We start from the raw sequence: 61822 nt of genomic DNA, 5'->3' as shown, positions 1-61822 counted from the left end.
GGGCTTGTCGTCCAATCTGATCTCACATCCTTGCGGCTGCGCGGCCCCACACAGGTTGACAACTCTTGGGATGCTCCTTCCTGATTGCTCGGCGACTGGCCAGCCGAGCCCAGCATGCCAACTCCCCGCTTCGGATCAGAGACGATTCCCCCCTTTGGCACTCAGCAAGAGGCAAAAAATCACACAGTACGCATCCCAGTATATCCATGCATACTGCCAGGCTCTGCCAGGCTAGCTAATTACATATAACTGCCTAACGGCTGTCTGCATAACGAGGTGCCTCCCCTCATTTAGTGAAGGCGATTACTAGTTACTCGACGGAATGCCCATATCTGGTCGGAAGGTGAAGAGTATGTCGGCCAGTTGCAGAAATGCCCAACCGCCTCTCCCCCACCCCACGTTGCGCCTTGTGTAACGATAACCGGATGGGCCCCAAGCCTCGAACACAGCAAGGCACGAGATGAGGGTTACAGGTCTCACAAACGGACCGGCCGGGCTCCTGGGTCACTCTCAATAAGAGAAAACAAGGTGCCAAAACAAAAGGTTTGGGAACACAAAAGGAGAACGAGGCGCTCATGGCGCTCAAGCGCTTGGGTTGTTCTTGCAACCCGCACCCAGGTTGGCTTGCTCGCTTTGTTGCATGATCCCAACACCCTGGCACAGCGCCGTCATGAAAGCAGATCGGTTTGGCGAGGCTTCGAATTCGCTCCGTGTCTCCATCCGTAGGTAACTCCATTAATCCATCGACTCCACCGCCCATTGTCGGAATCGGTTGTCTGAACAAAACCCTGTCGTGGGCCCCGCAGTGGCGGTTACAGACCACGACAGAGTTCGGCTTCTGCAATCGGGTCTATACACAGTACCTCGAGAGTACGTACACTATGAGTGTTGGGCTTTGATCTGACCTGATCCAACTGAAAAGGAAAGACACGCAATGATAATTGCACATGTTGGCGGCTGGCGGCGAGAACGTTCGGTGTCTCCAGCCCGAAGTTTTGGCGAAAAGCCAAGCAATAATAAGTACACGAGGTGGGATGTGCTGATTGCCTTCCATGCTGTGCTCCATGCGCTTGGAGCGGGGAAGTCGCGCCTTCCATGGGCGGCAGCATTGTCTGGGTCATGGTCCATGGATGTGCTGGGGGACCGGTTCTGGGGGTTGCACGCCCACCAGCAGCACCCCGCGGGCTCTGAGAGGCTGTGACTGTCGCCCACACGCTTTGCCCCGCTGCCTGATGAAACCTTGGCCGCCCGGCATGGAAAGGACTCGGGTCCTAGGCCTAGTTAACACCGAACTGGCCTGGCCGTCTCCATCTATATACCGAGTTAAGCGTAACTGTCTCTAAAAACAGTTAACGAGATACAGAGTAGTATGCATGTACACATCATAACGTCAAAGAGGCCCATACTCATGCCGCTGTCGACCGCCATCAAACTGGCAGTTCCGGTTCCAAAATCGCAGGCCGTGATTCGAGACGGTTGAGGGGATAATGAAAGCATCGACGTTGCTCACCTCCACCAACCCCGCGATCTCAAAGCTCCAAGCCCTGAACATCAGAACCTCAGCACCCCAAAGTTGAGCAAACCCCTCAGAGATCGTGTGCAATGCAACCATAGGTACCTATGTACGGATAACTCCCACGCCCCGCTGGACGCATCCCAAGTTTCAATGCAGTTGACGCGGTAAAAACGGGCCAGCCCGAGTTTCTTAACCGATCCGTACCTCACGTTCAACTGCGAACGCACCAAAGGGGGCGGCAATGAACGGCGAATTGGCAGCGGTCCGCAGATCCTCCCCTCCTTGGCACGTTACTAGCCTATCCCCAGCAACTTCCCCATCCTCCTCCCTTCTCCTCTCCTGGCGACCCTCCCATCAACCCTCTGATCAACCACGGGTACTCTTCGTTGCTTCATCCCGCCGCGGCCTGATCTCGCGACAATTCTGCGCTCATCCCGTTGAATTCAACTTTGTGTTCACCCATCTGGTTTGATCTGTCCATTTTGTGCCCCCTTTTTTTGCTTCCCTCGACAGGGGCAGACCGACGAGGGGGGGCGAACAAAAGCGGCACGTCTCCGCTTTCCCTGAGGGCCCGACGGATACGGGCGACTCGGGCTTTTTCACTTTTGGGTGGTTCTTCCTCTCCCTCGCAGTTTTTTGCACGCCTGCGCCCGCCAAGGACCCTTGACACACCACTCTTCCAGCGCGACCCGCCCACACAAACCACCCGGAAGACCCGCCTCTTCAGCGTCCGTGCTGTGGTTGTTCCCATCATCAACCCTCCATCTTTGGCAGTCCGCCTTTTTCTTTATCGCCCCAAACCCAGCCGCTGCATCACTGCATCAGCGTGTCCGACGACCCCGAGCGGCCAGAAAAATAAAAGGACGTCCCGTATACAGACGGCCCACTAGTTCCTACTAGGACCACAATCAGCTTTTTTTTCGACACGGAGCCGTGTTACCTCCTTCGACCCCCTCCCCGCCGCCCGCCTTAACCGGTCGTCGTGTAGCTTTCCCCGTCAGTCAGTGCTGTGCTGTTGACGACCGAGTCTCCTCCACCCACCCCCCACGGCGTTTACGCCGTCCACCGCCGCAGTCATGAGCGGCGAGTCCCCGCTGGCGGTCGTCACTGCCGTCATTCGATCCCTCGCGACAGACCCGACGACACACCCCCCGGGCGTTTCCCAAGCCTGCCCGGTCCGGCTCCCCGGCGACGACACCAACGAGAAACGCGACCTTGAGCTTGAGCTTGCCGCTCTTGTCCGTAGAGTTCAACATCTCGAGGCTCGGGCGAACTCGGCCGGTAACCACACCTTTCCCGATACGCCAAACGAGACGGCAGAGACACTCTTTGGGGATGATAGAAGCCGGCAGCGCCCGAGACTGCACCCGAACCTCCCGCAGAATGGCCCGATCGATCAGGCCGCCCTCGAGGGTCTCCGGGACCATGTCGACGACCAGTCCAAGCTGCTCGACAGCCAGCGCCAAGAACTAGACGGCGTGAACGCTCAGCTTCTTGAGCAAAAGCAACTTCAGGAGAAGGCATTGGCAATGTTGGAACAGGAACGCGTGGCTACTCTTGAGCGCGAGCTGTGGAAGCACCAGAAAGCGAACGAGGCCTTCCAAAAGGCGTTGCGTGAGATTGGTGAAATTGTCACTGCGGTCGCTCGTGGTGATCTTTCCAAGAAGGTCCGCATGAACAGTGTGGAAATGGACCCCGAGATCACAACCTTCAAGCGCACCATCAACACCATGATGGACCAACTGCAAGTCTTCTCCAGCGAAGTGTCTCGTGTGGCCCGTGAGGTCGGAACCGAAGGCATCCTAGGTGGTCAAGCTCAGATTGAAGGAGTCGATGGCACATGGAAGGAGTTAACCGACAATGGTGCGTCCCCCTCTTTACCGCTCTTACTACCCCGCTCCATCTCTAACTTTCCCTTCTGTCGACGTTGACGATGTCGGTTTTGTACTAACTCGGTTCTGTTTTTCCCCTCAGTGAACGTAATGGCTCAGAACCTCACCGATCAAGGTAATTCAAGCTCCCCCTCTTCCTCGCTGTTCCGGCAACTCTTTTCCATTGTAGGGCTGAGCTGACATCCCCCCGCAGTGCGCGAAATCGCTTCCGTGACAACGGCTGTGGCTCATGGCGATCTCACCAAGAAGATCGAGCGTCCCGCCAAGGGCGAGATCCTTCAACTTCAGCAGACCATTAATACCATGGTGGACCAACTGAGAACATTCGCCTCCGAAGTCACACGTGTCGCTAGAGATGTCGGAACCGAGGGTATACTCGGGGGTCAAGCCGACGTCGAAGGGGTGCAGGGCATGTGGAACGAGCTAACTGTCAACGTGAACGCCATGGCCAACAATTTAACCACACAAGTGCGAGACATCATCAAGGTCACCACGGCTGTCGCCAAGGGTGACTTAACCCAAAAGGTGCAGGCTGAATGCAGGGGAGAGATCTTCGAACTCAAGAAAACTATCAACTCCATGGTGGACCAGCTTCAACAGTTTGCTCGCGAAGTCACCAAGATCGCCAGGGAAGTCGGAACTGAGGGTAGACTAGGAGGTCAGGCCACCGTCCACGACGTCCAGGGAACCTGGCGGGACCTAACCGAAAATGTCAATGGCATGGCCATGAACTTAACGACGCAAGTGCGTGAGATCGCCAAGGTTACAACCGCCGTCGCCAAAGGTGATCTTACCAAGAAGATTGGGGTCGAGGTGCAGGGTGAAATCTTGGATCTGAAGAACACGATCAACACCATGGTTGACCGCCTGGGAACGTTCGCTTTCGAAGTCAGCAAAGTCGCTAGGGAGGTCGGCACCGATGGCACGCTCGGCGGTCAAGCCCAGGTCGACAATGTGGAGGGTAAATGGAAAGATCTCACCGAAAATGTCAACACCATGGCCAGGAACCTGACATCGCAGGTAAGTATCGAAACGCTTTCGCCCCAGGGCAAGGTAATTTTGCTCACCATTTTCTTTTTCTTCCTAGGTGCGTGGTATATCCACGGTCACACAAGCCATTGCCAACGGCGACATGAGTCGGAAGATCGACGTTGAAGCCAAGGGAGAGATACTCATCCTAAAAGAAACCATCAACAACATGGTTGATAGGTTGTCCATATTCTGTAACGAAGTACAGAGGGTGGCCAAGGACGTCGGAGTTGACGGCATAATGGGCGGTCAAGCCGACGTGGCTGGGCTGAAGGGGAGATGGAAAGAAATCACGACTGATGTCAATACAATGGCTAACAATTTGGTACGTCTCGCTTCCCTCTTTTTTTTATCGTTGCCTCAACCCCCTGCTAGGACTGCTCAGCTGACACCCTTTTGGTAGACTGCTCAAGTACGAGCATTCGGCGACATCACAAACGCCGCAACGGATGGCGACTTTACGAAGCTCGTTGAAGTTGAAGCGTCCGGCGAGATGGATGAGCTGAAAAAGAAGATCAACCAGATGGTGTACAACCTCAGGGACAGTATTCAGAGGAACACACAGGCTAGGGAGGCGGCCGAACTAGCCAACAAGACGAAGTCAGAGTTTTTGGCGAACATGTCGCACGAGATCCGAACACCGATGAACGGTATCATCGGTATGACCCAGCTCACGCTCGACACGGACTTGACCCAATACCAGAGAGAGATGCTCAATATCGTCAACTCGCTGGCTAATAGCTTGTTGACCATTATTGATGACATTCTCGATCTGTCCAAGATCGAGGCGCGGAGGATGGTCATCGAGGAGATCCCGTACACGGTGCGGGGTACCGTCTTCAACGCCCTCAAGACGCTAGCCGTCAAGGCGAACGAGAAGTTCTTGGACCTCACGTACCGTGTCGACAGCTCGGTGCCTGACCACGTCGTCGGCGACTCCTTCAGGTTGCGCCAGATTATTCTCAACCTGGTTGGCAATGCCATCAAGTTTACCGAGCACGGCGAAGTTAGTCTTACGATCCAAAAGGCGCAGGCCGTGCAGTCTGGAAACCCAGGCGAGTACGCCATCGAGTTCATCGTGGCCGACACGGGTATCGGTATTCCGTCGGACAAGCTTGATCTCATCTTTGACACCTTCCAGCAGGCCGACGGGTCTATGACTCGCAAGTTTGGCGGGACTGGCTTGGGTCTTTCCATTTCGAAACGACTCGTCAATCTCATGGGTGGTGATGTCTGGGTGAAGAGCGAGTACGGCAAGGGCAGCAAGTTCTACTTCACGTGTATCGTCCGCCTAGCGAACGAGGATGTGGCTTTGATCGCCAAGCAGCTCAACCCTTACAAGGGCCACCAAGTGCTCTTCATCGACAAGGGCAGAACCGGCCACGGGGCCCAGATCGTGCAAATGCTCGAAACGTTGGGCTTGATGCCCATCGTTGTTGAGTCCGAGAAGAACCCGGCCCTGGACAAGGCCCGCGGCCAAGGCACCGCGCCTTACGATGTTATCATTGTTGATTCCATTGAGGATGCGCGTAGGCTGCGCTCAGTCGACGATTTCAAGTACCTCCCGATCGTCCTTCTCGCACCGGTGGTCCATGTATCGCTCAAGTCCTGCTTGGACCTGGGCATCACCTCATACATGACCACGCCCTGCAAGTTGATTGACCTTGGAAACGGGATGGTTCCCGCGCTGGAGAATAGGGCCACGCCGTCGCTAGCGGATAATACCCGCTCGTTTGAGATCTTGTTGGCCGAAGACAACACTGTGAACCAGCGGCTTGCCGTTAAGATCCTCGAGAAGTATCACCACGTTGTCACCGTTGTCGGCAACGGTGAGGAGGCCGTGGTGGCCGTTAAGCGGAAGAAGTTCGACGTGATCCTGATGGACGTGCAGATGCCAATCATGGTAAGTTCCTGACCTCCAGCAACTCCGCTCCAAATCATGATTTTCCCCAGCCACTGACAATGCGCAGGGTGGCTTTGAAGCGACCGGCAAGATCCGCGAGTACGAGCGTAACCTCGGCAACCAACGCACCCCTATCATCGCCCTGACAGCGCACGCTATGATGGGCGACCGTGAGAAGTGTATCCAGGCGCAGATGGACGAGTACCTCTCCAAACCGCTGCAGCAAAACCACCTCATCCAGACCATCCTCAAGTGCGCCACCCTCGGCGGCCAGCTACTCGAAAAGAATAGGGAACGCGAGCTGGCACGCGCTGCCGATGCCGCCACTGGCAGCCGTCGCGATAACCCGACCCTTGCGGCGGCATACCAAGCGTCGGCCGCCGCTAATGCCGCGTCTGCCGCTGTTCGGCCACCGCTGTCTACCCGCGCTATTACCGCTGCTGATAACATCAGTGCCTTGGACAGCCCATCACTAGTGACGGGCGAGAACGACGATCCCTTGAATCGGGCGCGGTCAAGCCTGTCGGAACCAAACATCCACTCTGCGCAGATTGGCTAAAAAAAAACGAAGACTAATCCTTTACGCTTCTGCTAAGAACTCTGGATGGTTGATGTTGGTTGGTCTGGTGTTGTTTTGACTTGCTTAGTCCCCCTTGCCTACTACAGAATCGGGCTCCGGGCGGGTTTCTCTACATCTCTCTCTGGTCTTGGGTTTCCCGGGGGTTGGGTTCTCTGTGTCCTTAGCTGTGCTCTCTCACTTTCTATCTATCCGTCTCTCGCTGGCTTTGGGCCTGGGTTGGTTTATGGTTTTCTCTTTTTCCCCTTTTTTTTCCTGTTTTTGGTAGGGGTGGTTTTTCTTTTTTTTTTATCCTTAGTTTCAAGTTCCTTACCGGCTTGCTTTGGGGATGCTTGCATCTAGCTTTATCTAGTCTACAGCGACTGCTACTGCTGAGTTTTGCTGCTGTTGAGTTCAGTCTCTTCCCCATTTTCTGCTCATGCATGTGTGGTAGTGTGGTCTCCGTTGTTGTTAAGACGATGGTAAAGGAGGGCATTTATTTGCTGTGTGTGCTGTGGGGATCGGCGATGAATGACGACAACAACAGTTGCTCCCCCATCATCATGTTACACCCCTAGAGGGTTGTGTGTGTGGTTTATCTCGTACTTCCAGCTTCGACAACCCGCTATCGTCATCACCAGTGCCGTTACTGTGGTTGTATCACACAGGGCAAGGTCACATCGACACATCCCACCAGATTCATACACGAACATGCAGCAACACGAAAATCACCCCAGCTTGCGACACTATCGCTTTTCGGATCTCTCTCTGACTGTGTTTATCTGTTTTACCATTTGACCTTTTGGCATGCTTGCGTCTGATTTAGCATAATAATCTAGCGTTGTTGAAAATATGGAAATATTTGTTATTCCTTATTGTCTTGTCTTGTATGTCTGATTTTGAGTTACCGGTTCTTGATTTTTAGGTTTTACAGGGAGTTAGTGTCAAGCAGGCAGGCAGGCAGGAGGAAAGCGCGATTAGTTCGGCATGTAGAGCGAAAGAAAAGGAGGATGAAAACAAATGGTAGACCGAATGAATATGAGGTTTCTTGATTCTGGCTTCTCTGTGTCATGGTGGTCGGCTTGTTGTATTGTGTATCGTTGCGGTGGACGGACGCCGGGGTATATTAGCACGAGAGATGACATTCGGTTCTTGCTTTCACTCTTAGCTCTCGACCTTTTGCGAGTTAGTCAATTCCCTTCTAGCGCCTTGACATTATCTTGCTAGAGTGTGCTTGGCTGCCTTTAGGCCTTCTTCTGCTGGGCTTATGATTCATATTTATCTGTGTTGCCCAAGTCGAAACTTCCATGTGATCGAACCAACCCGGAGAAGCCGTGATGGAAGTAGGAGAAGCGGAGATCGACACATTGATCGGCCAAGTCAGATTCACAGGTCCTAATAGCACTAAAATGGCATAATACTGTCAAAGATCATAGGTATCAGGACTGCCTGAGTGTTCAATCCATTTCGATTCGAGTTCCTGGGTTGCTTGTACCGAACCGAGGCGCACATACTATGCCTTCCTCATGTATATACCGCTTGCTCGCTTGCTCGCCTACTGCGCTACACCAAAACAAAAAAACACCAACCCTTATGTTGAGAAGGTTGTTGCTGAAGATTTCCCTCCGTCATCATCACCCCTGCCCCATAGATACCTGACAAACAAATAGTAACCGCTATGTTGCTCCCGACACGCTTGATACCAGAATGCCATATATCTCGTGCAAAAACCAGAAAAGAAAGGATTCAAGTAAACCAAGAGAAAATGAGGCAAATGTGACAAGATGAGGCGGGCCTAAATCATTTAAAACGCCAACTCCGCTAACCTTCCCCCCCTGCCCACTCTGATGATGTTATGTCCCCCTCCTTGCCCCGCGACCTACCCAAACTATTCTATTTCAAAACAACCTATCCCGTCCTTGTTTTCGGGGTTACCTTCATCAACAACGGCCAACAAACAATGACCCTGTTTGTTGCATGGATTCCATCGTTCGGCTTCCTGCCCTTGGTTGTTCTGCTCCCTCCACCCTATATCGTGAAGCATAGGCGAGAGCCCGAGAACTGACGTCCTCCTTGACGCATCGGCTCTGGCTTGAACCAAGGTCCGCGGTATCTCGTCAGTCCACCCACGCCCCTGAAGCCTCGTTTATCCAAACATTGCAAGAATGAACACATATCAGGGCGTGTGGATCGTAATTGCGAACATATGTTACTGCCCGCAGCAGTGTGTGAGTGTGTTAGTGTGTGTGAGTGTGCGTATGTGCGTGTGCGTGTGTGTGTACGGGCACATGCTCGCCCTCTGTGTGTGCGTACTACGGATCACCTTGCCCTCATCCAAAGAGTACGTCCTTATGTCGGGGTTATTGCGCGACTGTGGGACGAACAGAAACGCTGGTCGTCGTCATAGGTGGGGTTTTCCGGCCCTCCTGCCATCGGTCGTTTCCTGCGCCTAGACTTGCTGTTGACCTCACTCTCTCGGCCGGTCTCCCGATTGTTTCCAGCAAAAAGCAGCCCTGGACTCATGCTCCACAACTCCGAGTCTATCCGATCACTCTGCCCTGCGGTCAACAATCTCACCGGCTTTAAGGAGTGCATTCATGCCGTCAAAATGAGAGGCTGGTTTCGCGGGTTGTTGTGGTGGCTGTTGCTGCGAAGAGAAGCCCTGAGAAGTGAACTGGGACCCGCCATTCATGGGAGGGTGATGGTGTGGTAATGGCTGAGAATGTTGATGGTACCCTGATAACATCACCACCGTTAGCGACACTCCATAAAGATAAACAGCCCGTAGAAAACGCACCGTTTGTGGCAGAGGCGTTAGTGGCACCGATCGGAGACTGGGGCATGGGACGAGCATTCGGATCGACGGCGTATGAACTTGGAGGCAAATGTGTCGGCGGCTGGTGGTGGGCAAACGCGGGAGGTTCTGGCTTGGAGCTCAGCAGCGCGTGTATTGGCAAGGAGCCATCGACCGGTTGGCGGGCTTGGCTGTATGAAGATTGCGAGGGGGGATGCGCGCTGTTGTAGAGTGAGAGATTCCCGTTTGTTAGTGGGCGGGTGTCACCGTTCGAATGGGCGAGAGGATGAGGTCCTGGGCTGCCAGCAGGGTGGTTTGGAGTGTAGTGATATCCCGGTGGGTCGCTCGGAGGACGTATTTCACTCGGGAGCCCCGACCCGTCTAATATGTTGGAGAGTGACGGGAGGTGCCTATGCATGCTTGGCTGTTCGCGGAAGATTTGTCCATCTCCTTGGCTAGAATGGCGAGCTGATGAGAATGATGACGGCTTGTTCCCGTCCGAACGGAGAGGGGGCGAGGGATCTGAGGAACGTGAGTCACTGTTGCTGTCCGAGGGAGAGAGGACGGAGTCCTCAGGTGACGTGATCGCCGTCGACGGGGCGAGGGACGAGGACGACTGCGAGTCGCTGGAGATGGCCGAGGGCACTCTGTGTCTTGAACTGGGCGGTTCGCTTCCTCTTCTGCTGTCGGCGCCGCTCCCGCTACGGCTAGTCCTCGTCGTGCCCGAGCTAGGGCTGGCGCGAGGTTGTTGGCCTCCTGACAACTCGGAGAGCCTGGGCCGCTTCGAAGCATCTTTGTCTGTACCAACCAAAAACGCGCCTGTTAAAACAACGCCTCTTCCAACAGCCTTTGCACTACCACACCCCACCCATACGCACCTTGAGACGGAGAAGCGTGTTTGGCCTTGAACTCTAGGAGATAGGCATTGTACTTCCTGTAATCGGGGGTCTTTTTGTACTCGGCCAGGTCGCTCAGGTATTTATCCTTCATGGCCTGGGCTTGGGACTCGAACGGCTCCTTCTCGACCACTCCCAAGTTCTGCCAGTTCTCGCCCACCAACTTGGCAATTTCGGTGAAACTCAAGTTTCGGCCCTTGAGCTCCTCGCGCATTTCTGTGTGGGCGGAGTGTCAGTAATCGACCGTACGTGGCTGCTGGCTAGGAGGCCATGCCATGTGATGTCATGTCGCTCGCAGCTTACTATTAGAGAAGAGCACATAGGCCGAAGGTGGCCGCTCCGGCGCATTCTCATCCGGCTGGTTATCACGGTTAGTGGCTAAAATTCCACAAGTTATACTCTCACACTTGAGACATCAGAACCAACCTTGGGATGCCGCCGGTACTTCCTCTTTGTGGTGACGGGGCCGACAGCCTCTCGGCCGTCAACGGGTGGCACCTCGGTCTTGACAACATCCTGCAACTTAAGCTCCTCAATAGCCGCCTGTGTTGGCGACAACAAGGACACGTCCGGAGCAACCCCCCTCGAATTGGCGATCCGCCTTTGAAGTTTCTGTCGGAACACATCAGTAAGCATCCTGAATTGCTCGCAGACCGCCCATATTACGCCACGGCATAACGCTTCCGGCGCAATATGCGACGAGAGCTCGGGCGGGCAATAAAGAGGACAGTGCATACCCGACGGTGACCTAGTTTCACCCCCAATGCATCGCTACCGCCCGAAACGCTGAGTTAGCAAAGATGCTCCATAGATTTCACGGAGTTTGCACGCCCCACTCCCACCAAGGTCGAATCCCACGTACAGGTCGGACTCGGTGACATCTAGGATGGTCTCCCACGTATCGAACCCTTGATCTATGAAGGCATCCAAATACTGGGTGAGGCCCAGCTCCTCAAATATGCTCCCGAGTAGTTGCGTCATCCGGGGCAATGGCAATGGTCTCGCGGCGCAGCACGCCCGCAAGGACCAAATTGCGCGGCGAGTCTACGGACTCCAGGCTTCGGAAATCGTTACGGCGGCGGTAGGGTGTCGGCACTTCACGGTAAATCGTCTCGGCGCCGCCAGGAGGAGCCGGGACACCGAACTCTGGGGGTGCTTCCCCCTTCCCGACTCTGTAGCAAACCCTTTCGTCGTGCCGCTAGCGCTTTAAGTTGACCTCAATGGCGTTCGCAGTGGTCCGGTGAACAACAGGGCACACCGTACAACAGTACCCTGTCCTGGCGCCTTTCGCTGTTTCGGTCGGTTTGCCCACGCGCGACCAACTCCGGAACGTTGGGACTCTTCGATGGGTGACTAAAGTGCGGTACCTTCGAAGGGGCCGGAAAATTTAGGGCGAACAAAGGCGCGAGGAAGGCCGTCACGGTTGTTTGGGCCGGCGTAGGTCTTGGAACCGGTTGTCGTCGGGGAATTAAGAATCGCTGTTCTCTTTCGTCGTCGGAAGCGGTACCGCGGGTTCGGGCGAAGGCGGGGATGACTGCGCGGGGAGTCAATTTCAAAATCGGAAAGGGATTCGGTTCGGATATGGCAGTCGTTTCGAAACTCAGCGGCCTGGTGTTTTTGTTTTGGAGGAGGAAGGAAAGGGGGGGTGTGGGCGAAGGTTGAAAGATCGTGATGACATGCCGAATTGTACAGGAGGGAGGCAAGGCGCGTGGGGACCGGAATCGAGATGACATGGGTCCCATGATGATGGGACGGCTATTGGGAAAGGGTACTTACACGGAATGGGATCGATTTCGCCTGCTTGAATGGGGAATGGTTTTTTTGGCCAGGTGTAACGGAAACCGGCTCGTGTCTGGCGGGGGGACTGCTTGGGCGGACAAATGTCTGGGCGTGGCGTAAAATTAAAACGGGGACATGGGCCAGCTCCTGGGTCTAGACTCTTCTTCTCTCCTCGGGCCCAAGGATGAGGGAGAAGGGCTCTTTTCGGGTCGCCCTTCTGTCGAGATGGGATGGTGTGGCGCGGAGGCTTGGGAGGGCTTGCAGTTAACCTTTAGTTGCATGCAACTGATGCAAGCACGGATTCGAGACAATCAGCTTTTCTCCTCGGGATCAAGGTTGCAGGCGACGAGGCGTTGGCACAGGCGCGGGCTCTTTTTGGACCAGGGAGGGCACGCACAGGGTTGAGTTTGCTGGGATGCGGTTGATGTTAAAACAACAGCAGGCCCATTGGCATGTCGAGCCCCGTCGAGCTGCGCAGACCCTATGGGCTGTCTTCCTATTTGTGGCCCGTGGAGCTGCGTCCTGGGTAATAAGCTGTAACTTTTAGTCCGCACCTCGTACTGTGGAAGCGTGGTAAGTTCTGCGCCTTGCTGCTGGGACGATCTTTTGATGGACCGGTTGACGAGCGGGCCGAGGCCGGGGTGGACAAATGGAGTGGGAATGTCCTGATAATGTCGTCAAGGGCGCTGGGGTGTGTCCTGCGGGATCCGGAAAATGCGACGGGGAGCACCAAAGAGATGCGAAATGCCAGGGCAGCAAGGAATTCCAACACATCTGCAAAGCCCGGGGCTTACCGGGGGGAGGGGGTCAGTTGTTGTCTGGGGCCGCTGTGTGTCAAAGAACACGACTGGTACGGAGCAGCCACGGCCGGGCAGGCGATCATTCAAGTACCTGCAGGTTGAGGGTACAAGCTTTGCTCTGGGGACCGAGCGATCTCGAAAACTCGTGGCCCAGTAGCAAAGATCATCCATTGACGACAACGACAGGCGTGTTTTCAGTGCAAGAGTTCCTCGTTTAGTTGACGACCGTTGCTGTCGAAGTGTGGGCATGTGTCCGTTTTGGGACATTGAAGCCGGCAGCATAATACATAACACTGTGCCTACGCATATCGCCGGAACGGCCGAGTGCCGGCGGACGGTGGCCGACGATTGATGGGCTACGACGGCATTCCCGCAATCCAGTGGATTGAGTCGCAGAGTTCTCGGACGAGGTTGCCGATTCGAATGAATTCACGGTGAGAGTAAAAAGGAGATCGTGGCAATGGCGACAGCGTGCATCCAGTTGATGGTCAAGAACTTGATCCTCATTTCCACAGGCATCGAGAGATCGTGCAACAACTGTCATCGATCGAGCGATGAGCAATGAATTCCTGGGTAAGAACGACTGATGTGGAAGACAGTGCCGATGGAAGAAGACAGTGCGGATTCATAACGGACCATTATTTACATACTCCGGTGGAAGAGCGGAGGGCTCAACGACAGCACTGTGCGAACAGGGGCGCAATTGGGGAAAGAACGAGCAAAAGCATCTCGATCTCCAACAAGTGCAGATAAAAAAGAACCTACGATTCTTGGATGATATGGACATACCATTGGGCAAGAGCTACCCCTCGACCCCGCTAATTTACCAAATAGGTTTAGTGAGTGCGGGACGACCGTGGCAGGAACGATCACCACTTTGCAGCTGCATCTCCTTCTTCCAGCGGCGGGCGAGCAAAGCTTGGGGAGGCGAATCTTCAACGCGACAATGGGGCCAATCCCCTTCCACCCTCTCTACTTTTCTTGCATGAAGAACCGGGATTCTTTGCAAAGATAGAATTCGCCTCTTTTTTCCCTTAACGTTTCGGCCACGGTCTCGAAAAGTTGGAGGGGGAGCGAGCCGATCAATGGAGCGAATCCTAATGGCGCCCGAGAATGCCCATGGTGTGCCCATGTCTTGGAGCGCGGGGAGGCGGGCTCCCATGACTGGAGGGCCGTGGTGAGGGCGAGAAAAGCGAGAGGGTTTGCGTGGTGAGCAGTCTCCGACATCGAGGTTTTGCCCTGCAATCGGAGAGCCGGGATCGCTCACCCCCGTCGAGCCCGCATGATGCTGCCGGTTCCGTCCTGCACAACGCTCAGCAACCTGCGCGGGCGTGACATCCTCCGACAAAAGCTCGGTCGGAGGGCTCGACATGGGGGCGCAACGGGCAACGACAGGAGGACAGGCACATCTTGACAAGCAACAGGCATCCGGGCGAACTCGCGGGCCTGCCCAGATCGTCAAACATTGGACAAGCGGTTTCACTACGCAAACCATGTGAGAAGTTAGAAATCGCATTTCTCAAGCCATCGGGTTTTGTTCGAAAATCGACGAAATCGACAAAATCAACCATGCGAACCATCCACAACGAGTACAGGGTTCCTCGAAACGGCTGTTGGCGGCTAACCGGCGTGAAGCACTCCAGGGTTGGTCCTGATAATAATTACATCCCCCCCAAGCTTGTCCCTGGGCAGCAGTACGTACACTATGAGAGCACAGGATGGAACCGTAAGTTCAACAGATCGAAGATACCGCAAACCATCGAGGGACAACTTCACCAGGCGAGCACTGCCAAGGATGGGGGTGGGGCGGATGAATGGGAGAAGAGTCATTCATGAGCGAATAACACGTTCCCGGGTGGTTGGGAGGTCCTGATGGATGTCTGCATTCTGTAACTGACGTTCCTCACCCTGCTGGGGAACACATACATACATACATACACACACACACACACACACACACTGATTGTAACCATAACGAGTGGGCGACACATTCACAGTACGTACACGCAGTAGACATACTCAGGTAGTCAGACAAGAGGTGCACCAACGATGGCGACTTTTTGAACGTTCGTTTGGCTCGCGCTGGTTAGCGCCGCTGGTCCACGACAGGCTCACGCGAGAGCCAATGGCTGGAACTCGGTGGACGGGAAGGCCGCGCCACCCGTCAGCCCTTTTTCACTGGGATGAACTTACCGGTCTCACCGACCATGGGATTGTGATTTTGGGATGGGGTGAGTCCTCGGGAACGTTTTCACCGCGTTTTCGCGCGACAGTCGCAGTCGCACCGGCTCCATATCAGCAGCGAACCAGAGATGAGGGAGACCTTCCCGGCAGTTTGTCCCCATCGCCTGAATTAGCCACCCAAGCCACCACACTCTTCAGCAGCTCTCGGTTTCTTGAAAGGGGCGCGTGCCAACGGTGATATGGAACGAGGGCCTGGACCGCGGTCTTCCGGGGGCATCGTGATTTCCCATCGATGGCTGTCGATGTATTCGGTGTCCTCGATGGCCGGCAAGTTGAGGTTGATGATCGAGGATGGATGGCGAAACGTAGCACGAGCCTTTCTGGTTTGCTTTTCGCTCCTGACGTTAACGAAATTTGAGCAATTGTTTGAAGTCATTGGATATCCAAACGGGCAGTCGGCGACAAAGGCCAGTCGATGGCCAGTCTTCTGACACCTTTTTTGATATATCGAGGGAATTTTGTGGCAATTTTTTTCCTCAGTTTGGGAACGACAAGACGTCATGTCGAGTGTCGTCGAGTGTCGAGGGGAAGGCTTTGCAGTTGAGCAACCGAAGCAGCTGAAGTGAGGTGGCCCCATTGTTTCTTTCACAAACGGGCTCAACCCAGGCTCGCCAGGGCGAGCCAGACGAGCCCCAACGGGCGGCGTAGCCTTGCTGCAGGCATCAGACGACGCTCCATGAGCCAACCCTACACAGGAGGCTCTAGCCAACTCTAGACCACGATTCTTACTCGCAAACTTCGCCCCTCTATCGTGAGATCGGAGCATCGAGCGAGTCAACCGGCTTCATAGTTTCCTTTTCCATTTTTTTCAGCTACACGTGTAGTTACCAGGACCACAGTTATCGCACCGGCAATCCCACTGGTAATCCGGGGTGCATGTAACCAGAGCAGCAGTGCCAGCTGAAACACACACCACCCGCAGTCCCGAGAAGCCCAACTCTCATCTTCTCCAACCTTCCATCCCTACCTAGGACACCACATCACGATTCTTCCCCGAGACACCGCCTCACCACCAGCCAAACGAGTGAAGATGGCGCCAAGTGCCACACCTAACGTCCGTCGAGGCGATGACGGTAACGCTTCCCGCGACAGCAACGACCAAGTCTCAGCTCGGGAATCACCGGAGCAAACCACCTCGTCGTCGGTCGGCGACAATCTCGCCCAGGTAAGCCCAGACTCGACGACTATCCGTGTTCAGTGTCCACCCCGTTGCAGGCTTGTTTTGTTCTTTTGTTCTTCAGCCCTGTCGCCTTCGTTCCCCAGTCTGTTTCTTTTTCTGGCCAGGTTGCTAATTCCCAGTCCCCTTGTCCCGGGACTGACGGTCTAGGCCCTTCGAGACCTTGCAAGGTACGTCCTGCTACACAACAGAGTGCAGGCACATCTTTCTATTTGTTTTGTGCATTGTTTGAGTCTCTAAACCGCGAGTGCGGCACTGGGTACAAGATTTCGACATCTCCGTTCCGGTCTCCCAGATCTGAGGGACGTTCCTCCCCTTTTCGAACCACAGTGGCTTCGTTCTTGCCTTGGAAGTAGGTCGAAGCGGGGCGTGGCCAAGGCTGCGGTTGCGGTTGCGGCTGCGGCTGCGGCTGGCGGTCAACCAACCCCCTCAGGGTCCTCACCTTGGAAAGGGCTGGTTCCGGTTCGACACGCACTTCGCTCTGTCCTGCAGGGGCTGCAGCACCCAGCAGCGGCCAGCAAGGACGGAGGACCCTGAAAAGAAGGAGTGAGGGACAGATCCCCTCCTAAAACGCAACCCACGACGTCGGGTGGATCGCCAGGGTCCTCTTCGCTGACACGACGTTGGTTGCCCGCTTGCTTGCTTCACAACGAAAAAGGAGACGATCCTCCTCGGATCACGCCTCCTCCCTCTCGTTCCTACGATGTACCTCACCGTGCATAGCATGGCCCACTGCCAACTGATTGATTCATTTGACCCATTCGACGAGCACGGGGCATCAGTCGGGCAGGAGTGGGAACGACCAGAGAAGAGGGCGCTAGTCAGTAACCGGCGCCCCATGCTGTGCTTCGGCCTTGTTTTTCTCGTTCGATTTTTCGTTTGGGGTTTTCCTTGATTTTCACCTGCGAATCTGCGCTGCCCGCAGCATATGTTCCCCACTCGTCTAGCGAATTCCTTCCTTCCGGCGTCAACTCCGGACGGGGGTCTTTGGAAGAGGATAGAAAAGCCAAGACAACGAAAGCCACAGAGTTGCAGAGTCGCGGCGGTAAACAACGACAAGCGTCGTCAAGTGCACCCCTCATTTACACTCCCCCTTCCCCCTCACCCCTCACACCCCTCACTCACCCCGAATCCACTGCCCGCTTTCCCTTCACGGAAATGCCCCAAAGGTCGGAGGATGCACATCCCGTCCGCTTGTGCATTATGACGATGATGACGCCGGGAGGAGTGGGGAGCAATAACCTCAACCACAACCACAGCTGCAACAACAACAACAATCACACACCACACCCTCTAATGTCACACGCCATCCACCACACCGCCTCTCATCTGCCGTCCTGTCTTCTGCTTCACGTACCCACATGGCTATTACCATACCTGCATCTTTACCGCCTTCCTTTTTCGAGTTTACCCATGAACAGCTCCAATCCCAAGTTATCCTCTCAACACCTCAAAGGAGGCCAGTTTACTAACCTTCCGACGCCGTCGTAACAACAAACAGGGGTGAACAAACGGCCAACACGCTTGAGGCGAACCTGACTAGTCTTGAAAGCAAGCTGGACCAGATCTTGGCGTCGTTTGGGATTTCGCCTGAGGAGTTGGATGGGTTGGACGAAAAGGAGGGGAAGGGGGATGAGAAGGATGGGAAGAAGCACGGAGAGAAGGAAGTTGACGGGGAGAATAAATGAGGATGGGGATGGGAGGAAGACTGGTAACAGTAACGGTCATGAAGATGAGCGCAGCAGCGGCGGTGTTTTGCCGAAGTAGGTAAAACACCAGGCGCCCCGGCGATCCGTTCGTCGCGTATAGAAGAAATAGACGGAGGAGTAATTCCCAGAGAAGTGTATACTGACACAGCTGAGGAAAAGAGGAAGAGTAAACAGAAATAGAGCGAAATGCACCCAGAGATATAGATATATATACCCACGGGAGCGGAGCCCAAACTCGAGAACTGCGCATGTGGGACGTCGGCGTCACATAATTCCCACGTGTGACCCTCGCCTGAAACTGCAAAACATTTAGAAGCAGACAGCAAGCATTGTTACCAGTTGATCCACCATCTAGTTCAACAAACCAGAAGACCCCAGACAACAACACTCACCAACAACTAGCTTATCCAACCGTCTAACCTATCACACCAGGGCCAGGACGCAAATCAGAGAGATAACATGGAGAGCACGATAACGAATCTAACAGGGAAAGAACACCATCGTCAATTCATTCATAGTATACTCAAACGGGTCACAACCAACCAGTCATACCTAGTCATATCCCTTCCAACCTACTACCCCTGACACCGCAGAAAAACCCAACAACACCCCCACTGTGTGTGTATAACAAAAAAAAGAGCGGAACAAATAAAGACGGAAAACAACACAACATTCTACTCTACTCCCCCTCGACCGGTTCCGCGTCCCAATCTTTCTGGATCAGCAATTCCTCCAACCCTTCCGTCTTAGAAATCACGAGCCCCTTCTCATTGGCCAAATGCAGCAGACAGATAAAGCAGAAACTGGTCGAGATGTCGTCCATAGCCTGCTTCGGGTAGACCCGCTGCAGGTCGTTGACGACGGACGTGAATTTCAACGTGGGATCGGCCGAGTCTCCCTTGCCGCTGCCGTCGGCTCCCGTCGTCGTGAGGGGTTTCTCGGGGGAGGTTGGGGTCATCAGCCGACTGGTTTCGTTGATGGCTGTTGTGTTGGCGGGGTTGGTTTGGTTCTGTGCAGTCTTGTTAGTTTTAGGAAGAAGATGAACGGTCGATCAGATGATGGGACGGGGATAAGAGAGGGGCAGACTAAAGGGAGAAGAGACATAATAAGAAAAAGAATGGCCACATACCTCCAGTAGCTCCAATCCCATTCCCTTCCAGATATTCTCCTTTAACCTCCTCACGTCTACCTTCTTCGCCACGCGAGCATACTGCACATACTCAGGCCGCACCCTCCGGTTTTGTGTCACCAGCATGGTACCAAACGCCAGATCAGCCGGGTTCGTCACCGTCAACCCCCCGAACGCGCCCGTCATGCCGACATCGGTCATCATGCCAGCACCACCGGGACCGCCCAGAGGCCCGCCCGGCCCGCCTGCTTCGGGCGAAAAGTGATCTCGCGCGTCGGCAAACTCGTCCATGTCGTCGTCATCGTCGTCACCCAGTCCACCTCCACCCGCAAACGGTAGGCCGTCGTCGAGGAAGAAGTTGGCGTCGTAATCACCCTGGGGCATCCCGTCGTCGTCGACGCCCGGGCCGTTCTCGGTGGATTGGAGCGGCGCCTTTTGCGACGCCCAGAACGCTTCGTCCATCTCGCCCTCGGGGATGTCGTTTTGTTGGCGCTGGGAGTCGATGTTGCCGATGCGGCTGCCGCTACCCAGAACGCGCCGTCGGCCCATACGTGCCTTAGGCTTGAGGAAAAGAGTGAGAAGTTGCTTGGAGCTGAAATGCTTGTCGTCCGGAAGAAGGTTACGCGACTTGGACTTCCAGTCCTTTTTGGGCAAGGAAATGGCCGTGTTGGAGGAGGCTTGGGTGTAAATCAAGTCCGCCACGGTCGGGTCGAGGGGGCTGGCAAAGTCGATCTCGAAGGGCTGCTTCTCCTTGCGCTGCCTCGTAGGCTCCGTGGGCTTGTTGACGTCCTTGATCTTTCGTATCCTCCAGTGCTCTGCGCTGCTCCAGTTCTTTTGTAGGGCTTGGTCGAAGTAGCTGAGGATGTCCTCGTGCATCCGGTCAGCCTTTTGGGCGTGCGTCATGGAGATGGCAAAGTCGCCGTTCCCAGATAGGTTGGCTCCGTCCTCCTCGCCATCTGCCCCGGCACCGTCTCGCATACCGGCGTCGTAAACGCGCATCATTTGGGGCTCGAGCGCGGCTTCCTTCGCCCACGCCTCTCCGCCCTCGCCAAAGTCCACATCTGCGCCCATGTCAAAGGTCCCAAGACCGTCTTCGTCGTCGAAACCAAGTGGATTTTCCTCGTCAATGAACATGCCCGATTTGTCACCTATTCCACCGGGCCCGGGTGTCCGCTCCTTGTCTTGGTAGTCGTCGGGGGTCTTTAGGAATGGTATGTCCAAAGAACCAGAGGGGTCGCCGAGATCGAACGTTTTTAGTGACGGGCAAACATCCATGCTGTCCAAAATGCCCATATCGGGGAAGAACCGCGCGCCGAGCCCAGCAACGTCAATCTCAACGTCTTCCTCTTCCAACTCGGGCGGGGTGGGAGTCGGCTCCCGGTCGGCCATGGATAGGTCACCCTCAGCATCCTCAACGTCTAAATCCTCCTCATCGTCGCCTCGCTTGCGGGACTTGGAGCCTCCCTCAGCGGCATCCTCGGCGTCGTCACTGCTGTCGAACACGATCCTGCCCTGCGAGTCGATCATGAGGTGGTTCAGGAGAAGTCCCTTTGCGCCTCCCTCGTCAAAGTCGGCAGACGCCTTTTTGAACAACGGGTCGACGGCGAACTCCAGTTCGAGTTTCTTGAGTTGCAGCGACGCAAAGGATGGCGCTAGTGTTGCTTCGGAGGATCTTTGGGTCTGGTATCGTGTTAGTTCTATCACGACAAGTAGATGACCTGTGAATAGACAAAGTCGGGTTGAATGTTGCTGTTGTTTTTAGCGCACCTTCTTCTTCGGCTTCTTCCTAACATTGCCGTCCTCGTCCACTTCGTCCTCTTCTTCCTCTTCTTCTCCCTCATCACCATCGCGACCTTTCCGCTTGTTATCACGGCTATCGGCCAAACCGCTCAGCAGCTTCCCGGTCTCAGTAGCCACACTGTCGACACGGCTCGTGTAGATCTTGACACACCCATCAAGAGTGCAGCTGGCCTTTTGAAAGTTGACGCCGTCGCCCTCCTTGAGCAGCGACATGTCGTGGAAGTAGTCGATAAGCGCAAAATTCCACGAGTTGGCCGCATTGATCTTGTTGTCGGTCGCCATCTTCATCCACTCCTCAAAGTTGGCGAGGATGGGCACACGCTTCATAGGCGTCACGGCCTTCCCGCCAACGACCAGCTGCTCTTCGTCGTCGAGGATAATCGTGTGGTTGCCGCTTTTTCGGCGGCGCGCGGGCGTGCGCGGGCTGGACGAGGGGGGTTCGGCATCTTGGAGGTTGTTGAATGAGCTGCTTGATTTGCGGGGTGTGCTGGTCGCGGCGGCCCGGAGTTGGTTGATTTGGGCTTCGTGGGCGGCTTTGCGGCCGTGGGATCGTTGCGCTTTCTCGTGGGCATCGTCGTTGAGTGGGATTCTGCAACATTCACAGTCAATCGGGAATGTCCCTGTATTTGTAGCGCTGCATATTTTAGACCGCGGCTGGGTCTTTGTTCAAGCGCGGGTCGGCCCTTTGTTTCTTGTTCCCCCTTTTTTTCCTCGTCCCGCCGTTTTTTCACCTGCGGGGAAACTCGAAACTCGACTGGCGGAGAAAGCGGAGCGCGACCTACTTGACAGGCGATTTAAATGGTGACGCGAGAATAGAGCCAGAGGGAACTCTGCTCATGCTCCTCCGGGGCCCTTGGGCGACTCGAGGCATCTTGTCGTCGTGCGATGGCGGTGTTGCTACGACTCGATGATGCACTGGGGATCCGTTTGTCGATGAAAGTGGATTTGAAGACCCCAAACTGTTTGTTTACTTTGGTGGTTGAGCCGGGGACGGCCTGCGATTGGCTAGCGGGGTGGGCAAAAGCACGTGCAGTTGATGCCCCGCTGTCGTCTCTGCCCTGCTGCACTCCGTCGCTGACTCAACACAGGCACTGATAGAGTTTTGACGGCCCGACATATTCACTTCCAAAGCAGCCGGATTCCTCATTTCCTTCTCAACCCTTTCCCAGGCTACAAGCGGGGTGATCTGAAATCTGAGCAGAACGCTAGTTTTATAGACATAGCCGTCCGTCAACTCTGAGATGCCAACTTGAGCCAAACCCGCAAGACAGGTCTCGCTGCGGGCTCCATTGTACGGAGGATACATAACTACTCCGTAGTCACAGATGATTTATTCCTTTCAAGTGTTATCCCGGACCGCCTCGATCATGCACCTTTCCGATCATGTACGGGACCGCAAATGCAAGACAAATTCGATGCTTTAACTCCCAATATGAAGCAGCCAGTTCCCCAATCGATGGGACTTCTGTTTCGCAGCTCGTTATTGTCCATGTCATTGGGTTGGTGAAGCAGGTTTCAGCGTCGCTCTGAAGCATGAGCACAAGCCCGGATCGGCAGCCCAATCGTTGCTCCCAGGGACCGGGGTTGGTGGCGGCCCCTCCCAGCACAATGCAAATGCGATGGGATGATGGCCCGATGGTGTGCGAATTCGTCCACTGGCAACAAATAGTGCGCTTTGTTTCGGCGCCGAGACTCGCCTGAGTCGCCCACGTTACACACACCGTTGGGCACGCTGCGGCGTTGGCCATGATCTCATAGCTAGCCAAATCGCGGTGTCGTGGACTTTTTTTTAACTACAACAAGTAACAACATTGCTGAAGACGACGAGGACTACCACGGCGGCGATAATGTCGATAACGATGATGACGACTACGACGAAGACTCGATTTGATTAATTGACGTTCAACAACTTAGTTTACAGCACACACACACTCACACACATGTCTATCATTTAAACAGTTACAAACGTACTGTATTCGCTCGTTTGCCGCGTCACCCTGCACCACGTATCGAGCCGCTGCGCAATCACTCCCGCGCACTCGCCCTCCCTTACATACTGCTCAGCAACCTTCCGCCATGCTGCGGTGAAGACATCATGTCGCATTTCCGCCCAATGCGCAAACGATACGGCGCTCGGCCGGTGGTCGGCGCGGCTCTCCTGATCGCGACGATAGCTGCTTTAGCCCTGCTCCAGTCCGTAGCGCCGGGCCTCAGTTCCGCCCAGAACCATGCTCAGCCGAAGAGGGCTGCGGCCCTGCTGCACGCCGCCGACGCCGACTGTCGCGATGTGCACCAGGCCGCAGACCAATGTGCCTTCGTGCTGGCGAACTGCGAGGACGACGAGGCCGGGCTGATCCACTACCTGTCGTTCTACTACTGCACCCTGGCCTCGGCCAAGCCCGTCGCTTTCACCATCATGGCCCTCTGGCTCGGGCTGCTGTTCACCACGATCGGGATCGCAGCCAGCGACTTCTTCAGCGTCAACCTCAGCACGATCGCGAGCGTGCTGGGCCTGAGCGAGAGCTTGGCGGGTGTGACGTTCCTGGCGTTCGGCAACGGCTCGCCCGATGTGTTCAGCACCTTTGCGGCCATGGGCTCCAACAGCGGGAGCATGGCCGTCGGCGAGCTGATCGGTGCTGCGGGGTTCATTACCGCTGTCGTGGCTGGGTCCATGGCGCTGGTGCGCGAGTTCAAGGTCAGCAAGCGGACGTTTGTCCGAGATATTGTCTTCTTCATCATCGCCATCAGCTTCACCATGGTGTTCCTAGCGGATGGCGAGCTGCACCTGTGGGAGTGTTTCGCCATGATCGCCTTCTACGTGTTCTACGTGATCGTGGTGGTTGGGTGGCACTGGTTCGCGGTGCGGAGGAGACGCCAACGGTTGAGGGATGTGGCCGCCCGCGCCCATCTCTACCACGCTTCCGGGCAAGGGAGCGAAGAGATTGAGCCGTATCGAGACGAGCCGGACGAGGGAGAGGATGGTGCTCCCGTCGGAGGCCGCTCGAATAGTGCGCCGGAGCCAGCCGATATGAGCATTCTGGAGCGAGGGCCCCGTATCGAGGTGGACGGCGTGTCCCCTACGGAGGACGAGGAGGAGGAAGAAAGAGGACGACACGTTGCGGCCGAGATGGCGAGCAGCATGCGTGTCAACCGGCCGCGCTGGGGCCGCAGCAATACCACCATCACGCCTATCCGGCCGAGCTTATTGGGGGTGCTGGAGTTCCGATCGGTCTTGTCGTCGCTTCAAAAGGAGAGGAACATGCGGTTGCGTCCGTTATTTGGCCGCTCACATACTTCCCAAGAGCCACCCGTTGACGGCATAGACGAGTACCGGGGCCGCCCACGCACTCAAACGATGCCACCGCACATCCCAAGGCCAGACCCCCCAGCCTTGTCGGCGTCGCCCGGTGATCATCCGCCGCCGAACCTAGGCGACCTCGGCCTCAATCACTCGGATCCGGCCTTGGCTTCCCATACTCGGACGAGTTCCGCCAGCCGTATCATCGACGGCATGCTCGCTCCACCGCTTGACCCTGGCCTCGTTCCCCCGAGCAGGGACCCTCCGTCACCAAAACAGAGCCCGCAGCAATCGCTTCAGCTTCGGATCCCTTCTCCTAGTGGTGGTTCTAGTGGAGCATCTTCTCCGTTGTTATCACCCTTTCCAGGCCTGTCAGAGTCTCCCGCTGCGCTTTCCCCGGTGCACGGGGGCCCCACGGGGCCATTGTTCCCTGCTCCAACAGAAGTGCGACGGTCATCGTTCCCCCTTCTCGACGACCGGCCGGAGGTCCCGAAACCTGTGAGTTGGTGGCCGTACAGCATATTACCCGCCCCTCATGTCTTACTCGCCACCATTTTTCCGACTCTCCAGGGCTGGAAGGGAAAGTCGTGGTGGGACAAACTGGTGAGCTTGATCTCGGTGCCGAGCATCTTCTTGCTTGTAGCTACGCTCCCCGTGGTCGAGACGGAGAACGACGACAGCGAGGCCGATTCCGATGTTGTGGTTGCGGACCCCCCGGATGCTGGCCAACCGGGTAATACAGCCCCGGCCGTGATGGTCGAAGACGGCGAGATTGAGCCCGAAACGGAGTGGCAAGCCTATCGCCGTCGCACCCGCTCCATCAGCTCCCGCTCCTACTCGCCGCACAGCCGCTCACTACTCAGCCGCTCGCCGTCTTTCCCGTCTTCCGTCGCCGATAACAACCGTGATGGCCTCCCAGCCGATCAAGAGCCGCCTCAACTCAGCCTGCCCGTCCCACAACTCAACGAACCTATCACCCCAGTCTCCGACCGACCAGCGACCACCAACACTACATCCGACGGTCCCCAACCCCCCACCGGCTGGAACCGGTGGCTCGTAGCCGTCCAACTCTTCACCGGCCCCCTCTTCATCGTTTTCATCATCTGGGCCAACACCGCGGCCGACATGTCCAGCCCGCGCCAAACCGTCCTCCACATGATCCTCTACTCCCTCCTCGTCTCCCTCTGCCTCCTCGCCGCCCTCCTCCTCACCACCTCCCCACACCACAAACCCCAATACCACTTCCTCCTCTGCTTCCTCGGCTTCGTCATCAGCGTAGCCTGGATCTCCACCATCGCCGGCGAAGTCGTAGGCGTGCTCAAAGCCTTCGGCGTAATCCTCGACATCTCCGAAGCCATCTTGGGACTCACCGTCTTCGCCGTCGGTAACTCCCTCGGCGATCTCGTCGCCGACGTCACCGTTGCCCGCTTAGGTTATCCCGTCATGGCGCTGGCTGCCTGTTTCGGCGGGCCTATGCTCAATATCTTACTGGGTGTCGGTATTGGCGGCGCGTGGATGGGGATTAGCAAGGCGCAGAGGAAACAGCGGCAGCATCCTGGGAGACCGCTCAAGTATAAGCCGTATCGGATACAGGTGGGCGGGACGCTGATGGTGTCGGCGTTGACGGTGCTGTTGACGTTGGTGGTGTTGTTGATTGTGGTGCCGTCGAATCGGTGGGTTATGAGTCGTCGGATTGGATGGGGATTGATTGGGATATGGACGGTTGGGACCGTGGTTAATCTGGCGATGGAGGTGACGGGGGCTTGGGCGGATGTGTCTGCGTGGTGGTGAGAGTCCGGTTAGGTGCTTGTTGCATGGACGTTTTGGGGTTTATACCGGCCCGCAGCGGCTCGGCTCGGGTTCCTTGACGCTGGGTGTTTGCAGGAGCACGGGGACGAGCGGGCCGCTGCGGGGTGTGCAGTCATGACGTTTCAACTTCGGCGAACGGAACCAAGGGTCCAAAGGGCTTGGAGGTTGCCCGTATGGCCACCAATCTCCACGCGCCATGGTCTGCATTCACAACTTGAACCCTCGAAATGGCCGATCAGCGCGGCCAGGTACTCGGCGATGCCATCTCGGCCACTTAGGCTAGCATGACTTATTACGAAACCGGCCAAAGCCAGACTCTGGCTTGAGGCGAACTCAGCATTTCCTGCCCAGTACTACGATGGCCGAGGCTGTTGATTTCAGGTGAAAGATGCAGACAGGGCACTCGAACGGGAGATGGGCTCTGCATTGGGACCTTATTATTTTCTATTTTATTTACGTTCTTGGTTTAGCTGTTTAAGGGGCTGGGTTAGAGGAAGCGCAAGCATGGTTGGATGTGACCGAGGAGATGATCTGAATACCCCCTGAGCTGCGACGTGTCTTGACGAGTTTTGTGTAGATTCCAATACGAGGAGGGTTGGGCAAGGGGAAGCCTGGGTGTATGGGTGTATATACGGAACATGTCGGCGAGTTCTAGGTTCGATTTGTGTGCACTATCGCCGAAGCTGGCGTCGTGTTTACACGTACTTTCCATCTTCACAGCCACTGAACCGAGGTTTTTTCGATCCTTCCTTTCTTCTCATAAGGAGACGTGTCCTCTCCGGCTCCTACTGGAAGCCCAGGCTTTCATTACCCATTCCATAAACGGCGTGGGATGGCCATTTGGGCGAGTCTGGACCTTTGTTTTTGTTGGTTGTCTTGTTCCTGTCATTTTATCAGAAGCAATTGCGTCTTTGTCGATCTGGGGGCTGTGATGCCCGCTGTAACCCGCAAACACGCAATCCCCTCGAATTTGGGTCTGAACCCCTGAAGGTGGGGCCTACAGAGGAGGGGTGAGGGGCAGGCCAAGCCTGGCCCTCTCAGAGCTTCCCCAGACGACAACGTGGGGTGGGGCTCCAATGGATGTATTGGACGCGAAGTACCTGACTGACACGGGCTTTGGGCTAAGTCTTGAAGAGGGGCAACCCAAGAGCTCCTCTTCACCGAAAGTTGGGGAAACTTGAGACAACCTAATAAGAAGACAGCTTGTGGAAACAGATAATTACTTTTGGGTTGCCCAGGTTGGAACCCGATTGATGTGATCTGGCTTGTCCGACTGGCCTTATTTAATCTTGCCCTCTTTGACTCGCGATCTTCCTTCTCCAACAGCCAACCCGCCCACCACTTCAACTATCACCACTACCACCTAACGAGCAATCATGGCTTCCTACCCGCCCCTGCCTGAGCGCGAAATCAAGAACACCGTTGTTCTGTTCGACGTCGATGGCACGCTCACCCCAGCCCGTCTCGTACGTTTATCTTTTCTTCCTCTGTCAACTCCCATGATGATCAGTCCGGTCTTAGACTAACCACGACACCAACCTGAACAGTCCGCCTCCCCCGAGATCCTCAACCTCCTCGCCCGCCTGCGCCAAAAAGTAGCCATCGGCTTCGTCGGCGGCTCCGACCTCGCCAAGCAGCAAGAGCAGCTAGGCACACCCGAAATCAACGTGACGACGCTCTTCGACTTCTGCTTCGCCGAGAACGGCCTCACAGCCTACCGGCTGGGCGAGCAGCTGCCGTCCAACAGCTTCATCAAGTGGATCGGCGAGGAGCAGTACAAGGAGCTGGTCCGGTTCGTGCTGCACTACGTGGCCGACCTGGATCTACCCGTCAAGCGCGGCACGTTTGTCGAGTTCCGCAATGGCATGATCAACATCTCGCCCATTGGCAGGAACGCGAGCACGCAGGAGCGGAATGATTATGAGAAGTATGACAAGGAGCATGGGATTCGCAAGGCGTTTGTTGAGAAGCTGCGCGAGCGCTTTGGGCATCTGGGGTTGACGTATGTTATCTCCCCCTCTCCTTTGTTCTCTTGGTCCCTCTTACTATCGCAACAATCAACTAACACCTTACAGCTTCTCCATCGGCGGCCAAATCTCCTTCGACGTCTTCCCGACCGGCTGGGACAAGACTTACTGCCTGCAGCACATCGAGAACGAGGCCAAGCGGCCCGGCGGCGAGGCCGTGCAGTACACGACCATCCACTTCTTCGGCGACAAGACGTTCGAGGGCGGCAACGACTACGAGATCTTCAGCGACAGCCGCACCATCGGGCACACTGTTACCGGCCCGCAGGACACGATCGCGGAGCTCAAGAAGTTGTTTGATCTCTGATGCTTGTTCTGTTTAGGTGGTGCAGCAGACCTGAGGGAGGAAGGGAAAAAAAAGAGGAAATTAGAGAGGGGAGTTGATAAAGATACAAAACGGAATCTAATGTTGACTGTTCCGGGGAGATGAGCCAAAGGCGGTTAACCATAATACAATTGGACGTTTCTCTGGGTATTCTGCTTCCGACATGACACCGTCAAACAAACTCTAGTGACTCGACATGCTTATTCATTCATTGCTAAACCCGCTACCTAGGATGACAAAATCAAATGGTGAAAGATGGCTCCTATCTAACAATCATGAAGCAAAAGAAATTAACTAAAAAAAAAAAGAGAGAAGAAGAAAAGAAGATTGGAAGCGTATTCAAGCAAGGCCGTAAAAAAGTAACCAAAATAGACAACCTCATCACATCCCCTCAGTGCCCATACTCCAAATGCGGCACAATCACCGGCCCATACTTGGTCGTGGCCGTATACATCCCATCCCCCTGCACCACAAAATCCACCGCCAAACTCAACTTATTCAGCCCCCCACCACTCTGCCCACTCGCAATACTCGCCGCATACCCATTATTCCCATTCACAGCAGCAGCCCCAGCACCCCCATCCGGATCATACGCCACAATAGCAACATAATTCCTCCTCGCCATCAGTTTCTTATACTCGCGCGCATTGCCCGAGGCGTCGGTGTGGAAAATCTCCATCATGTCCTCTTTGGTGTCGGAGACTTCGTGCGTGGACTTGTGGCCGTTTTGCGGGACGTAGAGGAGTTTGTTGTTGTGCAGCATTTTGAGGAGGTAGTTGGAACAGGGGGCCGCGACGACGGGGGAGGCGATCAGTTGGTACATGGTTTTGTGGTCGGAGGGGTGGGAGGGGTCGTGGACTAGGCCGGCGCCGGCGCAGTTGACGTCTGTTTGGGGTATTGTCAGTTTTTTATTTATTTTGTTTGGCTCGTGGAGAGACGGGGAGAGAACGGGGAGGGGGGAGAAAGGAGAGAGAGAAACGTACCGCCAGACAAAAAGGTCATACGAATGCCCTTTTGCTGAGCAATCCCCTGCAGCGTGCGAATAAGATATGTCCGCTCCAAATCCTTAGACTCATGCGTCCACAAATCCTTCAGCTCCTCAGCGATATCAATCTCGCCAAACTGGTTCAGCACGTTGCCCATCAGCCCCGACTTTCCAACAGCCTTTTTCACCTCCTTAAACCCGTGCTGGACCACTTCCTTGCCACCGACCACACCCGCGACCGAACTGGTGACCTTGCCGAGGATGTTGTACGTGGTGTTGACCGCCTTCTTGCCCGTGGCGAAGGTATTCGCGAGCGTCTCGACCGTCTCAAGACGCGGGTACACAACAGGAACGGAGAGCATCCAGATGCAGTGCTGCACGCTGGGGGGTAAGGTCGCGACCTTGGGGAAGATGCCCTGGTACGTGGGGCCGGCCATGACGCGAGTCTGCGTGCGTTCGGAGCGGCAATCGGGCCCGACCACGACGACGGCGGGGCCGAGGTACTTGACAAAGTGCCAGCCGGCGCCGGTGATGGTGAAGAGGTCCATGTCGGAGCTGACGTTGCGCAGGATCTCGACTGTTGTGTGGTGCTGGAAGAGCAGGTACATGTCGATGGCGATGCGGCCGATGCCTTTGAATACGGCTGAGGATTGCATGTAGTCGGGGTAGGAGCCGAAGCCGTCGAAGCTAACAACAAATAGCAAAGTCAGTAACGATCCTTTAATCCCTGGCAGTATGAGGAAACTTAGAAACCTAGAAAGTTAGAAACTTACATATCATGATCATCCACCTGCAACACATGCGGAATCTGCGCAAACGCCTCCCGCATAAACGGCTGGTCAAAGTGGCTGGTATAGTAATGAAAATACGCATGCGACACCTCCTCCTGATGCCTCGCGGTCCACGGCGCATTCTTGCGGTTCTCCCTCCCCTGCATAGCAAGCCACTGCCGCAGCAGGGGAACCTCCTTCCACAAGCGATCACCATAGATCTGCGCCCCAAGACCGAGCTGGACATGAAACCCACCGCACTCGACATTCTTCTGCAGGATATCCTTCCACATGAACCCGACACCGCCCAACTTGGCGCGCTCGTTCTGGTTCGTCGACGGCGCGAAGTCGTTGCCCGAGTGTGCGATCATGCGCCAGCCGGTCTCGTACCGACCGGCAACCACAAACTCGTACCGCGTGCACCCAAGATGGGAAGTCACCGCGTACGTCCAGCGCTCGGTGCCCTGCTCCGACATCTGCAGGTCCATGTCGTATTTGTAGAAGGACCAGCGCTGGTGCTGGTAGATGTTTTGCGGGATGAGTTGGCGCGGGTTGGGCGAGAGGTCGACGCTCAGGTGGAGGTGGATGGTCGGGGGTTGAGAGCCGTCCGTGACGAGTAGGATACTGCCGTGCCAGACGCCCTTTTCTAGGTCCATGTTGACGTAGCGTAGGTAAGGGCCAAAGTACACCCCGTTGGTGGGGGTCACCTTGTACACGTCGATGCCTGCGCTCGGCGGGGGGCCGGAGAACCCGGTCATGGATGGTGCGACGGAGGCCGTCACGCTCATGATGCTCTCTGCGTATCCGGGGTGGTGGCCTTGGGACTGGAACATGGGCGAGGCCATCCCGGCCATCGCAGCCTTTCCGCCGCCTAGGAACGGCGAACCCAAGGGGTTGCCGTAGGTTGAAGCGGTGGGTGATAGGGGTGCCACGTCGTGGTTGAGGGGGGTAGGTCCCTTGGGGAATTCCCACTGCGTCGCTTGGGTGGCCAGGTGGATGTAGTAGTATTGACCCGAGTTCTGGTCGAGGTGGGCGATCCAGCCTTCGGGCAGCGGGGGTGGTGACTGGGCGGCCGCGAGCAATGAAGGAGTATGCGTCAAGCCGGGCTGTCCGTTCTGGGGCACTGCGAGCTTGGTCTCGTTGGCCAGTGCCGGGTGGCCGGCGTTGTGCGCCTGGATCGGAGCTCCGACTCCAGCTCCAGCAGCAACTCCAGCTCCAGCTCCCACTCCAGCTGCAGCCGCAGCAGCCGCAGCAATGGCGGGGTCTTGCTTCACTGGCGTCGGTGCGCTGATCGGGATGGGGCTCGCGATGGGGTTTGCGCTCGATCCCGCGGCGGCGGGCGGTGTGTTGCTGGATGGGGGCGCGTTTTGTGCGCTCGTGCTCGGATGCGGCTGTGTAGGTCTCTGCTTCTCATTGGGGTACTTGGAGCCGGCGTTCGGGTTGACGCTGGTGTAAGCGGGGGGTGGTGTCGAGGCCTGCATGCGCTGGAAGTCTTGTTCCAGAACGCTGACTTGTAGAGCACCTGCCGAGGCTGCTGAGGATGTCGTCGGTGGTCCCTGTGTGGCAGGATGGGGGTTCGGCGGCAGGCTGAAAGCGGGTGTTTGCTGCGGCGGCGTCGGCGATGGTTCGGAGACCACATCAGCGCCCTGGTAGACGGTAGGCGGGCCGAATGGCTGTTGTCCAGGTGCTTCTGTCGGTGTCCACGGCCGAGGCTGCGGAGTCTGGGTCGTAGCCGGAGGAGGCTGGTTCCCGTATTGCGCCAGCCTGGATTGCGCCGCTGCGCTTGGGGCCGTGAAGCTATTGAGTGTTGCCGTCCCCGAGATGCCTGCCGCGGCGTATCGAGCCTCGATACCTCCCCCGGGAACGGAGCCCGGCCCGACAATGGGCGTCTCAGGGGGAGGAGGCGAACCACGGCTGGCCCGCGTTGTCGAGTTGGAGGCGGTCGACGAGAAGCGGCCAACGCCCTGGGCTGGGGCCGGGGGCGCGAGGCTGCTGCTGCTGCTGCTGCTGCTGCTACCGCCGGGCGGAGGGTAATATGATTTCTGCTGGTAAGCGTTGGAGATCTTGGGCGCAGGGGCGGCGACCGGGTTCCTCAGGGGCTTCGCAAACAAGCCGCCTGCATCATCTTCCTCATCGTCGTCTGCGTGGCTACCTCCACCGCTAGCCGGGCTGATCGGGCTCTGCAATGGCTTGGGCGCCGTCCCGCGACGCTCAGCAAGACCGCCCGTCTTTTTCTCCCCCGTATTCACCGTCGGCCGAGGGAACGGTTGGTTGTGCGCAGGCGAAGCCGAAGAGATAGGCGGCGGGCTGTAGAGCCTTCCGGAGGCCGGAGAAGCCGTCTTGGGTCCATCGTCGGGGTATGGGAGACTGGCCGGCTTAGGCTGCGGCTTGGATGGCTTGAACCCGTCGTCGGGATACGGTAGCGGGGCGGCCGAGCTGGATGCGCCGAAGGGGAAGGACGGCAACGGGGGAAGCGCCGCGATGCTTGACTTGGAAGCAGGAGAGGAAGCTGACCCTGCTGAGCCCGCCGGAGACGACGAAGTAGGGGGCGCAGGATATCTGTATCGACTCTTATCGTTGGGCGGGCTTTGCGGCTTGAATATTCTTAGCGGTTCGACGGTCGGGCTGTCGCAGTCTTCTTCCGGCCGCGGGCGACTCATAAAGAGCTCCTCGTCGGGGACATCGCGCGATCGGGAGCCCATGATGATGGAGGGCGCGAAAGAACGGGTATTAAAAGGGGCCGGTTGGGTTTATCGTCGCGAGGTTGAGATGGCGATTAGAGGGCTCCTTTAGAAGGAAATAAGAGCTGACGAGGGTTCCCAGCAGACCCTTCTTTGTTGTCCGCCTTCTCTTTCCTTTTCGTCTCCTTGTTGACCAAATCTCGAGGGTTGGCGCGGCCGTGTCCGCGGCTGAAGTTCTGAACCCCTCCTTGGCTATTAAGCCCGCTTGCTCGGCGAGAGGGGTTGTTATGGAGGGGTAATCGATAGCCAGCAGCTGCTTGCCGAAAAGGGAGACTCTGACGCTCAAAAGCTAAAAACGATAAAAAAGATGCGCCTGTGTAAGGCTGAGGTCGCAGATCACAGCTTCACACTTTCGCACTCAACTCAACTCAAAACTGAAGCTCGAGGTCAAAAATTCGGCCAGGGCCGAGGACGTCAGTCAAGTCAGGTCAGGCCGGACAATATGCGGCCGCGGGCAGATGCGCAGGCCGCGTTGCGACGGGGATCGGACAGGGGTGAAAGAAAGGGGGGAGAGGAGGGGCATTGGGGCATTGGTTGGCCCATTGGGGGCCAGGGGGGCGACAGTGGGACAACCGACAACCACGAACTGGTGCAACCTCTTCGTGATTGGCCCCGCAGACTGGGCGCTTAACGGGCTTGGAGGCCACCCAGCTTCCAACTCGGCCTGTGAACGGGTAGTGAGACTGCGAGAGGTTCGCGAGCAGCCAGTCAGGGCGTCCCGGCAAGCGCTCCCGCTACCGTTCCGGGCGGTTCGAGGTCCAAGCATTCTGGCATGTCCTCGAATTTGTGGCATTTTTCATTCTCGGCGTTCGAAAAGGTGATCCGCGCTAGCCCGTCCGTAGTTTGGCCGTCTCCTCGAGTGAGCTATGAATCAGGTGCGATGAATATGACGCGGTCTTTGGGCCCAGGGAGAAGGGGTTGCACAGTCCTCGGCCTGCCTTCGTCTCTGGTTCAGATGAAATTTACGGATATCGATTTGGAGAATGTTCAATGTCGAACCGGGGCAGGGATCTCCGGCTGAAGGCGCACGGGCCCGGTGCGCACGAGCCACCGTTCGCTGTGGGTGGGGCGGGCCGCGGGTTATTTTCGGGCGGTCAAGGGTAAATGCCGGTCTCTCTTTCACCATGCGTGACATTGATTCATCTCATCACCTCGGGGCTCGGTCCGGGGGTATCAGCGGTTATCGATTGATGGACACGGTTCTAAATTTTTCGAATCGTGGTTGCTCAAGTTCTAGTGTAAGGGGTGAAAATGTGAGGGATCGAAGAAGGAAATACTCGGAAAACACCTCAAGTCTTCCAAGTAACCAGTTCGGCTAGCACCATCCATCATGACAGACGACCATCCGATAATACGTTAGGTACAGTACATGTAGTGTACGTACCTCTAGAACTTACACTCCTGGATGGTTAGGAAGCACAACGACCTCGAAACACGGAATGCTCCAAAAACACCACTTGGTAGTTGGTCACTGTCAAACTACGACAAACAGCTAAATCAAGAGTTCATACTTATATTGAAACTAAGACTCCGCTATTCAACAGTGATAAAAAAAAGCCTATGAACCAAACCAGCGACGCCGTGCTAACCATGACCATTCCCAATGCTGATCGTTAATCCCTATTTCCATTCCATCCACATACTACTCCCCCCTCAAAACACTACCGCTTCCCCAAACGCCCCCCTCGCTTCCTGTTCCAACAACCCCCTCTTCACCTTCTTCGACTTCCACGACACAAACCCAACAAGCACCACACCCACCACCAGCCCCGTAGCCAACAGCATCACATTCACCGGTACCGGATTCCCTTCAAACCGCCTCTCAAACAACCAATCCAGCCCCTCCTGCGAGAAATTCAGCACCCCGGACAGCGCGATCACCGTACCATACACCTTCCCAAACGTCTCAAACCCAAACACTTTCGCGCTGTAATCCGACACAGCAGTGTAGTAAAACGGGCGGTACAGCACAAACAGCACGACGTTGGCGTATCCGGCCCAGATCTGGCCCGGGATGACCCCCAGGACACCGATGGCCGTGGCGAAGAAGACGAGTACGGCTAGGACGGTGGGGGTTGAGGTGTGGTCGAGGACGATGCCGATGAAGGGGATCGCGATGATGCCGCCGAGGGGCAGGGCGATGTCGAAGAAGTGGTTGAGTGCGATGGCGTCGGGGAGAGAACCGAAGAGGGAGGAGTATTGGGAGCGGATGGTGGCGACGAAGAAGTTGATGCGCGTCATTTGGACGACTGGTCAGGTCAGCTTTGGGATCTGTGTATGAAACAGAAAGATATAACAAAGGAAAAGAAGAAGAAAAAATACATACCCGTGAAAAGACAAATCAAGATGAACCATGGGCTCTTGATCTGCTGCCAGGCCGAGTATCCATGCATAACCCCCCACACGCCCGAGATCTCATTGATATGCTCTTCCCGCTCGGCCTGCTCGTCCGCCTTAGCCGACCCCAACACACTCTGGATGCCCTCCAACACATCAACGCGGTGCTGCCGCTCCTCCTCCTGCAGCAGCGCTGTCTCCTCGTCGACCTGGTCAAACGCCGGCGCCAGCACCGGCGAGCCGATACGAGCTACTCCATTACCATGGCCGCTGGTCCCGTTACCATTGCCGTTGCCAATAATGGTACTACCATGAAGCGGTGCTTCCTCAATCTCCTCAACCAACTCACCCACCGTTTTGTACGACTGCGCGGGCATGAGCGTGAACTGCAGCAGGGCAATAGCCACAGGCACAAGCAGATACCCGAGAAAAAACCGACGGTGATCAAACGCGCCGCCCGTCTTTTCGTAGACAATCCGGTACAGCAAAAACAGCGCGCTGGACGCATCAAAAGCCCCCGTCAACAACGCCAGGATAAACCCAGAATGCCGCGGAAACGCATTCGAGAGCTGAAACGACGAGATATACGTAAACGGTCCGCCTAGCGCTAGCAGCAAATACCCCAGCAACAGCCCATCAAACGACTCGGCCGCGAGCCGGCTCTCAAACGCCATCAGGAGCGCGCCCGACGCTAGAAACAAACTACCCAGCAAGGCGCACACGCGCGGACCGTAGTGATCGAGGATAGCGCCGACGGGTAGGGCGACGACGTTGGTGGCGACGGCGGCGATGGTGAACATGAGGTTGAGGTGGATGTTAACACAGGTTTCTTCGTCGTCGGCTGACCACCCTGGTGCCGTACAAACCCGGCGGTAGGCGCCTTCTTTTTTGAGGACGGGCTTGATGGCTGCGTAGCCGAACACCACGCCAGCAGCAAGGAAGCAGGAGATGACGCTAGTTGTGACTTGGACTATTTAGGGATGTTAGTGACTTTTTCCGTGTTATCTTAGACAACCTACCTTTAAGGTACCCAGAGTATTACACGTCTAAACGGTAACTTACGCAATCTCTTCCATCGGGGTACTTGGAATGCCCCCACGGTCTGCAGCTGCTCAATCGTCGACGGCGGATCCCATTGTTGCGGCAAGGGGTTGAATGTCAGTTTGCGGGCGCGGGTGGAGGCATCAGAGCTGCGCCGGGATCGGATGTCGGTTGGGACGATGGTGAAGGTCTCGAGAGACGACACACGGTGCAGGGACATGGTTGGTTGTTGAGTATGGTGTGTCTGTCTGTATGTGTTTATGACAAACCAAACAACAGCGCGCCAATCGCAGGCGGTCTGAACAGCTGGCAGGCCAATCAATGCCTTATTGTATGGGGTTGTGTGTTTTGATGATCACGTATTCTGAAGATGGGTGACGGATAGGAAGCAAGGTAATGGGACAAAAATGAAGGAAGGAAAAGAAAATGGAACGAAACGCAAGATCAAACGCAGGTTGCTTGCATGCGTCCCAACTCCAGCAGTATGTCTGTGGGTCGTCTGTCAAGCACAATGCTTGACGACGCTGGTAAATGTGGGTTCTTGCAGCGCGGAACCGCAGATGCAGCCGAGCGGCTGGTTGATGTGGGAGTTGCAGGGTTGTTGCGAAAGATGAGGCAAGAATTTTGTGAATAACTCCGCGTCTGGGCGTCTGGCCAACCTTGGAACCGATCTATAGGTACTTAGGGAAGGAACCGCTGCTGCGAAGGAGATAAGGTTGGGGAGTAACTAAGGTGGGATATGTCACGAAAAAAACTGGATTGAGCACATAAAAGGACTGAGGAGCTGTAAAATCCATCGATGACACTTGTTACCTTTCAATGTGAAATATATTCGAGTAAGCAATGAAACCTGGGTGGCTGGCTGGAACCTGTGATCAACACAGTTGCCCTCATGGGTCTGCTGCCTGTCAAAGTTTTAAAGAAGTTGCCTCTCAGCGGGGTTCCAGTGTTTTTACCCAAACGGCAAATTTAGGAGGAAAGAAACCGTCTTTCACCGATACACTTGTGATGTGCAAGCTCTCCGCAGTACGGAAGACTTTGATGCTGGCCCTCACCATACGAGGGCAGCGCGTTGCTTGGAGAAAAAATTGTAGGCGATGAAGAACCATTGGACAAGATGATGATGCAATCGACTGCATCAGTGTCAACGATGTACACTACATACCTGTGAGGTCCCACATTAACCCCATGCGGTTGCTGCCGGCAGCTCGCTCCACTCGGCCGCTGTGGATGAACACCATCACTCGGAGCTGATGCCCCGAAGACCGATGATATTCGAGACCCACTCGGTCGGGTGAAACAACTTTCACCAAAAGCACTTTGAGAAAGCGACTGGGGGATTTATTCATACGCTCGAACTGAGAGCGCAACGAATATTTGGAGGTTGGGAAAATTTTCAATTTAAGGGGCCACGGCCTCCCTCGTTCGCTTGAAAATACGTCGCCGTCTCCTGTAACTAGTCAACATGGCAGACCTCGAGGTTTGAGGTGGTTATTTGTAAGTCTGTCGGTACGATGATTACCAACTCACAAACGGACTCTAGGCTCATTATTGTTTTCCACACAGTTACTTAAACAAACCACACTTAAAACTCCATCTCCTGCCCTAGCCCCTCCTCTCGAATCCGCCTGAGTGCCCCGTTCTTCTCTTCATTCTCCTCCTTCAAACGCGCCTCCACATCGTCTCGAATCGGTCCCAAATCCGGCGGGATGATAGCACTCTGGACACTCGGCGCCTGAGCCACAAACCGCAGCTGCTCATGCACATGCGTGACAATCTCCCGCAGCCTCTTCTCCGAGTTGCGGTTATGCCGCGGCTCATGCATGCTTTGCTCGAGCGTAGGAAACAGCGTCTCGTGGATAAAGTGTTCGCGCCACGGCGCGTGCTCCGGAATCGTCTCGGGAATCCGGTCGTCCGCGCCGATCGCAATGGATGTTTCGTACGCCCACGCCCGCGCGACGTTCCGTGGCGTGTATCCACCGCCGCCAAAGACGACCATCGGGATCCCGAGACTCTTGCAGTACCGCACGCACGCCCCGTGGCCCTCGACGCGGAGGTTGAAGCGGCCGAGCCGGTCGCCCGCCAGCGAGTCGGCACCGCATTGCAGCGCGATGACGCTCGGCCGGTAGCGCTCGTTGATGGCGCCGATGATGCTTTCGAAGAGCCACTCGTACTGTGCGTCCGTGATGCCGTCCTGCAGCGGCACGTTGATAGCGTGGTGCGCCCCAGGGTTGTGCTCACTCTTCGGCCCGTTGTCCTCGAGCGCGCCCGTCCCCGGGAAGAAGGTCTCCGGGTGGTACTTGTGGAACGAGACCGTCATGACCCGGTCCGTCGAGAAGAAGGCCTCTTCCACGCCGTCACCATGGTGCACGTCAATGTCGATGTACAACACCCGCGGGTGGGTGCGCAGTAGTTGGAGAATGGCGAGGACGATGTCGTTGATGTAGCAAAAGCCCGACGCCTCGTACCGCTTGGCGTGGTGCAGCCCGCCGGCCCAAGCAATCGCAATGTCCGACTGGTTGCTCGTGATCTTGCGAGCGGCGTCCAACGAAACACCCGCGGACATGGAGCAATAATTGTATAGACCGTGAAAGAGTGGGCAGTCACTACCTCCTAGATTGTATTTCACTTCTTTATCAGGGTTCTCAATATCGCGAGGCTGATCCTCGGGCGCGGCTGTTATCAGATAGTCGAGGTAGTCGCTGGAATGGAACGTGTTGAGCTCCTCGTACGTGGCTTCCCGCGTCACGTAGTTGTCCATGGCAAAGGGCATGCCATATGACGTGACCAGACTTTTTGTCAACGTTAAGCGCCATGGCTTCATGGGATGCGTTTGTCCAAAGTGGTGCTTCTCCATTTCCGGTGTGGCGTGGTACGAGACCGTGTAGCCCTTGGGGCGAACGATGTTGTACTCCTGGGCAGCAAACTTCATCTTGTTGAAAAAGATGGCATTTTCGCGGTCGTCGGCCTTACCGAGTGGGACCGCGTACTCCTCCACGATCGGATCATCGGCCTCGATGTTGTGTGGGAGGTAGTTGGGCTTGGGGGGCCTGTATTGATAGGCCGCGGCATCCATGGCCGCTCTTTTATAAGAAGAACCGATTCAGTACGACAGGAGTAAACAAAGCGCCGTCTTAAAACGCTGATGATACTGATGAGAGTCGATGTCTTCAAGGTGAATGTCGGAGGGGCGCTTCAAGATCCCAGCAGAGGATGAGAGTCGCGAGGTCGTAGAACTAGAAATGGCCCGACCGATTCGACCAATTTAACTAAAAATGAGAACGTTCACTTTTTAAAAGTGGAAAAGTGACGCGATGTTGACGGCAACTTGGAGGCGAAATTTATCGATAATCGAGTTTGTAGATTGTGGTGGTTGAATCTCGAAAAGGGCTGCATGGATTCGGATCTCAAATGCGCTCTGGCAAATCCGTGTCGTTTCTCAAAGTGGCGATCGGTCCCTTCGCTTGGCACGCGCTAGCCCTGATTAGGCTAGCCTCTTCTGCAAAAGGCTTGACCCCGCCAAAGTTCGCCCCGTCTTGATTGGACAAGGCTGAGAACCGAACTTCTGCCGCGGTGAAACAGACGCGAGTTTTTGGCGACGCAAGAGCCGCTCTTGCTTGCTCTCCACAAGAATCGAGCCTCCGCCTTCCCAGCTCAACTCTTTTCATCAATTCCGCGCCTTTTTTCTTGACTTTCCCATTGGGAACGACAGGGGTGCGCGCTAGCCGGGGACTGAAAACTTTCCCATTCGCGAGGTGAGCATGTGGAAATTCTCCTCTGTGAACCACATCCATTTGCACCGGGTATCTAGTTTTCTCAGCGCAGAGTTGGGGCCGCCCTGCGTCATCTGCATCGTGCATCTCGGCCCTCGTCGGGTACCACCACCCCCTTCTAGTTTTTTTTAGCCCTTGTCCTTGATAGAGGAGTCTAGCGCGCGATTTGTTATCCTTTGCAGCTTTTTCTCTCCCCTCCTCTTCTCATATTGATTCCTTCCTCTGGCCTCGTGCTACTGCGGCCCCATCGCATCGAAGCCCAGGGCAACAGCAAGGTGTCTGGCCAAGGAAGGGGTGGGGCTCTGCGTTCCCCGTCGTCTTCCCCTTCAGAACCCTTTTTCTCTTGTCCAACTTTCTCGCGAGACACCTGCTTGGGGTTATACACGCGCCGTGCGGCAGGTTAACAGCCATGCCTAGAGACGATCTATCCATCGACTTCGTCAGGAAGATGCCACCTGTCGAGTCGCTCGATCCGGCCCTGGTTCTCGACGAGTGGTTCAACAAGACGCAGAACTTCCCCGAGGAGCTGCGCTTCGTCCAAGACGAGATCGCCGACAAAGACCGACAGTATGACAAGCTGATACGCGAGATTGAAGACCGAGATGGCCGCATACAGAAGTGGATCAAGGCCCACGGCAGCCACCATGCCAATCCGAAAGAAGAGGAGTATCGGGCGACGATAAAGAAGAACTTCGACCTGGCCGAGAAGTTGTCTGAGGAGAAGCTCGCGCTTACGCAGAAGCTGCACCAGAACATGGATAAGCACATCCGCCACCTCGACCTGCAGATCAAGATGCTCTACGACCGCGGCGAGCCCGGTTTCACCAACCCCGACGAACTCCCGTCCCTCCTACGCGCTAGCGCTGCAAACATCACGAACGGAACAAATGGTCCTAAGAGTTCGGGTTCCACGACCCCGACTGCCGCAGCCGTGAGCAACATAACGGCCAACACGCCCGTCCGGGCAACCAATGCCCAGGTGCGAAACACCCAAGCCCAGCAGCTGGGCTCGGCCTCTGCGCCCGCCACACCAGCAGCCAGCATGATCATGAACCGTCAAGCGCGGGAAGGTTCGGCTGGCCCGGGAAACAAGCGGTTGCCTCGGTCGAACAGCGGGCTGGGCACCGTGCCCGCAACATCTAGCGGGCTCGCCCGTCACTCCTCCCTAGGGCCCGGAACGCCAAAGGGCCACCAGACCGCCGCGGGCGTGCAACGCGCCGGCAGTGCCGGGCCGCGGGCAACAGTCAAGGGCTCGCTGGTCAGCGGGGCCCGTAAGGCGGGCACCCCGTCTAGCACGGCGAGCCGTAAGAAGGGAACCCCAGCCGGTGGGGTCGCAGGCGTCCAGAAATCCGGCCTGTCGCGCGTGAAGCGTGCCGCCAAAAACTCTCCCTCCTCCGCCGCCGAAAGCGAGCTTTCCGACGCCGAGTCCGCCAGCGATTCCGCCAGCGACACCCGCACCGGCGGCCGCGGAACGCCCACAGCCGCCTCCTTCTCCCGATCCACTTCCAACCAAACCACCCAACCCCCCGCCAGCACTCGCGAGTCCAGCAACCTGCACAACCGCACACCCTCAGCGGGCACCGGCACCACCCAGCAGCCACCGCCCACCTCCGAGCGCCACGGAACCCGCCCCACTCCACACCCACGCAGCGCGGCGGCCGCCGCCGCCGCAGCCTCTGTCAAAGACGAAGACGACCTCATGGACGTGGACGTCGATCTAGATCTCGATGACGACGAAGCGGGCGATGATCGCAAGTATTGCTCGTGTCAGAACGTCAGCTTCGGAAACATGGTGGCGTGCGACAACGACGACTGTCCGTACGAGTGGTTCCATTGGGGCTGTGTCGGTCTCAAGAGCGAGCCGAACGGCAAGTGGTTCTGTCCTGAGTGCAGCGAGAAGTTGAAGCGGAAAGGGTAGATCGGAGAAGAGGCGGATGGAGGATGGTTGTCAGGTATTGCTGGGGATGGGTTTGGTATGGGTGGGGCGTTTGTGGTTTTGTATATTTTGCACACATGTTTCGTTTGCATTGGCAGGTTGGGAAATACCAAATGGGAGGGGCTCGGCGTTAGGACGGGAATTGAGATATGATAGGTCTGGGGTTCAACATGGAAACGCCGGGATGTTAAAGGGGGCTCGCGGTTCTCACACATTGGCGTTTGTCTAGTATTGTTTATCATTATAGTGCCGGGGGAGGAAAGCCGTTGAGTTGAACTGGTCACCTCTTTCTTTTGGTGCTTGAGATCTAGCGGAAGGCCCCCTCATCAACTTTGCCCGGGCCACATGCACCAGCGATTAACGCATTAAACGAGACCAGCTACAAAACATGTCCATCACAGTCAGTAAGTGGGAGGGCACATCGACATAGGTCCTCCCCAATCTCGTCCTGTTTAACCTCCTTTTCTTCCGGGGTGAGCTACCCCTCAGCGAAATTCTTTCGAATAAAAGGACTGTATAGCATGGTATGTCAAAGGTTTTTACCATTCGCGTATGCGCATTATCCCGATGCCCCATCCGCCCCATCTACCTGCCCACTCAACCGCATATGCAAAGATCGCCAGATTATAATGTGTTTCAGGAGCTCTTAGCAAAAGTGGCGGAAATGGTGGCTCCTCCTGCCTCCTTTCCGTTCCACATGTCAGAAAAATAAAACGAGAATAAAACAGAGAAAATCAGAAAATCGTCCAAGGAGCACCTCAGCCGTAGCCCAAAACCCGAACCGTTTAGTGCTCAAGCAGGCGCAAGCTACCCTGGACAACGACATTCTCCAGGATGGATCCGGGAGGGATGTCAATGGTCTGACCCTCGGTTGCAACAATGATGACGGTGCCCTTGAGAGTGACGCCACGGCCAAGGTTAACAGCACCGGTGATGGTGAGATGATCAAGTTCAATGATCTTGGGGATGCTGGGAATGCGCTTCTGGAAGTCCGAGACCTTCTTAAAGTCACCACCGAGCTTAATAAGTGGTGCGTCACCGAAGCGGCTGGCGCTCATCTGCAGTTGGCCGTGCTTGACGGTGTACAGATCCGACTTGACGAGCATCAGGTCGGAGCAGGTCTTGACGGGCAGGAAACGGCGGCGGGGGACGTTAACACCATGTGCGTTCTTGAAGTGCTTGATGGCAGCGCCGACGGCGGTCTCGAGCTGCAGGATGCTGATGTCGGACTCGCCCTTCTTGTCGCCGGGGATGGTCTTGCCGTTGGGGATGATCTCCATCTCAAGCTCGTCGTTCTCAACCACACGCTTGATGGCCTTGAGGTTCATCCAGATGTTGTTGGTGTTGAAGTACTTGAACTTCTTGATCGACTTGAACTCGTTCACATGCTCCTTGGGTACCTGGGCAATTTCGAGAAGACGCACGCTGCCCTCGTCGTCGATGATGGTACCACCCTTGACGTCGGCCTTGGTCTTGTTGGTCAGTTCCATGACGTACTCAGCCTCGCTCTCCACCATGTGCTGGAGAATGCGGAGGTCGACGACGGCGCCGAGGTTGTCAGCGTTGGAAAGGAAGATGATCTCGATGCCACGAGCCAGGAGCTTGTCCAAGATGCCCGAGTTGTACAACGACTCAAACACGTCACCGTGTCCGGGGGGGTACCAGTCGTGGAGGGCCGAGTCGAACGACTTGGGGACCGGGAGGAGGGAGTCCTTGTAGATTCTGGGGTACCGAGACTGGTTGAAGGTAAGGATGTCGACGTTGTGGCCCTCGTACTTCTTGATGATGGCGGCGGTGTCGTCGTCAGTGTTGAACGAGTTCATGAGGAGGATGGGCACGTTGGAGCCGTATGTGCGGTTGAGGTACTCGACCTGGCGGACCGACATGTCGAGGAAGGACATGCCGTCACGGACCTCGATGACCGACTTCGGGCCAACGCAACCCATGGAGGTACCGAGACCACCGTTGAGCTTGAGCACGGCCAGCTTGTTAAGGAAGTTGACCGACTCGGAATTGGAAAGATCATCATAATCGACGACCTGGCCCTCGGCGGGAGGGGCTATACGGTCCCACGAACTGCGATGATTGTTTGTCAGATTGAGGTCATCCGGCGTGGTGGAATGGACGGTTCCTCTGAGACCGCACTTACACCTGGTTGCCCTTCGCCTTGTCGTTCAGGTAGCGGCGGAAGAGCGAGAAAAAGTTGTCCATCTCGATCTCGAACAGCTGTGTAGCCTGTTAGACCCGTCGCTTGATTCCAAATTTCGAGTTTCGACCCTTACCTTCTTGTGCTCCGGGTCCTTCACCGTCTCGGCCAAGTTCGTCAGAGCATTGCGCATCTGGGCCGCCGCGATGTTGGTCGAGGTGTTCTCAAAGGCCTATAGAGAGAGAGAGAGAGAACAGTTAGCATGGCGTGCCTGGCCCTGTAATACAACAGAATAGGAGAGTGAGAATCAACATCATGGTCCAGCATCAGGACCACCGGGAGTCCGCGGTCCCCTTCAACTTCTGCCATATTTCGGTCCGGAGGAAGGCTGCGTTCCGAAGAGCGCGTCGTCAACGACGACATAGACGGTGGCTACCACAACGTCCTCGCACCCCGCTCTTTTGCTGTGTTGAAGTTGAGATACGAAAGGAAGGGAAGGGCCACTGGCCTCCTCCCGTATCGCCTCCCACCGCACCTGCCCGGCCATGGCGCCCAGGCTTTATTGGTTTCTTTCAAGGCAGCGGGTCTGTGATACCAGCTTCCCGCGATCCTGCAGTGGAAGGAGCACTTCAGGTGTTCTTGTGCCGCAAACGCCCACAGCCGGAACGCCACCTCCGTTCCCACGTATTCCCGCCGTTACTCGACAGGTTCGACGACCTCGGGAGGTCGTCGGGTTCGGAAGGCAGCCTTGGGCCACGAGCGCCCGCGGGTTCTAACCCCCGCCAGGGCGTTTCATGAGCAACGTGGAAACTCGGGCACATAGAGAATACACACAGAAAAAAAAAAGTGTGAACCAAGCCGGGATGTGGTCCAGAACTCACCATGTGGGATCTCGTCTTGCCGTGATGCCTCTTCGCAAACTCGGCCTCATCGCCGTTGCCCGGCTTAAGGTGAGTAGGCAGAGCACTCTTAATTGCTTGCGCCGCCATTTTGTTGGTTTTGTACGTTTGGGTCTGGGATCTGTGAGGTGGACGAATCGCGCGGGTGTAAGGCACAAGTTAGACCAAGCTGTCTGAAGGCCGTTTGTAGAGCGTTTTGGGTTTGTGTTTCGCGAGATAGGGAACCGGGAGGAAGTTGAAGGCAGGAAGGTGCTGTTTGACAGGATAAATTAGCCGATTGACGTAATGAAGGGCTTCTCAGAAACGTTGAAGTGGGATCGACTTGAATCGACCCCTCTTGCGCTGCCGTGGTGGAACTTGCGGGTGGTACAGCAATTCGCGGTGATTTGGCAGACAGCTTCGAGGTGCGGGGTCCTTGTTTGGAGGGGGAGCTCTCGAGCTTGGCGGCAACACTCACAATTCTTCAAGATTCCGTCAATGCAACTTGTGTAGTTTCCGGTAAGGGAAACAAGGCCTGGTTGCTGTCGAGAATGAGATTGAAACAAGATGAGTGAAGGGGGAAAAGGCGGTCGGGCTGGTTCAGGAGGTGCTCTCTCCTGTCTGGGAGTCAGACGCATTTTATCGACTCCCCCCCTCGATCGACGGTGCCCACCCCCCTGTCACTGCGTTAGTGGACCAGGTATTTCGGTTGCCGCTTGTGAGACGAGGATCCGACAACTTGGTGGCGCAGGAAGCCGTGGCACGATACCTTACCGTCGCAGCGAGAGACCAACGGTCGATCGATACTCACTCGGTACACAGAAGCAAAGCGCTGGCGTCGTCTTGTGACCGTTGTGGCAGTTGTGTTTCTGGTGGCCGTTTGATATGAAGCTCGACACCTACTGGACGGAATAAAATAACCATCGCCTGTTTTCTTTGATCTCGATAGAGGTACCAAAAGGAGTCACGGCTTCACCCCAATGATTTGGGTGTTTCTAATTCCCGATTTAATCTCACCATCGTCGATTTTGCCGCATACATTTCCGAAGGGTAGGATGGTGGCAAAAAGGCATCTTTTCTTCGATGGCCTGGGCCTCCCCCGTGTGTCGTTGCCGTGGGACATTCGATACCTGCTACTCTAACGCGAGCTCCCAACAGCCCCTCCATCAAAGCTTGGCCCAGGCCCACGAAGACCCCCTGTTGAATAAACCCGAAAAGCTCATTCTCCCTTCAGCCCAACGGAATCGAGAAATGATAAAAACGACTAATCGGCACTTCGTACCTAGCCGTCGTCATTGATTGGAAATTTGCTGTCCTCATTTGGAACGCTCGGCGCGTCAATAATTCACAATTTCACAGCCGTCTTGCATTGCCCGAACGATAAGATGCCCTTGACGCAGACTGTCGTGTAAGTAGAAACTTGTTGAGTAAGTAACCCAACCAACGACCTTGATGGCTCAGCTTAATGCGGGTGAAAAAAAACCTATCATGGAGTGGCGGACTTGAACCTTTAGTTTTTTTCCTTAGCGAAGAGCGGCAAGATTGTCGTGCACACCTCGAGGAACACACACATTTCACAATCAAGGAGTCAAGGTTGTATTCTTCCCAAAAAATATCTCATCGTTCACATTTGCTTTCGGCTTCGTCTCGGGCCTTGTTTCCCATCCTCGCTTCCATCCCGCCGAGCTCCACATCGTTTTGATTGATGCATCCACGCAACAAAAATTGGTCAATGTCCACAAGTGCGATGTGGTGGCATGATAGGTGGCTGGTAACGTTAGCTCTTGGTGCATCCAGTTCAAAAGGGGGTTGGCCCACGTGGGGACAAGACGGGAGATGTTTTGCCTCTTGCTCAACACCCAACAAGCAGCACAGCCGTTGCAGGTTGGTTTTGTGACGCCGCCTGAGAGGTTCGGTTGTGAAACATTACAGGCACTCTTCGGCAGCTCCCGGGACTATCTCCGGGGCTGAGCCGCATTCTCCCGCTAAGCTGAGGAATCAATGGGAAAGAGCATGCAGCGGCGCTCGTCCCATCACGACCTTATCGTGAACCGTTTTGACGCCTTAACCTACCCTAGTCCGCCTCGTAAAAAAGGAGATATCAACATCAAGCTCGAATGCAATCGCGCATTGCCCGAAGCTCGAGTCCCCCGCCGAGTCTCAAGGACTCGAGGGCATGGGTCAGGCTTGAAGTTTGTCCTGTGTATTCGTATGTCCCACCCATGTAATTGGTTCAGAAACAGCCCCACGCAAGCCGACGGGAGAACTACCCCGGACCACACCACCGCCATCACCGCTATCACCGTCCTCACAAGTCGGTGAAGGTTGTCTGAACCGTTGACCGCCAACTGGTCTTCCGAAGAGAACCCCAACACCCCGCATACAACACATCAGCATCTGATCTGTTAGCCTTCCAGCTGTCTTAAGACCACCAGCCCAAAGTGGGAGACTCGACGAGAGAAATCACCGTATTTCGAATATCGATCTTCTTCTCTTTCCCGCATGGGATCTGGGACCGGGTTTCCCACGGTTCAAATCTAAAAAACACCCGGCATCTCATATCGTAGAAAGCAAAGCACCAGTTACGACTATGACGATGAGCGACTCTCCTCCATCAGCCAACCTACCCTATTGGCAGGTCAACATCCCACCAGCCCTCCGGACCGCCGAGTGTCCAGACTTCCTCCGGAATGTCAGCGACAAGGACCGCGGCATCATCAGCACACCCGACTCCGAGTATGTCGCCGACTCGTGGGATGTTGTGAAACAAAAAGTAGCGCAGAATCGTCTCGAACTCTTCCAACGGCGGCCCTCCGACCTGCGCCGCTACCTTGCCTTCACGTGGAAACTGCGTCAAGACTATGGTAGCATCATGAACTTCATCCTCACGCACCGGCTACAATGGGCGCCACTACCCATCACCCCGCGCGGCAGCCGGCCGTTTGAGGCGGTAGATGAAGATGTCAAAGTGCTGAGGAACGACTGGCCGTATGGGATCGATAAGAGGATTGTGCACCTCGTGGTGTGGACCAAATTTGCCCTGGAAGAGGACCCGGAGACGGGGGATTTGACTGATGGCGCGCGCGCGAAGGTCGATGCGTATGTGCGCAAGGCATTTGCCAAACTGAACCCCGATCATGTTGGTGCTGCCGACCCTTAGAAAATTCGTGTGGATTTGCTGACGGGGAACGGTAGGTGGTATGGTTTAAGAACTGGGCTGCGCTCAAGTCGGTCAGGTCCGTGGAACATTTCCATGTCATGCTGTTTGATCCCGACATGGACGTTGTCAACGAGATCACGCACGGTGATGTCCCGATGTGCGAGAAGGAAAGTGAGCTCTGAGCTGAGTCTTAAGATTTACAACTATGCAATCTCAGAACGGTAGGGTAAGTAGGGTACCCAGCAGACTGCTCGAGCACTACTTTCCAGTCGGTTAGTGTAGCCTATCTTGGACCTCCACGATGGGACATTCCGCCATCGGCACTGCCGTGGGCTTCTCCATGCGAACGCGCACCCACCACCCCTCCTGGGGAAATGAGAAGGCGAGGACTGTCTGTGCTAGAAGGGCCCCCAAGGCTTCAAGTGTCTCAAACGATGACTCTTCCATGGCCTGCATCTAGTTAGCACTCCTATGAAGACATGAACAATAGAAAGTAGACCACTAACCTTGACAACCGCCCGCTCAATCTCGACATAAATATCCTCCTTCCTCGTGTACCCTTCCACCGTAACCGTAGCGATGACAAACTGCTTTGCTAGGCGTTCGTTTGCGTTCACTCCGATCAGGGTCGGCACCTTCAACTTCGTAACCTCCAGGGCCGATGCCGTCTCTATAACACTGCCTCCCTCATCGAATACCGCGCTCGTAGTCAGCTTGACACCATCACCGAGAAGCGAAGCTTTGGGCAGATCCACGGCGAGAGACAACAAACTGAGCCGTTTAGGGTTCAAAAATGTGGACGTCGACTCCCCCTTCCCATCGCTGCCCACCACCTTCAACCCATCCAACCCCAACCCCAAAAAGTCCACCCACACCCGCTCCAACACCTCCCTCACTCCTCTCTCCTGTTTCTCCTCCCCCTTCTCAACCTCCGCCTCCTTCTCATACCCCTCCAGCAGCCCCAGAACCCTCTTACTCAACGTCCCATAATGCACCGTCTCTTCACCGAGTGAATCCGACTCTGAAACGCGCCCAAAGGGGTCCCGAAAGGCAACCTCGGCCGAGACCAGGCAGGGCTGCGATTTGCCTGCGCGGCCCCAGGCGTCGTGGCCGGCGCGGGTGAGGATGGTGGAGAGGTTGCGGATGTGGACTACGGCCGGGGGATGGGGGACTTGGGCGCGGAGGCGGGGGTGGGTTGTTGATTGGGGCATTTTCTTGAAGCTTTGTGTCCCCTTTTTTTTGGTGGCACCTTTTCTTGGGTGTTTGGGATAGGGCGGGCGTTTCCTAGTTAAATTGGGGTTGAGTTTGGAGCTTCTCAGAAAGGGTTGTTTTGCCGACGGACTTGGGAAGTCGAGAAAATTGTGAGGTCAACTTACGGGCAGGGGACGCTCGGTGTATTAATTCCAGAAGGAGTTGCAAAGTCGGAGTTTAATGCAAGCCGAACTTTGGTTAAGTTAAGCAACCAGGTTGTCTGTTGAATGATGGGATCCTAGAGCAAAAAGCGGGTAGTCTTTTAATGTTGATTAAGGTCTAGCTTAACTGGCAACCTGTGTTTGAAGAGTGTTGCCCATGCAAACAGCCAATTGAGGGGATGAAGCTCGACAAACGGATCCCCCCACCTTTTGCAAATCGACTGAAAGACTCACCAACGCACCTTTCCGTGATTTCAGACGTACCACCTTCTTAATCGCTCTTTTTTTCCCTCAAGCGCCTTGAATCTCGAGATTCAATCCGGGCAGCGTCCGATTTTCTGCATCAGTCCGAAGGGCTCGTAGCCTCTAGTCTGGCTTTCTCGCGGGCGCGTCTCGCGTTTGGGGAACATTCGGGTTAGGGTTAGATAGAATGTCACTAACAACGCACGACCAGAACCCCGAGGATTCACGCAGTTGTTGTCTCCGTTTAAGTCCCTCCGAGAGTTGTTGAGAGCGGAAAAGTGGTTACATTCCCAAAACAACGGGTGTGAGACTACAGGTCGAACCCACGACAATCTAACCTTTCGGACTAGAAATGTAATGAGAAGTCAGCCGCGGGTAACCAGGACGAACAATCTAGAACTAGGTTTTAGACATATAAAAGATGTCCTCGCAGGGTGAAGTTCACCACCTACACACATAAGCCAGCTAAATATGTTTGTTCTCCCGGCTGTTTATGTATACCACTTTAAGTGGTAACTGTTTGCGGGACTAGAGAGCATACTGTCCTAAGTGTCCTTAGGTATGTTCCAATTCCCTCGTGGTAACGCCACTTGCAGTTTCTCATTTAATATGAACACATGATCCAAGACTTGATTCCAAATATCGTAGGTTTTCCGTAGTATCATGGTATAGTCCATCATCATAGTGTCTTCGAGCTGGTGGGCTAGTTGCGTCCCTCAATAAAGACAGTTTGGTTTCATCCCACCCTGCTTTTATCGCAAAACGGCGCTCCTTCCCGTACCTTCCCCATCCTCCCCTTATATACCATCTCCCAACCCCCCAATCACCAGCTCCTCCCAATTGAAGCAAAACAACGGTTTAGCTCAGCGGCATTGGGAGGAGGGTCCCGCCACTACCGTCGTAAATCGAAATGGCTCTGGGTTCGATCCCCAGGTCGGCGGAGCAAAAACCGATAACAAGGTTTTTCGTAACTTCCAACGTTTATCCCTCCGGATGGGGATGGGCCTTGGTTTTGAGCTTCTTGAGTCTGCTTTTAACAGTTCCGTTTTTTTGTTGCTTCATTTGTTCCTTTTATTTCTTCCCTTTTTTTTAGTTTCTTCATTTATTTTTTTGTTTCTTCATTTTGTCTCCCACATCCAACTATGGCTTTATACCTGTGGTTAGTTTCAATTGTCAATTCAAGGTACTCCAAGTCGAGTACCACCCCAAACACCAAGTAAGTTGTTGACGAAAGTCGCAGTTGAAAGTAATAACGGAATCTAATTGCAATTAGCATAGAAAGTACTGCGCTAGCTTCGCCTTTTACTAAGTTGCCCTTGCAGTTACCTAGTCCCGAGAAACAAGGGTACAATACAGTCTTGTCTGGAACTGCCCGAGTTTACTGAATAACTTGACCACAACATCCAGTCAAAGCATTTACCAGCCAAGTCTAAACTCATTCTCTTACGAAGCAATGAAAGAAACAAGGGTTACAGTTTGCCGAGTTTCGAACTCTGTGTCCTAATAACCAGGCGCGCGGGAACGAATTGGAGAAACGCCAAAAAAGTAACGTTGATGCAGCACAATTACCGTGCAAATTGATTCTTGTGTTATCGTTTCATCGATCTCGATTCCAAGCCGCAGAGAACATTCTTCGAGTCCTTCTAGAAGGCGCTGTGCGGTCTTGGCGGGGCAACAATTAACCCAAGAATTGGGGTAAGTTCCTTTCAGACAGGATGCGTGCTGCAAATAAATTGATTCCCAAGTTTAAGCGCAACCCCAGCGAACAAGTTGAGATCGATCGACAGTCCTTCAAACCGGGTCACCAGAATTTGGACGCGGGCGCCAAGCCCTGAGGCTCAACGTTCTTTCGATGACTGAGGCTGAATGAGAACGACGGTGGTTTGTTGTTGAATGTTGAGTGTCGCGAAGGGGTTTGTCACCACGCAAGAAGTCAACATCAGAGATCAACCACCAACAACAGAGACGACGGGTGGTCTGACACGGCACCTTATCAATGAATTTACATAGTAAAGCCATTACCGCCCCCTGTCCTGAGGCATTTATCCCGCTGTTGCCAAGTGGGTTCGAGCGATAAGGCGTGATGGAAGATCACCAAGGCGCAAGCTCACCTCCCCCAGATTTACGCTGCGTCCGCCTGTGCCGACACATCCACACACCCGCATCGAAGCAACAGAGATCGCGGCGCCGACAAAGTTTAAAAGACGGGGTTTCTGCCGTCGAATCTCCTCGGCCGTGTCCCGAGTACCACTCCCCTCTTTCTCTCCGCTTCTGCCTGCGGGTTTGCCCCAAGGATCACGATGGATCATGATATGTGGTGGTGTTTGTTGATGTGGATGTTGTTGAGTTGGGAGATCAAGCACGGGCTTGCTCCTGAGGTTTGCTTTCCGTCCAAAGCGGCGGCCGGCCAGTTGAGCATTGGAAAAGGCCGAGTTACTCGCCGGTTTGGCATGAGATCTGGCTCGGTATACTCTGTCCGTGATTTTTCCCGCCTTCTTCCAGATTTCCCTGCCGCGTCCCTTCGCAAAGGATACCGCGGGATGTCTTGCCTGGGCGGGCTTGTTTCGACGTCTGAAGTGGTGTTCGGCGCTTGGCTATGGTCGTGTTTCGATGGGGCTTGTCTGGCAATTCGCATCGTGCATCCGTCTTGGCCGGCACCTCGATGATCTTCTCCTTTTCCTTCCAACCCACCCTCCTTCCCTTCTGCATGCAATCTCCAAAGAAGCCTTCGAGAAAGAAACAAATCCCCAAGGAGAACAACAAGGAAGACGCAGGATGCAGTGTCCCAAGCAAGCGGCAGGGGCGAGCACGGGAAAGGGCGCCCAGAGTGTCCAAGAACAGTTAGATCAAGAGGAAGCCCCATGCTGACGGATGGGCCCATGGGACTTGGCGCGGGTGAAGTGGCTGTTTCACGGCAGTGATCGGCAGGCGCGAGGGAGTTCCTTGGACCTTCCATGGACGTTCTGCCGGGCCAAGGCCTCCAGGAACCAATCCACAGGCAGCCTTGGACCGTTATGTGCTCCGCAGTGCGCACCAAACTCCAAACCTTTTCCCACAACCCGCCCAAACACGACGACAGAGGAGGAGTTCCCACAAATCCCAGCGCCAACACGGCGGCATGCGGTTCGTGCGGTTCATCAACCCGCCCCGTGGATTCGTCGCTTTTGCCCCGAGTCCCCCCTCCCCCCTTCATCTTCCCCGTGTGCTTTGCCCCTTGGGGCCCCGCAAACGCCTCTTCAGCCGGTGGCCGGGACGGGGGACGTCTGCCGACAAGCGAGTTGCAGGAAACCCGCTCGAGCAAGATGATGCAGGGAGCGAGCCGCCGACGACATGATGGACCGCAGGGCGGCTGGCTCAAGGCTGACGAGAATTGTGGAAGAATTGCCCCCCAAGGCTTCCATCCAAACTTGGGAAAACTTGTCCAATAGTCAACCCTGTGCGATCAGACTCCAAACCCTCGAATCCGGGTCAACGTTCAGATGAACTTGCGGCTCTCCAAGAACCGGGCGAGTGCATTGGCAGTGTTCCTGCATCCGGGAAACCAAAATTTGCGGCTCATTCTTGCGACCAATCGTCTGGGACACCGAACAACATCTCACTGGAATCCAGCGCCGCATCTTGGTCATGTTGCTCCGGCGGGCATGCCCAGACGCAAGCAGGGTTTCAAGATTTTCCAGCCCGTCTCTTGGTGATGCCGATCATGAGCTTAACCGGTCGAGCTCGGTGCCTCACCTCCGGCTCCCGAATCCGCCCATTCTGTGTCGACGACAACAGCTTGGCAACCAAGCAAAGCATCCCAGCATCGCACAGGGTTCGCCGGACTCGGCCAATTGCCCCTGGAAGCCTGGTGTTGAACTCACAACCGGCTCTCCCGATGCGTCTGGTGATCGGCAGCGAAAGCCCGCCAGTGTTTGGGGAAGTGGGGAGACGGAGGAGAGAAAGTTGGGGTTGGAGGGGAACACCCCAGATGGGGGTGAGTGGGGGCCGGCGATTTTGGCGTGGGGCTTGGAGGATTCCGTCTGGGGCATCATGCCGAACGAGAGCCTGATGAGAGTGATCCTGGATGCCGACGCGCTCTCTGTGCTCCCTCTCACGGCTCCATCAGGCCCTCTTCAAACCCGCTCGCCGCCCTCCACAGCAAGACCGAGGGCCCGGGAGATCGTCCCGTGTCGAGCCCCCGGCGCAACAACGTCCGGGGCTGCAAGCGATGGCCGCCCCTGGCGAAAAGAGTGGGAAGGCGGGCGTCTTGGCCTTGCGGCGTGCCCGACGACCACAGGTCAAGGTTGTTCAAGGTTGCTGATGCCTGTGATGCGGCACGCGTTCAGCCGTGAGCGGGTGTGGCAACCTCCAACAAGGAGGCACGATCGGAATACGACCAGCACGGGTGTCTCCCCACTCTCTGCTCCCCAGTCCCATGCGCATTGCCGTCTGCCAGGTTCCGTGGATCAACAGAGTAACTCGAGAGACGATCCGGGGGAGAAACCGCCCATCGTGAACGATCCCGTCGTTGGTATAAGAGGGAAGCGGTCCCCCCCGTTGAGATCGGAAAGAAGAAAGATGCATCCCCAGTCTTCACTTCTCTCGTCCAAGACAACCTCAAGAGTCTGCCCACCATGTACACCAAGGTCGCCACCGCTCTCTCTTTCGCCAGCCTCGTGCTTGGCCAGCAGGTCGGAACCCTGACTGCTGAGACTCACCCCTCGCTCCCTATCCAGGTGTGCACGGCGGCTGGCGCTTGCACGACTGAGGACACCACCGCTGTCCTTGATGTGAGTCTCCCATTTCCCTCGCCAAGATATATAACATCCAAGGACAGCAACATCTGAATGAAAAACACGATCTAACTTTGTGTAGGCCAACTGGCGCTGGACTCACGTCACTGACGGCTACACCAACTGCTACACCGGCAACGCCTGGAACGAGACGGCGTGCCCGGATGGCGCGACGTGCGCTGCGAACTGCGCCATCGACGGTGCCGACTATGAGGCCACCTACGGCATCACGACCCCCGAGACTGGTGCTCTCCGCCTGAACTTCGTCACTTCCAACGCTGACGGCGCCAACGTCGGCTCGCGTGTCTACCTTCTCGCCTCGGAGGACAAGTACCGCCTGTTCAACCTCCTCAACCAGGAGTTCACCCTGGACGTCGATGTCTCCAACCTCCCCTGCGGCCTTAACGGCGCCGTCTACTTCTCCGAGATGGATGAGGATGGTGGTCTGTCCCGCTTCGAGGGCAACAAGGCTGGTGCCGCCTACGGCACCGGCTACTGCGACTCGCAGTGCCCCCAGGACATCAAGTTCATCAACGGCGAGGCCAACTCCGAGGGCTGGGACGGCAGCGACGAGAACTCGGGTGCCGGCAAGTACGGCTCCTGCTGCGCGGAGATGGACATCTGGGAGGCCAACTCGGATGCCACCGCCTACACTCCCCACCCTTGCTCCGTCACTGAGCAGACCCGCTGCGAGAGCGAGGCGGACTGCGGCGCTGGTGACAGCCGCTACGCCGGTATCTGCGACAAGGGTACGTCTGGTATCCTTTCTTTACCACACACGGGGAAGGAAGCGCACTAGGAACGCATGAATGCAAGACTAACAATGATACAGATGGCTGCGACTTCAACAGCTACCGTATGGGCGACCAGTCCTTCTACGGCCCCGGCTCGACCGTCGACACCGCCAAGCCCATTACCGTGGTGACCCAGTTCATCACCGATGACGGCACTGACACCGGCAGCCTCTCGGCCATCAAGCGCTTCTACGTCCAGGACGGCACCGTCATCCCCAACTCGCTCACCGTCATCGACGGCATCGATGCCACCAACGAGATCACTGAGGAGTACTGCGAGCAGCAGAAGACCGCCTTTGGCGACAACAACTACTTCAAGACCGTCGGCGGCCTTGCTGGTATGGGCAAGTCGCTCACCAAGATGGTCCTCGTCCTCTCCATCTGGGATGACCAGTAAGAACCCCCTTCTCTCCCTACAACTTCATATAATTTATTCTAACTTACACCCCCTCCAGTGCCGTTTCCATGAACTGGCTCGACAGCAACTACCCCACCGACGCCGACCCGACCGCCCCCGGTGTCGCCCGTGGCCGTTGCGACCCCGCTGACGGTCTGCCGGAGACCGTCGAGGCCGCGCACCCGGATGCCTACGTCATCTACTCCAACATCAAGGTTGGTGCCATCAACTCCACCTTCACTGCTGCTTAAATAGATTGAGCGCAGGGCGATGGGTGAGAGAAGAGATGTATAGATGGGCCGGTGCAGGGGATTTGGAAAATGTAAAGCGTTTTTTTTGGGAAAGATTTGGGATGGGATCATCAGAACTTCGGGTATATATATTTGAGTTTGATGGTGATGGGCAATGTATATACGGCCATTTCATGCATACATACGTACATAACATGACGGTTTACAAAGAGATGCTTATGATCTTGTGATGAAACTGAGTAACTACCTGGTCCCTGTCAATTGTCTAGTTCATTCTTTTCGCTTGTCTTTATTTTTTTGTTCGAGAGTGAGAAATATTTTTCAGTCAACGCTGCTGTCATCGGAATTTTAGCAGCGAGATAGATGGGCAATTCATGTTTTGTTCTGGGTGCTGTACTAAGAAGAGGGGTTATTACATACATGATTTCATGAACATATGTCCATGACATGAAGCAACGCTGGGAGTGGCACGGTGATGTGAGTGAGTGATAAACAAGCGGTCGTGTTTTGTAGAAGCGGAGTTGAGGTAACTGATGAAGGACGCCACCTCGAGCCTCTCATTGCATGTTGTTTTATCTAGCACCGGTAATTAGACTTTTCTTTTCGTTTTTATTATTGACCTTGGACCTTTTCCCCTCGAGCACAACATAACGACGATGGACCTACTTGGCTTAGTTTCAATGTTTGGCTTAGTTGGCTGAGTTGCTGTTCGAGTGACCCGTTTGAGCCGATAAAAAATGGGTTTCTCAAGATACCATGAGCATGATATCCTAGGATGTTGAGTAAATGTATTTGTCATGGTTGATGGAAATAAAATAATTGTAAGACTGCTAAGTGAAAGTCTATCAAAACGACTTGAGGAATTATAGGTGATGGATTATTTACGAAAGTTTTGTCTGGAAGGCCCTCGGCTTATAGTAAATGTAATTATCTTGTCCGTTCAAAATGACCGTCTTAATCTACAGGTGGCCGCTTCGTGACCTTAAGATTGCTTTTAATACCTCAACATGGCTTGTAAAATGTCTGGCCCTTTTTATTTATTAAAACCGCATCACCACGTCCTAATATTTCCGGTAATATTTCTGCCACAGTAAAGAGAGATTTAAATACCGTGCAATTAAGAAATTTGTCCTTGGTGGCCTTTTTCCTTTTTCCTTTTTCCTTTTTCATTGTATCATGTTATTTTTGACACTTCGCCCTTTTAGAAGACATTCCCTAGTAGGATGATGTCGCTTTTCCCCAGAGACTAGCACATTGGTTCTTTCCCTTAAGAACAAAGAGGGTTCACGTGGGTGAATAGGTTTGACAGTTACGGAGGAGTCAATCTTGAGTGTTGATGCTATCCAGGGGCTTTACGGTTAGCTTCAACAAGAAGCACCGTTCAAACGTCAAATCGATATTTTAAGCGCCATGATCGTTCTGTGGCCCGTTTTCCCTTATTTGCCCCCCGACTTTGTGTCCTAACCGTGGAGAGATCGAGTTGTATCGTTTAATTTACGGATTCCCGCCGAGACATGATCTGTAGGCTACCGTGACGGCACAACAACTCCCCTGCGCTTTGGTGATCGATGGTGAGCATATAAGAGGAATATCGCCACACACGCCATCCTGTAACGTCACTCCCGGGCCTGGTACACTCTCGCTGTGTTACATAGTAGACCATACGGCTCTTACCCGAGATAGGCGCCGTGTAACCTCGATGAAATGGACGAAATGCCCAACTCTACCCTACTGTGGACTCTTCCCAACCCATCTACCCCCTTTGACTGGCTGCAAACGGCCCCTTAAGGGGGAACCGCTGTGGTTTAAGCCTCCACGAGGTAACGAAAAATAGCACGATGGCTTCCTGGGCATTGGGTGATGGGAGGCATACCAGTTGAGCTCTCGGGGTATTGGAGGACCCCGGTCAAACTACGCTCGTCCGTTTGCTGTTGTCACTTCGCCGTTTATGCAAGTCTGTCTGATGCTCCCGTCTCGGCGCGGTGGCGAAAGTGTGCGCGTCTCTACAGCTGGCATTAAAACAAGTTTGGATTTGAGGTAGGACGAGCCCAATCTCATTTATGAGGCGGCGACCTCTGTTGTAGTTGGACATATCGGAATGGCATCCCGCCCTTTGACTCCCGTTTATGTATTCTCGCCTGATGATAGAGGATAGCCCGATCGTGAGGCTCATGGAAAGAAGGTAGGCATCTTTGCATGTAGTAGATCTCGAAACAAGGCAATGACCGCCGGCCGTCATCCGACCGTGCTACCGGTTTGCAATATCACACACTGAGCGGCTCTTCTGGGCCGGGACGGTCAGAGGGTGTCGGGGGGCAAAGAAAGCGGGCCATGAGGCTCATTCTGAGCCACTCATGGAGCGCCAACTTGGATGGGCGCGCCATCCTGCAGACCCTCCGACTGCACCAAGCCGGAATGGGCGCAAGTCATTGCAAGATTGCCCAGTTGGCCTCATGCAAGGCGAGCGGGTGAGCCCGTCAAAGTCTTTTGACAGGTGATTTGGGAGGCGAGAATCAAATCATCAAGCTTGCTGCAGAGTTCAACACAGGCACAGGGCGATGGGGATGGAAAGCGGGCGAAACCTTGAGTTCTAGACTGACACGTGGATGCGAGGTAGTTGAGGGAGGAGGGTTTAGGTTGCTGTGTAATGTCGACAGCCTTTTTTTTGTCTCCGCCTTGTCGGGAATGAATGCAGGAAAATGGATCGGTTGAGGACCGAGGACCACAGAGACAAGAGATGGAACATATACGGAGAGATCAACCAATGCAATAACTGCGTCGTCGAGACATACACCGAGAGAAACGGAAGGGAGCCCGGCAACTGGCCCGGCGGTGTGGATGGCGCATTGCGTGGTCTTGCTGCCGGCTGTCCTGCGAGCTCGCAAGTTCGAGATACGGCGGCGCCCCGTGATTCGACCGAGCTCCTGGCGTGTTGAGAGAGAACGAAGGCACTTGGAGGGCGACAACTTGGCGGGGGCGGCCACGGCGGCGACCAAGTTGGTGAGAGGTGTGTGGACGGGCCAGATGTGGGGAGGTGAACCCTGCCGGCCGAGAGGGTTCGTCCAATGATAGCTCCGGGTCGGGTTTGGTTGCAGCTTCCATCCCAGCTGAAGAAGAACAACAGTCCAGTGAGGCGTCGGGCTCGGGCCGGAAAAGTGGAGTCGAGGTCAGCAAGCACCGAAAGCACTTTCTCTCAGAGAGAGCTTGTCGGCTTTGCTCACCAGTTCGGACGGCTGGCGTGTGGTTGCTGGGGGGGAGCTGGAAGGAACCCTGGCATGCCCCGCCCGCGCTTTCCCCCTTCACTTTGTAACCCTTGTCGGTTCTCGATCTTGGCGGGCTCCAGGCTCGCGAGCCGCTGGGGCCAACTTTTGCTGTGTGCAAGGAGGAGAGCCCATCGACGAGCAAGCAGTTTGGCGCGCTGGCTCGGCTTGGTTGTGGGTTGTGTTTGGTTGTGGATCGAGAATCCGACCCCAGCCCCCCGTCGCACCTTTAACCCTGGTCAACCAAACAACAAAACACCAGCAAGACAAGACGTGAACAAACGAAGACATCACGCAGTAACGGATTTCCACGAGCCAAACGCCCACCGGCGCGCAAGCGCATTTTCGACGCCATTGATACCCGATCGCGTATTGCGCGTAGCACACACAAAACGCCCACACGCAACGAAATAATTACACCCCAAAACACACGCCGGAATACCTCCATAACGAAGAAAAAAACGAATGAATGGGCCGTGAAGAAATCGTGACATTGTTTTTGCACAGTCCGTACGGTCTGCTGCGACGATGAGAGACCGTCGCCGCAGCCCGGAGAGCACGCGGCGGCGGCGCGCAGAGCGTCGTCAGTCCCGAGAGCAGCTTGCTGCCGTCGCCGCTGCCGTCATGACATCACCCACTGGTACTGCCACTGGTACCACTGCTGCTCATCCTCCTCCTCACCCTCCTTCTCTTCCCGCTGGGTCTCAGAACACGACGCCTCGCGCCGGGCCGCCCCCCGGTCCGACCCCGAAGCCGTTGTCGTCGCACGCCTCTTCGTCGTACCGCCGGGCGCGGGGCCGGGCTAACTCCAGCTCGTCCTCGTCCTCGTCGTCGACATCTTCGCTGGTGGACATTTCGCGCAAGAGCCGGTTCGGCATCCGGTCGTTCTTTGCATCATCGTCGGTGAAGAAGGTCAAGAAGAGGCGGTCGTTCCGCAAGAAGAACGCGTCGTCGTCGTCGTTTGATAGCGACCTGGCTTATGGCGCGGGCTATATGTCCAGGTCGTCGTTTGAGAGGCAGCGTGAGCGGGAGTCGTACGACGGGTACGGATATGGCTCGTATTACAATCAGCAGCCGCAGCCGCAGCAGCAACAGCAATACCCCCCGAACCCGTCTCAGAATTATGCTCAACAATACCCTCCTCAGCAATACCCCCAACAATATCCTCCGCAACAACCCCAGCAATATCCCCAGCAATACCCTCAGGCTCAGCAGTACCCTCAGCAGTATTCCCAACAATATTCCCGTGATCAGCCGTCGCAGCAGGGCCGACCGGAGGAGGACCCGCTGTTTGGCCCTGATGGCCGGCCGGCGCTGCAGCGGGCACAGACGGACGAGGAGATCCTAGCGCTGGGTCGCCGGCTGTCCGATCTGGCACGGGCCGAAAACGACCGAGACCTGGAACGCGCGGGCAAGAAGCGGCCGTCACGGATGGTTGCGGCGGCCGCGGCCCTGTCCGAGTTCCACCGCCAGGGCTCGCACGGCCACCCGTCGTCTTCCCGTGGTCTCGGGCCTTCCCGGCCGCAGCGCCATCAACACGACGAGACGGATCCCGAGTGGGAGTCTGCGTCGGACTCGGACTCAGATTTCACGTCGTCGGATGACCATAACAATGACTCGGACGATTCGGCGCTCGCGTATGGGTCGATGCCCCGGTTCTCGGACCAGAGCTTAGTGTCGACCACACAGCGACCGCCTCACAGCGGCAGCCAGGCTCACGGCCAGCCGCAGAGTGTGATGACGCCCACAGCGCCAACGATCATCTCCCAGCCCCCTCCGGAATCGATCCGTCCCCCGCGCCGCAAGAGCTCGGCGGTCGACCCGGCCATGTTCGGCCCCGTTAACTCGCTGCGGGGGTTCATCAACACCCCCTGCGGGTTCAACGAGTACCCGGAGGCTGCAGTTCCTTCACAGCCCTCGGAGTCCTCCCAGCCGCTGCATCATCCTCACCTTCAGCATGACCCTATCCCCCCGCCCCATAGCGCTTCCATCGAGGCCGGGCCGTTGCGGGAGGTCTATCCTATTCCTACGACGGACGCGTCCCGGTTTGATGCGGTCCCGGTTGCGGGTCCGGTTGTTGGTCCGTCTACGCCGACGCGCCGGGATAGAGAGCGGGTCCGGGAGCGAACCCAAGAACGTGAACGTGAACGGGATGTCGATAGGAACAGAGACCGGGATCGGGACCGGGAGCGGGATAGAGAACGGGACAGCGTGTTGTACTCGAGTCGGCCCGAGACGGTCCC

The 61822-nt window shown here is 55.7% G+C and overlaps 14 protein-coding genes across 14 annotated transcripts; 7 read left to right on the top strand and 7 right to left on the bottom strand.

The window, feature by feature from the left end:
• Nucleotides 1–2592: 2592 nt before the first annotated feature.
• Nucleotides 2593–6899, top strand: C8A04DRAFT_33783 (uncharacterized protein; the record flags this gene model as incomplete). Its single annotated transcript, XM_062782597.1, has 6 exons — nucleotides 2593–3379; nucleotides 3491–3523; nucleotides 3602–4428; nucleotides 4496–4762; nucleotides 4841–6340; nucleotides 6408–6899. The coding sequence occupies 6 exons, from the start codon at nucleotides 2593–2595 to the stop codon at nucleotides 6897–6899; spliced, it is 3906 nt and encodes a 1301-aa protein (XP_062640986.1).
• Nucleotides 6900–9444: 2545 nt separating this feature from the next.
• Nucleotides 9445–11567, bottom strand: C8A04DRAFT_24159 (uncharacterized protein; the record flags this gene model as incomplete). Its single annotated transcript, XM_062779002.1, has 7 exons — nucleotides 9445–9632; nucleotides 9694–10488; nucleotides 10569–10802; nucleotides 10890–10944; nucleotides 11013–11198; nucleotides 11324–11372; nucleotides 11449–11567. 7 exons carry the CDS (start codon nucleotides 11565–11567, stop codon nucleotides 9445–9447), a joined length of 1626 nt encoding a protein of 541 aa, XP_062640985.1.
• Nucleotides 11568–16439: 4872 nt separating this feature from the next.
• On the top strand, nucleotides 16440–18274 carry C8A04DRAFT_24158 (uncharacterized protein; the record flags this gene model as incomplete). The annotated part of the gene is made up of 3 exons (XM_062779001.1): nucleotides 16440–16574; nucleotides 16737–16756; nucleotides 18088–18274. 3 exons carry the CDS (start codon nucleotides 16440–16442, stop codon nucleotides 18272–18274), a joined length of 342 nt encoding a protein of 113 aa, XP_062640984.1.
• Nucleotides 18275–18974: 700 nt separating this feature from the next.
• On the bottom strand, nucleotides 18975–22095 carry C8A04DRAFT_8825 (condensin complex subunit 2/barren; the record flags this gene model as incomplete). Its single annotated transcript, XM_062785253.1, has 5 exons — nucleotides 18975–19304; nucleotides 19425–20372; nucleotides 20418–21104; nucleotides 21192–21813; nucleotides 22007–22095. 5 exons carry the CDS (start codon nucleotides 22093–22095, stop codon nucleotides 18975–18977), a joined length of 2676 nt encoding a protein of 891 aa, XP_062640983.1.
• A 1242-nt stretch (nucleotides 22096–23337) lies between these two features.
• On the top strand, nucleotides 23338–26313 carry C8A04DRAFT_8846 (Sodium/calcium exchanger protein-domain-containing protein; the record flags this gene model as incomplete). The annotated part of the gene is made up of 1 exon (XM_062785262.1): nucleotides 23338–26313. One exon carries the CDS (start codon nucleotides 23338–23340, stop codon nucleotides 26311–26313), a length of 2976 nt encoding a protein of 991 aa, XP_062640982.1.
• Nucleotides 26314–27707: 1394 nt separating this feature from the next.
• On the top strand, nucleotides 27708–28665 carry C8A04DRAFT_8890 (eukaryotic phosphomannomutase; the record flags this gene model as incomplete). Its single annotated transcript, XM_062785282.1, has 3 exons — nucleotides 27708–27797; nucleotides 27879–28333; nucleotides 28407–28665. The coding sequence occupies 3 exons, from the start codon at nucleotides 27708–27710 to the stop codon at nucleotides 28663–28665; spliced, it is 804 nt and encodes a 267-aa protein (XP_062640981.1).
• A 409-nt stretch (nucleotides 28666–29074) lies between these two features.
• On the bottom strand, nucleotides 29075–33140 carry C8A04DRAFT_8707 (uncharacterized protein; the record flags this gene model as incomplete). The annotated part of the gene is made up of 4 exons (XM_062785213.1): nucleotides 29075–29568; nucleotides 29667–30355; nucleotides 30442–31610; nucleotides 31665–33140. The coding sequence occupies 4 exons, from the start codon at nucleotides 33138–33140 to the stop codon at nucleotides 29075–29077; spliced, it is 3828 nt and encodes a 1275-aa protein (XP_062640980.1).
• A 1692-nt stretch (nucleotides 33141–34832) lies between these two features.
• C8A04DRAFT_8862 (major facilitator superfamily domain-containing protein) lies at nucleotides 34833–36777 on the bottom strand (the record flags this gene model as incomplete). Its single annotated transcript, XM_062785269.1, has 4 exons — nucleotides 34833–35428; nucleotides 35506–35766; nucleotides 35827–36486; nucleotides 36579–36777. The coding sequence occupies 4 exons, from the start codon at nucleotides 36775–36777 to the stop codon at nucleotides 34833–34835; spliced, it is 1716 nt and encodes a 571-aa protein (XP_062640979.1).
• A 1365-nt stretch (nucleotides 36778–38142) lies between these two features.
• C8A04DRAFT_33777 (histone deacetylase) lies at nucleotides 38143–39633 on the bottom strand (the record flags this gene model as incomplete). Its single annotated transcript, XM_062782596.1, has 1 exon — nucleotides 38143–39633. One exon carries the CDS (start codon nucleotides 39631–39633, stop codon nucleotides 38143–38145), a length of 1491 nt encoding a protein of 496 aa, XP_062640978.1.
• A 1106-nt stretch (nucleotides 39634–40739) lies between these two features.
• On the top strand, nucleotides 40740–42248 carry C8A04DRAFT_24151 (uncharacterized protein; the record flags this gene model as incomplete). The annotated part of the gene is made up of 1 exon (XM_062779000.1): nucleotides 40740–42248. The coding sequence occupies one exon, from the start codon at nucleotides 40740–40742 to the stop codon at nucleotides 42246–42248; it is 1509 nt and encodes a 502-aa protein (XP_062640977.1).
• An 803-nt stretch (nucleotides 42249–43051) lies between these two features.
• Nucleotides 43052–45401, bottom strand: C8A04DRAFT_33775 (putative UTP--glucose-1-phosphate uridylyltransferase; the record flags this gene model as incomplete). The annotated part of the gene is made up of 4 exons (XM_062782595.1): nucleotides 43052–44342; nucleotides 44416–44492; nucleotides 44549–44644; nucleotides 45294–45401. The coding sequence occupies 4 exons, from the start codon at nucleotides 45399–45401 to the stop codon at nucleotides 43052–43054; spliced, it is 1572 nt and encodes a 523-aa protein (XP_062640976.1).
• A 2065-nt stretch (nucleotides 45402–47466) lies between these two features.
• On the top strand, nucleotides 47467–48632 carry C8A04DRAFT_33774 (uncharacterized protein; the record flags this gene model as incomplete). The annotated part of the gene is made up of 3 exons (XM_062782594.1): nucleotides 47467–47470; nucleotides 47909–48429; nucleotides 48486–48632. 3 exons carry the CDS (start codon nucleotides 47467–47469, stop codon nucleotides 48630–48632), a joined length of 672 nt encoding a protein of 223 aa, XP_062640975.1.
• Nucleotides 48633–48723: 91 nt separating this feature from the next.
• C8A04DRAFT_24148 (uncharacterized protein) lies at nucleotides 48724–49661 on the bottom strand (the record flags this gene model as incomplete). The annotated part of the gene is made up of 2 exons (XM_062778999.1): nucleotides 48724–48900; nucleotides 48957–49661. 2 exons carry the CDS (start codon nucleotides 49659–49661, stop codon nucleotides 48724–48726), a joined length of 882 nt encoding a protein of 293 aa, XP_062640974.1.
• Nucleotides 49662–54718: 5057 nt separating this feature from the next.
• C8A04DRAFT_8792 (glycoside hydrolase) lies at nucleotides 54719–56319 on the top strand (the record flags this gene model as incomplete). The annotated part of the gene is made up of 4 exons (XM_062785243.1): nucleotides 54719–54874; nucleotides 54960–55626; nucleotides 55710–56064; nucleotides 56127–56319. 4 exons carry the CDS (start codon nucleotides 54719–54721, stop codon nucleotides 56317–56319), a joined length of 1371 nt encoding a protein of 456 aa, XP_062640973.1.
• Nucleotides 56320–61822: the final 5503 nt, after the last annotated feature.

Source organism: Dichotomopilus funicola, assembly GCF_033296635.1.
Source record: "Dichotomopilus funicola strain CBS 141.50 unplaced genomic scaffold C8A04scaffold_2, whole genome shotgun sequence".
In the NCBI taxonomy this organism is placed as follows: Eukaryota; Fungi; Ascomycota; class Sordariomycetes; order Sordariales; family Chaetomiaceae; genus Dichotomopilus; species Dichotomopilus funicola.
Note: the sequence above shows the minus strand (reverse complement) of the source record. Positions and strands in the feature narration are given on the sequence as shown.